Genomic DNA, 72,089 nt, shown 5'->3' with positions numbered 1-72,089 from the left:
TATGTATATAGATATAAAAGTACTTTTAATCAGTTCAATACCTTTGGGTAGCAAAGGTGTACAAACATGATCAGTCATTCAATTACAGAGCTTACTAGTAAACTATAATAGGTATAGTTTAGGAGGTTACTACTTACTATTTCTAGAACAATGAAACTTACATGAATCAGTACTTACATGAGTCAGTTCATACATGAGTCAGTTCAAACATACAATAACAAGAACAGAAAGGAACATACAATAACAAGAACAGAAAGGAACATACAATAACAAGAACATAAAGAAACATACAATAACAAGAACAGAAAGGAACATACATCCTTTTACAAGAACAATATAACATTAATGTGAAACCACTACTTCACGGCATAGCAATATACTTGTTAGGTCGCATTTTGTAACCAGAGTCTCCTGGAGGGAGAGCGAGCATTATGTGTATAGATCTATATGGGACTGGCAATCCCGCATCCCGACTGTTCGCTACAGTTTGGCCGGCAGGCCAAGGGGTGACAAATGTCACATCTGTTTCGACGCCAGCAGGTCGTCGTGTTGAACACTCATCAATCAGTATGGTTATAACTTCATCACATTTTATCCTTAATTAATCAAATTGGTTTTAAGGTAGTTAGTGTTTCAGTATTTACTTATTACAACATTACTGTACACTGTCATTTTCCCATTACATTCATATAGTGATCTTCTCACATAAAAGGTAATGTAAACTATTTTCTGGTAATGATAGTCATATAGTTGGGAAAACACTCACTTTTACAAAAGAACAAACATACAAAACAGTCGGGTCTTGGTAGAAGACTACTTTCCAATTTAGTAGAAAATATAGGATTTTCTAGGAAGTATACAAACATTTACATTAACCACTTACAAACTTTACATCAAACACTTACAAACATTTTCATCAAACTTATACAAACAATTGACACTAAAATACTTATGAACTCACCAGCTTAAATGCTGATGTACGCTTTCAAAATAACTTGTATTCTCAGGTCACCAGTAGACAGTTACCGATGACCAGGTTTTGAGAAGACGGAGCATGTTCAAGACTCGTCTTTTATTTTGATTCATATTTTGGTGTCTTTCAAACTTTACACAGAACGCACTTGTATTAAATTATATTATTAATGGAATGGATGGTGTTGTTGCTTGTTTTACTATTGTGCATTGTTATGATACTGTACATCACGTCCTCCGCCCCCGAATGTTTCCGTCATTCTGGTTTGGGGGTGTGACAGATTGGTATCAGAGCTCTGTTTATAGTGAATTGAGTATATCAACCCATAAAAGATATACAACTATAAACACATCGGGATTAAAATACTCTGACCAAGAGTTTATACTTTTTGAATAATAAAATATTTAACTAAAGTATACATACAAGCATTCATACTAGGAACAGTGTCATACTAGAACAGAACAAAAGTATTGCAGTTGCTGGACAGCACAAGTAGGCTTGGGGACATATAATCAGATCTGGGAGTGATATAGCCTGATCAACTATATCTTTCCGAGAAGTGATTATCATGTGCCTAGGAATGGTTGTGGTGTTGCACCAAGTCTAAAAACTTACCAACACTACTACAATGAAAACTTTAGAACATAACATAAACTTAAAAATACTATAGGAGTATTTTGTGTTACTATAATTACTTATTTGAGAACTAAAAGGTCTTTATGAGTAGGTCAATAGTTGTTGAGTGGGTACGCTAAGGTTATATGTGACTAGGGTGTCATAGACTGAGAATCTGTGATCTTTGCTTTACTTCCTGTTCCTTGTTTGGTTGTGGACTTAGAGTTAGGGTCACTCATTCGAAGGTCTATTCTGTTTTGGTTACATATCACTGGTATGCACTACGCAAGTATTGAAGTAACTGATAAGGATCATCCTATAATTATCTTAAGTGGTACGTCTATTAACTATCTCTTTTATCCCTATTCTCGCGTAGATAACATGGTTGGATTCCATCTCCCCGACGACCCGTACTTTCCCAACCAAGGAAATGGTGGATGGCTCGATGTAGATCCAGAAGAGAATCATGCAATTCTTTTAGATGATGACTTCGCAGAAAACTTCCCAGGGGATTCTGACCCCGAGCCAGAAGTCAATGATCTACCCCTAGTGGCTCCAATCCAAAATCCTAACCCTCGTCCGGCTTTTCAAGGCCCGACGCCTTTGTGGGCGGAGAACTTGGGCAGATGGAGTCAAGAGCAGGGTCAACCCTTACCCTACAACGGAGACCGAAGCTTCTACAATCTGACCGAGGGAGGCTCAGCAGACAGAATCCTGCCTATTTTGGTTCGCAGGGTTGCTCAAAATGACGAGCAGGGTAGGGCAGCCATCAACTGAGTTATGGAAGTTGATGCCGATGCGGGAGTCAATCCAGTCCGCATTTGCCATCTACAAGCTGCTCATGGAAGAACTCTGGACCACAATGAGGTCCTGCAAGGAGAACTTACTGCAACCCAAGCTGAAGTCAGGGAACTTCGAGCAAGTCAAGCAACGTTCGAAAGACGCATGTTGGAAATGGAGCGTCATCAGGCAGAATCAAAGGCTCATCCGAGCGGTTCTCGTCGTAAGTAGAGTCTACTCTACTTTGTCTTTTGGATATAATTAGGTCTATGTATAGACTCTAGTATTAATTTCACGCTTAATTTAAGACTTTGGACTTTTAGTCTGCTAGGTCTTTATGCTGTCAAAATTTTCTCTTTATGGTTTGATGTAAGACCTACTTCAAGGTCATTTTTTTCCCGAACTCGTTACATCTTTAATGCCAATGTTATTGACAGACATCTACTCTTATGGGAAATCTTTATCCAAATGCTTTCATCCTTCTATTGTTAGATCTCTATTTCAATCATACTCTCATCTGTTTGTTGGGCTATGGTGATTTAGTCCATGGACCACTCTCATTATACTCACAATTGAATCCTTACTATCATCCTCATATTTGTAAACTTTTAGTTGAAAGATGCCTCCACGTCGATCATCAAGACGTAACCCTCCGATAACTCCAATTCAACCACCACTACCTCTTCCACAATACAATCCAGCAGCTATCTAAGCTGCAGTGGTTGCGACTGTTACGGCAGCCCTAGCTCAATTCAACACCACTGGTACTAGCAGGAGTGGAACAACCGTGCATTCCACTCAAAGTGATGCTCCAGTGCGCTCTAGAGAGTGCTCATATAAGGACTACTGTAACGCCCGTAGACCCGGGCTAGTCAATTTAGAGATAATAGGGGTCGAAAACGAATTTTCGACAAAAGATTATTTAGAATAAATAATCTTAACCAAGTTGTAGAATATGTCTCAAGGGTTCCGTACATATAAAGAACGCCGAAATCTGAGTTATAACGAAGAAGTTATGGCTCTTCGAAGTTTTTCGGCAAAACCGGCACGGCACCGGGAGACGTAAATAGTGAATTTACGATAGAGGGCTTTTTATCCTTAGTTATCTAAACAAAAGTTGTAGTATACGTTAAACCGAGAACATACAAAAAAAGAACGCCAAAATCTGACTTCGTATGAGGAAGTTATGAATTTTCGAAGATTTGGCTTAGCAGTGCACTGCCCGAAACTCGAATTTTAGTTTGAGCGGTTTTTGGCCTACGCAAACTAAATGAGAATTGAAGATCTCATTAATAGGAACTCAACGGTAAAAAGACAGACGAAAACAGAGTCCGTATGTAGAAGTTATGAATTTTACGCGGACATTTAACAGTATAATCTCCTCGTGCTGTTAAATTTAAGATCGGTCGAGAATTAGCCGACGGAATCAAAACGAAAGTTGTAGATATTATTTTTACCTACGTGTGGATATAAATAACGTCAAAAACGGAGCTCGTATGTGAAAGTTACGGATTTTAGAAGTCGGAAGTGTGCTGTACGAAAATGGGTGATGTGGCACAATCTTAGCCATTGCTTTCTCCCCAAGTCTTGCCACTAGATGGTGAAATGTGGCACCAAGTTCAGCCATTTTTCACCCTATAAATACAACCTCTCCCACCCTCATTTTCTTCACACCTTTCCCATTCTTTCTTCTCTTTACTCTCTCTCTAAAACCTCTCTCTCGCCCAGAAACCCCCCGAAAAGCCTAGGGAACCTCCCTAGCACGAGGCGGAAGCCCCGGAGTGCTCGACGGCTTCGAGAAGAAGAGCTTTTCGGCTCGGGAACGCTGCTCCAAGCAAAGCCCGGTTTTCTATAAAACTCGTTCTAAGTGAGCTACGCGTACGCTATTTTTAATATAGCTTTTATTTAATTATAGTAACGTTATTAGGAACTTATAATAAGTACTTGGGCTATTATTATGGGTTATATAAGTATTGTTTAACGCTTATATAATAGTAATAATAGCTAGACTATTAATTAGTCTCAGCGAATAATAGACTAAACTCTAGTGGTAATAATACTAGGTTTCGTCGAAGGAAATTATTTTTAAGAAGCGAAGCGCTGTCTGAGTTCGAAATCACCACCTTTTCAGGTGAGTGCATAGTTACTTTCATCTTACACATAGATATGAAGTATTTTAAATAAATTACGTGCTATGTGTGCATATTATCTGTATACTTGCTATCTATGCTGGATGAACGATTTTATACATGTTTTAAATGATTTAAACTGTATATATATATATATATATATATATATATATATATATATCTACGAGAATATGTTGGGTAAAACATGGGTAGATGTAATAGATGGAATATGAGTTGGATGATGAGTTGAGAGGTGTTATAGACCACGAGGTAAGTGTGAGAGGTGGACGATGTGAGAAGCCTTTCCCAAATGATGGCCCCGTCATCTAGCAGAGTATGGATGACAACCACGGACTATTCTAGACAGTCCAGTGGAACACTAGCAGGCTCGCAACCTGTAGGTGTTGTGAATGATGTGTTCACCGGTGTACTCTAAAAACCGATTGACATGTATTGCGACTGGATTCTCGGAAACGATACTGTCGATAAACGAGATAACCCTGGCAGCTGCGCCTAAAGGACAATACCGGCAGATGCGCCTCGTAGAGAATGTCACAATTTTGGCAGTTGCGCCTAAGTGACAGAACTAGCAGCTGTGTTTGATAGATGTGTCATTGACAACGATGGAATTCGTACCTATTCCTTAGGATAATCCTTAGGAATGAATGAACGAGAAATAGCTGATTCTTAGGGTAGATCTTTAAGAATAAAGAAGATAATGGGGATGGGTAATTGGGTTGATTGCTTGATTGTTTAAACATAATAATTATATTATTGTGGGTTGAAAACCTATGTACTCACCAGGTTTCCCAACCTGACCCACTCAGTTTATTTGTATCACAGGTGTCGATATGAAGTTACATTACACTGAGAGATTAAGGAGATATAAATCACTAGTGCAAATGAATGTAAGTTCTGTTTATGCTTATGTTTCTGTATTGACCATGACATCCCAAATGTTTTAAAATGAATAAAAATACTTTTCTTCGGAAATGCTTTGATAACGTATTTTATCATGTTTTACTGGGAACAAATTCCGCAACATTTTTATTAAAAGAGGTACTCTGATTTTTATAAAGCATAAACAAAATCGGTCTTTTCTAGCCGTGAAAATGGGGATGTCACAACTACACAAACTGCAAGCCCAGGACCTTTATCGGGACTGGAGGAATCATTTCCCTCTTGCAATGGTTCGAAAAGACAGAGTCGATCTTCGAGATCTGCTCCTGTCCGGAAGGAAGCAATGTAAAATTTGCTGCTTGCACCTTCTCGGACAGAGCCCTGGCATGGTGGAATAGCCATGTCAAGTCACTAACCCTGATAGTGGCTAATGCTATGGGCTGGGAAGCTCTGAAGGAGCTCATGATTGAGGAATACTGTCCAAGGGGCGAGGTTCAGAAACTTGAACAAGAACTCTGGAGCCTAACCATGAAGGGCTCCGACATAGTTGCCTACACCGCCAGGTTCAGCGATCTGGTGGCTCTATGTCCAGGAATGGTCCCTACTGAAGGAAAGAAAGTCGAGAGGTATATCTGGGGGCTGGTGCCTCCATTTCAGGGGAATGTCTTAGCTTCAAACCCCATTACCTTCGACAGTGCCAAGCGATTGGCACAGCGGCTCATCGATCATGGAGTCCGCACACCGACAACAACAACAACCCTGGCCATCCCAGAACCATCCAAAGCCGTTGACAACAAGCGGAAGTTTTGGGATAACAAGAAGAAGAACAACACGGCGCAGAACTCTGCCAAAAAGCTGCAGGTCGTGGCTGTTCATGCCGCGATAGCACCTACTGACACTACGCCGATGAAGCAGTATGCGGGAAGCTTACCCAAGTGCAACAAGTACAGCTTCCACCATAATGGACCCTGCCGGGAAATACAGTGTGTAAACTAAAACAGGAAAGGGCACACTGCCCGTTTCCTGCAAAGCTCCGGCTAGGCCAATCACCCAGGTCCCCAGCGTTGGTGTGGGCCAGGCTTGCTACGGATGTGGCGAGGTGGTTCACTTCAAAAGGAACTGCCCGAAGGCAGGGAACGCTGGCGGAGTGGGAAGGTTTTTGGCTATAGGCCACGAGGAAGCGGTAGCAGACCCTACAGTGGTCACTGGTACGTTTCTCCTCGATAACTCTTATGCATGCATAATGTTTGATAGAGGAGCGGAGAGGAGTTTCGTGAACCAGAAATTTGCACACTTACTTAAACAACAATCACGCGTACTTAAAGAACCGTTCACTGTAGAAATGGCTAATGGAAAGACTGAGAGCACTAGCTGCGTATACATAGGATGTACCCTAACTCTAGATAGCCATTCATTCCCAATCGACCTCATGTCGGTCTCAATTAAAAGTTTCGACGTCATTATCGGCATGGATTGGTGGAGTATTCATCGTGCTGAAATCATGTGTTATGAAAAGGCCGTTCGTCTTATCTACAGTCTAACAAAACACTAGTTATCTATGGCGACAAACCCGGCACGAACCATCGTATCATCTCGAGTATACAAGCCCAGAAGTACTTACGAAAGGAATGTCATGCATTCCTTGCTCATGTAGTCGATATGAGCCAAGAGACGAAAAACATAAAGAACATCCAAGAAGTATGCGACTTTGCCGACATCTTTCCAGAAGAACTACCAGGATTACCACCACAACGACAGGTCGAGTTCATAATCGAATTAGTTCCAGGGGCTACCCCAGTAGCCAAATCGCCCTATCATCTAGCACCAGCTGAGATGCAGGAGCTACCCGGTCAACTTCACGAACTGCTCAGCAAGGGCTTTATTAGACCAAGCTTCTCACCCTGGGGAGCACCAGTCTTGTTCGTGAAGAAGAAAGACGGATCGTTCTGTATGTGCATCGACTTCAGAGAACTAAACAAGCTTACCGTCAAGAATCGTTACCCTCTACCTCGCATAGATGACTTGTTCGACCAACTGCAAGGGGCAAATTACTTTTCAAAGATTGATCTGAGATCCGGGTATCACCAGTTACGAGTGTTAGAGGAGGATGTGCCCAAGAAAACCTTCTGAACTCGTTATGGACACTACGAGTTTGTAGTGATGCCATTCGGATTGACCAATGCGCCCGCAGTATTCATGGACTTAATGAATAGGGTGTGTCGTCCTTACTTGGATCAGTTCGTTATTGTATTCATCGATGACATACTTATCTACTCTCAAAGTAAGGATGAGCATAGTCAACACCTGCGTCAGGTCTTAGAAACACTAATAGCATAGAAGCTTTATGTGAAGTTCTCTAAATGCGAATTTTGGATTCGAAGAGTCGAATTCTTGGGTCACGTGGTCAGCGAAGAGGGAATTCACGTGGATCCTTCCAAAATAAAGGCTATTGAGAACTGGTCAGCTCTGAAGACGCCTACAGAAATTCGTCAATTTCTAGGCCTCGTTGGCCACTATCGCAGGTTCAATCAGAACTTCTCTAGGATCTCAAAACCGCTTACTACATTCACCCAGAAAGGTGTGGCCTTTAACTGGGAAGAGAAACAAGAAAAGGCATTCCAAACATTGAAGTGAGCCTTATGCAGCGCACCGATACTATCCCTCCCAGAAGGGACAGAAGACTTCGTAGTTTATTGCGATGCATCCAACCAAGGGCTTCGCTGTGTTCTTATGCAACGAGGTAAGGACATCGCCTATGCCTCAAGACAGCTAAAGACACACGAAGTCAACTACACCACAGATGATGTTGAGTTAGGAGCAGTGGTATTTGCTCTAAAGATCTGGAGACACTACATGTATGGTACTAAAAGCACTATCTTTACAGACCACAAAAGCCTTCAACATATATTCGACCAGAAGGAGCTCAACATGAGACAACGATCATTATACCCAATTAGCAACTGGGTCCCATACCATAATTCTTAGTCCAATACAATAACCCTTCCGGGGGTGAAGTGACCATTCTACCCCTAGACCAACTTGGTCCATATCGAAGGCCCAAAACTATGTAAGCTTCGCAAGCCCACTAGTGGCCCACTAATGGCCCAATTTGCTAAATTGGGCCTAATCCCTCTATTGGGCCTTACTCTAAGCCCAACTATTTCCTTGGCCTATATTATCTTACTCCTGATGGCCCATTAAGGCCCAAGGACCCAAAGTCCATTACATGGCCCAAACCGAGGCCCAAAATGCACAAAGCCCAAACCTGATGAGTACGTTGGGCGTACTCCAATGTACGCTAAGCGTAAAGGCCAAAGGATGCTTACGCTGGGCGTACCTGCACGTACGCTCAGCGTACTCCCCTGTTAAGTCCTTTTTCCATAAAGTGCTTAATACGCGGATTTAGAAGCTACAAACACAGATCCAGGTCCTTTTCCATGTCTTAATCCATAAAGTCACTGACTTGGTGACTTAAATTGCCCCAACAAGTACAAACTCCAAAAAAGATAATCTACTTCCATAAAGATGGCTATGTCTCATGCATGAACCCATTAAGACACTCAAGATGGAGACTTTACTGCTTATGGAACCCTTTTAGCTCTGAGGGTGGCAACCCTAAGCTCACAAACGAGCTTTCATCATAAAGGTCCATTCTTGGGACCAAAATAACTCCAAAACTACACTACACTAGATCTAAACATTCTTAAGTAAAGTTATGAACTTTATACCTCAAAAGTGTTCCAAATGCTGATGGTATTCCAGATCTATGAGCTCCAGCTCCCCAAGTTCTTCCTTGCCAACTTCTCCTTTTGCTATTCCAAGTTTACACCACCAAAATGAGCTTCCCAAGGTCAAGACCTCACAAGAATGAAGGGATGAGGCGTTCTAGGTTTTTTCTGAGGTTGGGGGACGGATAAGGAGGCTAGGGTTTGAGTCATTATGTTCTTTATATAGTGGCATGCCCTAAAATTAGGGTTTTTGGACTCTAAACGTACGTTGGGCGTACTTCCTGTATGCTGGGTGTACGCCTAAGGCACCCACGATCACTTAACCCCTCTACGCTGGGCATACTCTCCTGGCTGCCACCTTGCATGCATGGGCTGAAAAGCAAACTTTTCCATTCAGGGACCAATTCTGCCAACAACTTCGAAATACTATAACTTCTTCGTACTAAGTCCGTTTCCGACGAACTTTATATCTACGAAAAGGTGGCATGAAGCCCTACGCTCCAAGCTACATCCCAAGCCTTAAAACCTTCCAAATAAAACCTGAGACCCATAAAGACCGGATCGTCAGATTACGCTTATACCCTTGGCCTCCGAAGACATAATCGAACATTTTCAAAACCGGGTGTTACAACTCTCCCCCACTTAAATTAGATTTCGTCCTCGAAATCATTCCTTACCATCCCTCATGCCAAATAACTAGGGCCTCATGGCCACAGTCCCGAGCATACCATAGCCCTTCCAAGACAACCGAAGCCAACCCTCGTGGGGTTCTAGAACCCGAAGATGAACGAATTCCTTGCAACCTGATCACATCTGCTCCATCCGAAGTCTGAAGTCTCGTGACGGTCTGTCTCCCTAGAAGACTGCCCACATCGAATCATCATCGAACTGATTTCACAAGAAACCAGCCTAGATAGAAGGCTTCCCACTCGTAATACCTGAGGCTTCCTGAAGAACAAAATCACTGATCAACTGCGACCACCGAATAATAAGCAATTCCACACACAGACTCCAATCACTAAAGTCGCTTCTACTCCTCTTGCGGCCACGTGGCTTCTTTCCTGAAGAACAGTCGGGACCCTCCTGGTCCCAACTCGCCTGCCAACTATCTGAAACACCGGTTACCTTCCCGATTGCTGAGCCAGAGACACATGCTCCGCAATCCCACCTGACCGCCGAAAGACACCTCTTCTGACAATAACTACCCCGACGATACCTCCTCTCTCAACCCCTTCCATCCTTGATCCATCTGATCATGATAAGCTGACATCCCGTCGCCACTGAACCCAACGCAAGGATGAATGCTACCAGAACATCATCTCACGGTTCCAACCCGAACTCCTTTGACCCGTCCTTTCCTGGTATACTGCATGTTATGCCCTTGGCATCCTTACGCTCCCGTATCCCATCTCACGGAATCAAAATCATGTACTGAACCTGTGCGAACCCTGATTCAGAGTCCTCTCTGAAACGGGTCGATACTCCGCCACTACCTCGGGATTACCAGTCTTGCATCTGGTCCAACCACCAGGTTCCCAAAAGATCAAATATCAGGACCACCGAGCCATATCCCCCCCTACGTCACGTGCCGCTCATCCACAAGATCTTGCAACTCGAGGTACCAACCCTTCCCTCAACAGTTTCTACCAATTCCATTCTGAATTCCCATAACCATCCGGGCTTGCCCCACAGATATCCGATCGAATCATCATCTCCAACTCTTATTCCACCTAAGTTGTGGATTCCTTATGACTTTGCGAACCGGTCTAAGCCATCTGAACGAATCCGAACGCATCTCAGCGTTCAGCACCCACGCGGTCTATCCTCCCAGCTGAAATCAAATACTGAATGGAACTCTACCTGTTTCCCCCTCCAAATCCGGCTATATGGCGTCTAGAAGACGTAATTCCAACGTTGGGGAGTTTCCCGAACTCCCATCACTCGATATCCTACATTCAGTCGGCCCCTAAGGCCACCTTTCCTCCCCCAATGGGGATGTGAAACGCATCCTCGTCTCACACTCGCTTCCATTCTGGATAACTGAATGATCCTCCCCCACTTAGATTCAACTAGATCCGCTCGGTACACGAGGATTTGAAGGATTTCCCAAACTCTCTCCCGTCCAATTGACAATCTGCTAACGGCCGGTGCCTAACAGAGCTAGGGCACCACGAATAACCCTTCCAATCAACATGACTCCTGAAAACTAGCTAGCACTTCTCGGATCCCAACAATGCCAATGACTCTAGTTGCTCAAACTAATATTACTCACGCGACACTCGCCGTGCAACCATCTGCAATCTCTACCTCGAGCGGGAAACCAAGGTTCCCGGTGCATCCCGGAACCTCTAGCTAAGCACAAGTGACATGAATGATCGGGTAGCACCCGAATCAACAAGACATGTACCGATATACCATCGATCGAAAAGGTCATCATACAAGTATAATGCACACATAAGTCATACAAATAATAAAGAGCAGAGAATAATAAACACGTACCAGCCACATCGTCTGGCGCTGCCTGAGCTTCCTCAGTGATCAACTGAAATGCGCAGCTCTTCACCGCTGGAGCATCCGCCTTGGCAGGACGGCCATCGGTGATCCTCATCGTGGCGGGTGCAGGTACCGCCACCGCTCCTCCCCCTCCCTGTAACCTCGGACAGTTGACCCGCTTATGACCGGTCTGGTTGTAGTGAAAACAAATCAAGCCCTTCGTGGGGCAGTCGCTGCTCAAGTGGCCCTACTGGCCACATGCATAATATCCCATGCCTGTGATATGACAAGCTCCATCGTGCACCCTACTGCACTTGGTGCACCGACCCTGACCCTGCTGACCCCTGCTAGAATTGTCTGAGGTCTTAGGCTTCTTAGCCTGACCCCCCACTGCATGCGTCTGCTCCGGCTTCTGCTTGGTGCGGAAGTCCAACTCCATCTCCCGTTCCCCGGCCTTCTCTACCATCTCATTCACGGTTTTGCACCCTGTAAAGCTCACAAACTCCCGGATATCATCCCCCAACATGGAATGATACCTCATCCTTCGCATCTCGTCATCGGTAGCATACTGCGGGATCAAAAAAAAGCTCGCTCCTGAAACTTGGCGGTGATCTTCGCCACAGTCTCGGTGGTCTACTGAAGGTCATGAAACTCCCTCACAAGCCGTTGCACCTCAATGGCTGGTGCAAACTCCAAGTCGAATCGCCGAACAAACTCGGTCCAGGTCATTTCAGCCACACCAGCTGCTCCCACCTGACTCGTAACCTCGCCCCACTAATCTCGGGCCCTGTCTCTCAGCATACAAGAAGCAAATCCCACCTTTGCCACATCCGGGCAAGAACTCGTGCGTTGGGCGTTCTCGATATCCGCCACCCAGCGTCGACTAACAATAGGGTCCCTGGCCCCGAAAAACTCCAGCGCCCCACACGCCTTGAACTCCCGAAACAAGGGATTTCGGGCCCCAATCTGGCCCGCAGCAATCTCAACTCTAAATGATCTGAGTCTCTCCTCCATGATCTCCATAATGCCCTCCTTGACCGTCCTAAAAATGACTGGGGTAGCGTCAAGGATGCCCCTGGTAACCTCGGCTGCAATAAGCTCGAGCAACCTCTCATCAACCACATCGGTAGTATCGCCTGATCCTACCCCGGATCCTGATCCCGATCCTGATCCCCCTGCCCCAAATCGTGTCATCACCATGCTGAACTGAAATGTCATAAATCATAACGATCAGGATTTCCGTAAAGGGATCTCCCCACACCGGTCCTCCTCGAGGTCGTCAGATCTAACATTGGTTCGGGTACGGGTCCTGTGCTTTCAGTAGTACGGGCCCAATACTATCTTCCATACCTACGTGTACCTTTTCCCAACGCTCTACCTGATAACCTCAATTCGTCCCAAAACAAATCCATATTCCACGAACTACCGCATACATCAATCTCATGCTGTCCTAAGATTTACTCTACTCATACCAATCAGACCAATCATAACAGGTTGTCTTTATGCATGCAAATTATACATAGAAAAGGATCAAATAGACTTTCGAATGAACGATTCTACCCTAGGACCACAACCAGACAAGGAACAGGAAATAAGGCCAAATCAATCATTCTAAGGCTATAAGCTCCTAACCGTATATAATTTTAAAAGCATACACATAGCAAGTTCTATACGATCATCAAAGTTCAAATATCAGAATAACATGACTAGTACATTGGGGAACTACTTACTTGGCTCGGCTGATCACCCGCGTTGCACTCTCATCTTTTCCTTTCTTTCAAAAGCTTTTTATGTCATTTTTTTTAAAACAGTTTTACCATTTCCTTAGTTTGAGTCCTGACACACCCGAGAGTATGCCTGAATCCCTCAACCCAAGGCTCTGATACCAACTTGTAACAACCCAATTTTCTGAGTAAATTTTTCATTATAGAATAAGTAAACGTTTTCCCATACATTAAGAAATCCTGTTTAATTTGTTTTCAAAACATAAGTCAAATACAACTTTTATTCCAAACATCAGAGTGTCCCATAAAATGTCAATGAGAGAGTGCACGCCGTGCCATCACGCCTTACCCTTGCCCTTGGGGTATGAAGTACCTGAAACCAATAACAAACCTGTAAGCACAAAGCTTAGTGAGTCCCCCAGAGCATACCCCACACATAATCCACATAACACATATCATATTAGCCGTAAAAGCTATCTCTACCGCATACCCCATATCAATTAGCTATAGAAGCTACCTCTACCACATAATACAGATCAATTAGCTACAAAAGCTGCCTCTACCACATATCACATATCAATTAGCTATCAAGCTATCTCTACCATTAGCCACAAAGGCTATCTCTACCGTCAGCCCTAAAGGCTATCTCTACCGTTAGCCCCGAAGGCTATCTCTACCGTTATCCATAAAGGCTACCTCTACCATTAGCCACAAAGGCTATCTCTACCGCATATTATCACATATTCTAGTCACACACCTCTACACAACAAATATACCAACTATCATAAAATGGGTCGGCCTTGGTGCCTTAGACCCATTGGTATGGTGAGAAGACTCACCTCGAATGCAGAAGCTTCTTGAAGAAATCCTTAGCTGCTGACCCGCCCACTTCCTGAACCGTCAATACCGATCATTATACCCAATTAGCAACTGGGTCCCATACCATAATTCTTAGTCCAATACAATAACCCTTCCGGGGGTGAAATGACCATTCTACCCCTAGACCAACTTGGTCCATATCTAAGCCCAACACTATGTAAGCTTCCCAAGCCCACTAGTGGCCCACTAATGGCCCAATTTTCTAAATTGGGCCCAATCCCTCTATTGGGCCTTACTCTAAGCCCAACTATTTCCTTGGCCTATATTATCTTACTCCTGATGGCCCATTAAGGCCCAAGGACCCAAAAGTCCATTACATGGCCAAACCGAGGCCCAAAATGCACAAAGCCCAAACCTGATGAGTACGTTGGGCGTACTCCAATGTACGCTAAGCGTAAAGGCCAAAGGATGCTTACGTTGGGCGTACCTGCACGTACGCTCAGCGTACTCCCCTGTTAATTCCTTTTTCCATAAAGTGCTTAATACGCAGATTTAGAAGCTACAAACACAGATCCAGGTCCTTTTCCATGTCTTAATCCATAAAGTCACTGACTTGGTGACTTAACTTACCCCAAAAAGTACAAACTCCAAAAAAGATAATCTACTTCCATAAAGATGGCTATATCTCATGCATTAACCCATTAAGACACTCAAGATGGAGACTTTACTGCTTATGGAACCCTTTTAGCTCTGAGGGTGGCAACCCTAAGCTCACAAACGAGCTTTCATCATAAAGGTCCATTCTTGGGACCAAACTTTTCCATTCAGGGACCAATTCTGCCAACAACTTCGAAGTACTATAACTTCTTCGTTCTAAGTCCATTTCCGAAGAACTTTATATCTACGAAAAGGTGGCATGAAGCCCTACGCTCCAAGCTACACCCCGAGCCTTAAAACCTTCCGAATAAAACCTGAGACCTATAAAGACCGGATCGTCATATTACGCTTATACCCTTGGCCTCCGAAGACACAATCGAACATTTTCAAAATCGGGTGTTACATCTTACTTGCGCCAAGGTTAAGGTCAAATACCAGAAACCCTCAGGTTTGCTACAACAACCGGAGATACCGGAATGGAAGTGGGAGCGGATCACAATGGACTTCATAACAAAGTTGCCCAAGACAACGGGTGGCCTCAACACCATTTGGGTGATTGTAGACAGGTTAACAAAGTCTGCACACTTCCTGCCTATCAAATAAACTGACAAGAAGGAGAAACTAACAAGAACCTACATTAAGGAGATCATACGACTGCATGGTGTTCCCATATCCATTAAAAATCATTACAACTTTGTTTTCAAAATGTATAATATCAGAGTTTTCCCAGAACATAGACAAAACATGAGGAGCTGTACGATCACGCCTTCGCCTTGCCGTGATCCCCTGATGTACCTGAAACAATAAACTGAAACTGTAAGCCCGAGAGCGTAGTGAGTTACCCCCAGAATACCAACGCCATACAGATATATCCATATCATATAAAAATATAACCAAACAATCCAGCATGCGTAATGAGCCATCAGTCTGACTAGACCGAATCCCGGTCCTCAGTCTATCTGGACCGCTCTCCGAGCCCTCGGCACGTCTGGACCGCCCTCCTCGGGGCCTTCAGCCTATCCGGACCGCTCGTTGGGCCTTCGGCCTGACTAGATTTGCCCGGCCCGGGCCTGCAGTCTACCCGGTCTGCCCAAGGTGTCTTGGCCTACTGCACACAGCAAGACCTGCCTCAACCCTTTCCCCAAACCAATAAACATGTGCACATACATATAAACAAGTAAACATGCAGATCTTAACAGATCACTTACATGGCAATCATCCTATAACCAAGATACCGATCTAACCGATCTCTAACATAGCAACCATCCTAAACCAGGATGAAATCTAATCATAGCAATAACATAGCGACCATCCTAACCCAGGATGTAAATCATAAAGGGCCGGCCTTGGTGCCGTAGACCCTGCTGATATAGTGAGGAGAACTCACCTCACAATGTCGCACTGAAGTGATAGGATCAAACTCTCGAATCACCAACACGAACTCCACCACCTATAGTCACCATAAAACCCCTTTCCATAAATTTACAAATTACCAAAATACCCTCACAAGTCAATTGGTCAACTATTGGTCAAAGTCAAAGTCCACAGTCAAAGTCAACAGTCCATGTTGACTCGACTCGTCGAGTGTAGTTCACCGACTCGTCGAGTCCTTCCTGAACTCGAGAAGTCGTGAAATCCTTGATTGGCTCATCGAGTTCCCTCTTAACTCGCCGAGTTCATACGTGTCCAAGAATTAGGAGAAACCCTAGCCGACTCGCCGAGTCTTCGAACGACTCGCCGAGTCCAAGGCAATCTTTAACGGGCTCGCCGAGTTTGTTCATCAACTCGACGAGTTCACGACCATCTTCATATGACTCGCCGAGTTGACTATGCAACTCGTCGAGTCCTTGCAGACCTTTATCCATGCAGACCCTTTTGAAACCATGCCAAGGTTCCAGATTACAGATCCAAGCTTCTAAGGCATGTTTATCACGTAAAGTTGCAAACTTTACACACATGCAAGGCCCTCTAAATGACCAATCTAAGCTTCTAATGGAGCTTTACACCTTAGGAGAGTCTCATCCTTGCAAGAGCTGGAAACTTTATGGACTTAGGACTCAAAAGAGGTTCAGATCTGAAGTTTCAACTTCAGATCTAGCTCCCATACCAAAATCCCTTCATGAATAACTAAAGAAAGCCCTAGTTTTCACATATGAATGATTCTAGAAGAAAAAGAGGTTAAGGTAACAGCTGGTTACCTCCAAAACGTGCCCAAACTAGAGTAGACTCTGAATCCATGCAGAAATCTTGATGCTAGCCTCTTGATCTACAAATTTCCTTCATAAAAGTCACTTCCCAAAGCTCCAAAACACTCTCCAAGCTCTCACTCACGGAAATTAGGGTTTCTGGGTCTCAAGGGGGTGATAGAGGACAGTGGGAGGCGCTAATGGTCCAATATATAGGGTGCTAAACCCTGAAAATTAGGGTTTCCACTGCCAGCTCCTACTCGTCGAGTCCCTCATGCCGACTCGACGAGTCACTCATTAATTGACGTGTCCTAGCCCGCTGCTACTCGACGAGTCATAGCGACAACTCGTCGAGTAGACCTTAGACATGAAGTCTAAATGGAAAAATTAATAATACCTGATAGTTGGGATGTTACAATTCTCCCCCACTTGACTTCGACTTCGTCCTCGAAGTCTGCTGTAGCGAATAACTCCGGGTAATGCTCCCGCATCTCAGCCTCCGACTCCCATGTCCACTCGGATCCCCTCCGATGCTCCCATTGTATCTTTACCAACGGAACCTCCTTGTTGCGCAGGACTTTCACTTTCCTTTCCAAAACGGCAATCGGCCTCTCAATATAATTCAGGCGCTCATCAACCTGAATGTCATCCAGTGGCACCACTGCCTCCGGGTCCACAATGCACTTTCGCAACTGTGAAATGTGGAAAGTACTGTGGATCCGAGTAAGTTCCTCTGGCAGCTCTAGTCTGTAAGCCACCTTGCCAACCCTGGCAATGATCCTGAACATCCCAATATATCGGGGACCCAATTTCCCCTCTTCCTGAAGCGGATTACGCCCTTCCAGGGCGAGACCTTCAGGAGAACCATGTCACCGACCTGAAACTCTAACTCGGATCGGCATCGGTCAGCGTAACTCTTCTGCCAACTCTGAGCGGTCTGCAGCCGCTGTCTAACCTGTTGAATCTTCTTGGTAGTCTGCAAGACCACCTCCGTCTGACCCATCACCCTGTGACCAACCTCACCCCAACAAACCGGGGTGCGGCATTTCCGCCCATACAACAGCTCGAATGGTGGGGCGCCAATGCTGGAATGATAGTTGTTGTTGTAGGCGAACTCTGAAAGCGGTAGGTGGGAATCCCATCTCCCACCGAAATCAAAGACACATGCCCTCAACATATCCTCGAGGGTCTGAATGGTCCGCTCGCTCTGACCATCAGTCTGCGGATGGAATGCTGTGTTGAAGTGCAACCGTGTGCCCAGCTCCTCGTGAAACTTCTGCCAGAAGCGGGAGGTAAACCTTACATCCCGATCAGAGACAATAGAAACGGGAACCCCATGGTGAGACACGATCTCGCGAACGTACATGTCGGCCAATTTCTTGGCCGATGAGCTCTCCCGTATGGCCAAGAAATGCGCACTCTTGGTCAATCGATCCACGATGACCCATATAGTATCAAACCCCTTCGCCGTCCTCGGCAACTTGGTAATAAAATCCATCGTGATCTGTTCCCATTTCCACATGGGAATCTCCAGGGGCTGCAGCTTTCCATGCGACTTCTGATGCTCGGTCTTGACCATCCTACAGGTCAAGCACCTCTCGACGTACCAAGCGATTTCTCGCTTCATGCACGGCCACCAATAGCTCAAACTCAAATCTCGGTACATCTTGGTGGCCCCCGGGTGAATAGAAAAATGAGACTTATGAGCCTCCTCCATGACCGTCTGCCTGACCCCACCAGACATCGGAACCCAGACCCGACCGCATCGGGTCAATAATCCCCGGCTATCCTGCACAAACCGGGCATTCTCACCCTTGATCCTCTCCAGCTTCCAATTCTCCGGTCGCATGCCCTCAACCTGGGCATCCCTGATCAAACTCACAAGCAGAGAGTCTACTGCTATCCTCATACATACCGCTGGGGCGGAAGACCTGGCTGACTTTCGGCTCAGAGCATCCGCAACCACATTCGCTTTACCAGGGTGGTAAAGGATCTCGCAGTCGTAGTCCTTGACTACATCCAGCCACTTGTGATGCCTCGTGTTTAGGTTTGGCTGATACATGATGTGTATCAAGCTCTTGTGGTCCGTGTATATGGTGCAACGGACCCCGTAAAGGTAATGTCTCCATATCTTGAGGGCGAACACCACCGCCCCCAGCTCCAAGTCATGCGTAGGGTATCTTGTCTCATGCGGCTTCAATTGCCGCGACGCATAAGCTATCGCTCGTCCTCTCTGCATGAGGACCGCCCCTAACCCTGTGATGGATGCATCACAGAACACCACAAAATCCTCAACTCCCTCTGGGAGTGTCAAGACTGGGGCCTCGCACAACCGCTGTCGGAGGGTCTCAAACGCCCTCTGCTGCTCAGGGCCCCACCGGAAATCCACCCCCTTCCTCGTCAGACGAGTGAGGGGTATCGCAATCTTGGAGAAGTCCTGTATGAATCTCCGGTAGTACCCTGTCAATCCTAAAAAGCTCCTGATGTCTGAGGGAGATTTCGGAACCTCCCACTGCATAACCGCCTCGATTTTGGCCGGATCGACCAAAATCCCCTCTTGGTTAACAAGATGTCCGCGGAACTGGACCTCTCGTAGCCAAAACTCACACTTCGAGAACTTGGCATACAGCCGTTCTCATCTCAGAACTCCCAACAACTCCCGCAGATGCTCCTCATGCTGCTCTCGGGTCTTGGAATACACCAAGATATCATCTATAAACACTATGACCGAGCGATCGAGCATCGGTCTGCAAACCCGATTCATCAGGTCCATGAACACTGCTGGCGCATTAGTGGGCCCAAACGGCATCACCACGAACTCGTAATGTCCATAACGAGTTCGGAACGCGGTCTTCTCCACGTCCTCCTCTCTGAACCTGACCTGATGATACCCAGACCTCAAGTCTATCTTGGAAAACTATGACGCACCCTGCAATTGATCAAAAAGATCATCTATCCTCGGGAGTGGATAACGGTTCTTCACCATTAACTTGTTCAACTCCCGGTAATCAATGCACATCCGGTGCGAACCATCTTTCTTCCTGACGAAGAGTATCGGTGCTCCCCATGGAGAACTGCTCGGACGAATGAACTGCTTTCCCAGCAGCTCCTGCAGCTGTGATGACAACTCATGCGTCTCTGGTGGTGCCAATCGGTACGGTGCCTTGGCGATAAGGGCCGCACCTGGCACTAAGTCGATCCTGAACTCGACCTGCCTCTCCGGAGGCACTCCGGGTAACTCCTCCGGGAACACATCAGCAAACTCCCTGACCACCGAAACCTCTGAAACTGGAGTCTGATCCCTGACCTGTGTATCCACCACATACGCTAAATAACTTGCACACCCGTGCTGAATGTACTGCCGAGCCCTGGCAGCTGAACAAAACCCTGAACCCCCTCTAGTTCCCTCGCCATAAACAATTAGTTCTCCCCCACTTGGGGTTCGAACTACAACTCGCTGACCCTCGCAATCTATCATGGCACCAAAACGGCTAAGCCAATCCATCCCTACAATTACGCACACCTCCCCCATGGGGATCAGAATCAAATCTATCGGAAAGGACACCCCGAAAATCTCCAAATCACACCCTCGATAAACCGAAGAAGCGGAAACCCCGTGTTCGTTGGCGATAGACACTCGCAACGGACACTCTAACCTGCCCACTGGCACACTGAACTCCCTACTAAATGACAGAGATACGAAAGACTGACTCGCCCCCGAGTCAAATAAAACCAAAGCAGACAAAGAGTTCACTAAAAACGTACCTAATCACAGGTACAACAGATAAGCATACAGCAGATATAGAAAACGAGATAAAGGATAGAAACATACCAGCAACTACATCTGGTGCTGCCTTGGCCTCCTCGGCCGTAAGCTGAAATGCGGGCCCCTGGGCCCTCGGGGGCACCACTCGACCCTAACTCCCGTCAGTAATCCTCAACGTAGCCGGGGCTGGAGCCTGTGTCGGCCTGGCTGCAAGCTGTAGACAGTTGGTCTTCACATGACCAACCTGATGACAGTGGTAGCAGATCCTCATATCCTGAACCGGGGTCGTCTGACGACAATCCCTCGCAAAATGCCCCTCCTGGCCGCATTTGCGGCATCCGCTACCGGACCTACAAACCCCCGAGTCCCCCTTTCCGCACTTGCCACAAGTGCGGCTCTGATGTCCCCCTGTCCTGGAATCAGCAGTCTTAGACCGCTTTGGCGTCGGCTGTGTCTGTGTCGGTGTAACATCCTGTTTCTGATTTTTTGCGATTCAAAACTCGTGGGCCGTAATCTGAATATGAAAAGGTTTCGAGATTTTGAAAAATATATGTTTAGGTCTTCTTGGATATGTATAGGATGGATTATGTTAGAAAGGGGTTCGGTTTGTCCTTTAGGTCGCAAGGGTATCGGCAAGTGTTGGTTTGGACTTTTCATGAATTTTGGATCCGAGTTCGAGTGGGCTCTAGGAGAAATAAAGTTGATTCAAGTGTAGAACTTCTCGCTACCTTTTCATGGATATAAAGTTCGTCGAAAACGGACATCGGGTGAGGAAGATATGACACTTGGAAGTTTTTGGCATAAACGGTCCCTTAAGGAGAAAAGTTGGCATGGAAGGCCATGCATGTGAAATGGAAGCGCGTGGGTACGCCCAACGTAAGGCTGGGTTATGCCCAACGTATAAGGGAAATGGTCGCGGGTGCTCCTTGGCGTACGCCCAGCGTACAGGAGGTACGCCCAGCGTACGTCCAGAGTCCAGAAACCCTAAATTTAGGGTGTGCCACTATATAAAGAACATATTGGTTCTAACCCTAGCCTCCTTATCTGTTCCCTTACCCTCAGAAAACCCTATAACGCCCCATCCCTTCATTCTTGAGTGATTTTCTGCATATGAAGCTCATTTGGTGGTGTAAGCTTGGAAGAAGAAGTTGGCAAGGAAGAACTTAGGAGTTTGGAGCTCATAGATCTGGAATGTCCTCATCATTTGGAGCTCTTCTGAGGTATAAAGTTCATAACTTTACTTAAGAATGCATAGATCTTGTGTAATGAAGTTTTGGAGTTGTTTTGGTCCCAAGTTTGGACCTTTATGTTGGAATCTTGTTTTTGAGCTTAGGGTTGCCACCCTCAGAGCTAAAAGGGTCCCATAAGCAGTAAAGTTTCAATCTTGATGGTCCTAATGAGTTCATGCATGATATCTAGCCCTTGTTATGGAAATATGTTGATGCCTTTTGAGTTTGAGCTTAATTGGTGGATTGCAAGTCACCAAGATTATGACTTTAATGATTAAGAGGATAATAAGGACCTAGATCTGAATTTATGGCCTCTGGAATGAAGTATTAAGCACTTAATGGAAAAAGGGCTTAACAGGAAGGTTACGCTGAGCGTACGTGCAGGTACGCCCAGCGTACTCGCCATCGAGTCGGTACGCTTAGCGTACGTAGGAGTACGCCCCGCGTAACTTGTCTTTATTGGACTTTGTGTTTTGGGCCATGCCTTGGGTAGTTGGGCCATCAATAGTCTGAAGTTATGGGCCAATGATGTATTTGAGCTTGGGGTGAGGCCCATTGGAGGGAGTGGGCCCAGTTTAGCAAAGTGGGCCGTTAGTGGACTTGGGAAGTTTATCTATTGTTGGGCCCGCCAATTAGATTGAGAATTGGGCCTTGGTGGGTCCAATGGGTTTAGGTCATTATTGGGCTGGTCAGTGGGCTATTATTAGACCTAAAGAGTGAGAGTTGGACTTAGTACCTAATTGGGGTAAATGTGGGCTTTTGCACAGAGTTAGAGAACGAAGTATAGCGGCAGCATTACTAGAGGCTGTTCATCATACGAGGTGAGTCTTCTCACTATACCTTACCTAGAGTGGTAATTATGTGTGACCGGAAGGTCTTATGTACTATGACGAGTATGTGATATATGTTGTTATGTGAGATGTATATGTTATGTATGTTATGAGTAGCATGGTATGGACCGGAAGGTCAACAGTGTATGGACCGGAAGGTCAGCAGTGTATGGACCGGAAGGTCAATATGGTATGGACCGGAAGGTCGACAGAGTATGACCGGAAGGTCTACTCAGATTGTGGGACCGGAAGGCCCCTGAGACACATTGACCGGAAGGTCTCGTAGAGCTATAGCCTCGAGTGGCTTATGTGTTGTATGTAGTATTTTGGGGAACTCACTAAGCTTCGTGCTTACCGTGTTATGCGTTATGTGTTTCAGGTTCTTATCAGGATCGCGGGAAGGCACCGACATGATTGTACACACACACTATGTTTTGGGAAGAGCTACTGTGGATCCTGGATTTTATGTGATGATTTAAAAACTTTGTTAAATGAATATTTGGAGTTGAACAATATGATATATGTTTTTATGAATTGAAAATGAAAAATTGGTTTGAATTTTCACGACGTTACAGTCGGGGCCCGACCCTGCTCTCTCAGCTGTAACTCAATCTCAAGCTCCCGCCGCCTGGCGGCCTCTTGTAACTCCAGAAGCGTATCACAACGCTGAATCACCACAAACTGTCGAATATCCGTCTTGAGCATGCTCAGATAACAAGTCATCTGAGCTTGCTCAGAAGCAAACTCCGGGCAGAACATCGCCCTCTCAGTGAACATACGGGTGATCTCCGTCACCGTCTCCCGATCCTGTCTCAACTCCAGAAACTCCTGAGCTAACCGCTCCTGCTCGACTCGAGGAATGTATCGAGCGCGAAACATATCCATGAACTGCTCCCAAGTAACAGCAGCTCTCTGCTCGTCTGAATACAACCCAGTCATCAACCTCCACCAGTCCTTTGCCCCGGACCTTAGCAAGTTCAGGGCACATTTGACCCTCTGGTCAATAGGACATAAGCATGTGAAGAAACATCCCTCCACGTCAGATAGCCACCTCATGACTTTGATGGGGTCCTGAGTCCTATCAAAAGTAGGGGGCTTCGTGTTGCCGAAGTCCCGATACTAAAAAGCCCGACCGGCTCCCATCCCTGCCGTTGATACAGCTGTTGAAGCTGCTGCGGCAGCCGCCTCGGTGAGGGCTGCATAGCGATCATCAAAATACTCCACCATAGCGGTCTTTATAGACCCGAACATCTCTGTTAACTCGGCCCGGAACAAAGCAGCAACCTCATCACGTAGGATTTTGCATATTTGGCCTGGGACTCGGCGAGTTGAAGGCCCAACTCGCCGAGTAGAAGCGGGATGAGACGCGGGATTTAAGTGATGGACTCGTCGAGTCGGGTCCCAGACTCGACGAGTAGGCTCTGACTGGACAAAACCCTAATCTGAGGGTTTGCACCCTATTTAAACAACCTTATACAGCCTCCATCGCCCCTTATGCTCCCAGAAACCCTCCATAGCAAACCCTAAGTGTTTTGGTGCAAGATCTAAGGCTTTTGAGTGATTTTTATGGGTTTTGACCACAAGGAGAAGGAAGAGCATAGAAGGATCAAGAGGAGACTGAAGGATTCGAGTTTGGTTCATCATTTGCAGTCTTTGAAAGGTATAAAGTCTGTACCTTGCTTGCTTGTTTGTTAGATCCCTTTTTGGGGAAGATTTAGGGCTTTTTAAGCCATATGAGGTAGCCAACCATGATTGTAAACATGGTTGGTGGTCAAGACTTCGCATCTAGCACTTGGGGAGAGTCACAAGGCAGATTTGGGTTGCTTTTGCACCCAAGGAAGGCCCCATGCAACAAAAGAGCCATTTTAGAGCCTTTTTGGCTCAGAAGTCCCATGCATGCACGTAAAGTTCGTAACTTTACATGCTAGATCGAGCTTAGGGGCTTGGATCTATCTTTTGGTCAAGCGTTGTACATCAGAAATCGAGGATTTAGGGTGTGGACGTTATCGACTCGGCGAGTCCGTTCTTGGGACTCGACGAGTCCAAGGCTTTGAGTCCCATATCTGTTGAGGGTCAAAGAACTCAGTTGGGTATTAGAAGGGTTGTAGCAGGACAGAAAGAGTGACCCAACGCATTGGACTTAGTTTTAGACCTGGAGTTCATGGGACTCGACGAGTGCTAGAACAGACTCGGCGAGTCCAAGGAAATCTTCTTATGTTTGAAGATGAACTCGACGAGTTGTTCATAGAACTCGGGGAGTCCAGGTCAGGACTTGTTCATCAGTTGAAGGTGAACTCGACAAGTTGTTCATACGACTCGGCGAGTCGGATGAAGGTTCATTGATGTTCTTAAAGAAGGGGAACTCATCGAGTCGTTGCCAAACTCGACGAGTCGAGTCGTGGATAAGGACGAGTAAAGGGAAGGGACTCGACGAGTTGACGGCCCAACTCGGCGAGTCGGGTCAACTGGAAGTTGACTTTGACTTGGACTTGGTTGGGGGTAAAATAGTCATTTTACCCTAAGAGTAGATATCAGATTCTGACTGAGTGTTTTGTGGGGATTGTAGCCGGAGGATATCCGGAGCAGCAGCGGACAGAGGTTTCCCGCACAGATTATCAGCAGCTACTTGTACGAGGTGAGTTACCTTCCAGTAGGGGTGGGTCTAAGGCCACAATGTCGGCCCACCAAAGAGGAGTATTTAGAAGATGATTGTCTTTGTGATAATTATCTTGGTCTGGTTACGTGCTTTGGTCATGAGTTTTATCTGTATGATATGTTACGTGTATAACAGGGATTAGTTTCCCTGACAGCGGTCCTTAGGACCGAAGGGTAGGTTAGTACCCGGATATGTCTGACTGTATGTTTATATCTTGTTGTTGTATACTAGTGGTAGGGGTGGAATAGTCCCCAGTTACCGGTTAAAAAATACTGATGACGGTTACCGGTTGAAAGATACCGACGATGAATATCGATTGAAAGATACCGATGATGATTACCGGTTGAAAGATACCGATGATGATTACCGGTTGAAAGATACCGACGATGATTACCGGTTGAAAGATACCGACGATATTGTATGGTATGTGGTATGATGGGGGAACTCACTAAGCTTTATGCTTACAGTTTTAGTTTTGGTTTCACGTACCTCTTCGTCTAAGGGGAAGGAGCCGGCAGTGTAGCAGCGCATCACACACACACATGATTTCCGCATGGAGTTTTCTGGGATTGTACTCTGATATGTTATTATTTTATGACTTGGGTTTTCAGACATGATACATTGTTTTATGAGATGATGTGTTTTCACAGTATTTTCTTATGAATGTTTTTATGAATCAGTTAATTAAAAAGAAATTTTTGGACTTGAAAATTGGGTCGTTACACCAGAATACCAACGCCATACAGATATATCCATATCATATAAACATATAACCAAACAATCCAGCATGCATAATGAGCCATCAGTCTGACTGGACCGAATCCCTGTAGTGACATAAGAACATGGTTTGGCATGCGGAATTAAAGTTTGCACAATGAACATGGTGATTTGGGTGTTCAAGAGATGTATTGAATATGTATGGTGTTACAAAAAGGGACATAGATCTACATCTAAATAAATAACACACACTTACACACTCACTTTTACACCTCTCAAGCACACCTCTACAAATGGACTAAACCCACCTTATATAGAGGTGTTTACATGTCTCTCTCTCACTCTCACTAACACATGGGTCAAAAGGCTAATGCACCACATGCAAGTGGGTTTTACAAAAGTCAAACAATTACAAAGTCAATCATGAATAACTTTGTACCCCAACATTCTCCCCCTCAAAGTTAGGAATGAATGACCCACTTCAAATCTTCCAAAATCAAGCAACTATGCGATTCGAGCCTTAAAGGTGACACATGTCGAAACAAACTTCAATCTTCAATTCTTCCATGATTCTTTAATTTGAGCTCTAGGATGTGAGACCATACAAACCGAGCATCAACGAATGATCACGAGCTTCTCAAACTCCAAATCGATCACCCAAAAGTTGAGCATAAAAACACATCCCAAAAATCATCAATAATTCCAAACCCATTTCGAAAATAAATCATTTCCGAACTTCCAATTGCATCATTTCGTAAGCTTCAAAACTTCAAGATCACTTCGGTCTTCAAATCCGCGTAATATGAAAAATTCAAGTTCGAATTTCCATATAAAACTTCTCCCCCTTTTTATAATCGAAAATTGATTATAAAACCTTCAAGGAAAGAGAACGTGCTCTATTCGGAATTTTTCGTGTCAAAACTCCCCCTTAACATGTGGCATAAACTTTGTGCTTCAATCCGGAAAACCCAAAAAATATTCAATTTTTAGCTTCGTTCACGGATCGCCTTTGACAAAATTTCTTAAAAATGGGTAGAAATTATCAATTTCAAAATTCTGCAGTGACCCGGTGCGCCCAAAACAGCCAAATATGCAAAACTCTCCTCCTTTTCCAAAGTTGGGTAGAAAGCGTCAATTTGCACAAACTGCAGGGACTTGAAATGCATTTTCTTCAATTTTCAGCAAAAACAGTCCTTTTTCGAATTTGGGTATGAACCGCCAAACATTCGAAGCCTCAGGGACTATTTTCGAAAATTCTGCCATTGTGCACCAAACATACGAAGAGTTGACCAAACATTCGAAATTTCAGAAAATTCGAATTTGGGTGAAAAGTGTCAAACATTCGAAACTTCAATTAATTGATGAGGTTGCCAAATATTCGAAGGTTCAGGGGCTGTTTTTGAAAAATCTGCTTTTTGATCAAAACATACGAAGACTTTTGCCAATCATACGAAGAGTTTTAAAATTTGTCAAACAGTCGAAACTATAAGGGCCATATGCGAAACTTTTCCTTCTTTCTTCCCCAATTTTGTTTCTCAGACAATTCCCTTCGTTCGCTTCGTACAAAACTGCATCCAAACACTCGAAAATTTTGCAACCAAACATACGAAGATTTTCCTTCTCTCTCCTCTTCGTATGAAAATCATCTTTCCAAACACATGAATTCGAAGGCATTCGAAGCCTCTCAATGAACAGTAACCTCTTAATACCTCTGAATCGAATTTTTCCAGTTCGTTCATTACCTAGTTCACCAAACCCAAATCAAAATTTTCTTTTACAGATCATCAAACCCAAATTTTTGTTCATTTTTCCCAAACCCAATCCTTCAAACACCGACTCAATCTTCGAATATCGATTCCAACACATCGATTATCTTCGATTCCAAATCTGAGTTATGTTCATCACAGGGACCCAAAATCAATCTTCAATCGTTCAAAACTTCGATTTCATAGCCTTTGAAACACAAACCAAAATCCGATCATCGACATCAACTATTAAATCTCTCGTCGCTTCGCGTTTCCAAATAATCAACCATCAACATCTATTTATGTTGTACACAAATCGACTGTGAAACACAAGGCTTCGCTTTTATTATTCAAACCAAATTGATCCAAAACCATCGACAATCACTGTGACCAAATCAAACCTTCACAGCTCAATATTCGATCCAAATCAAAGGAATCGAAGAAATTACAGTCGATCTAAGCTTCGCTTTTAACACATACACATCAAATCATCGAGTCACAAACCCAAAACGAACGAAACTGAAATCCAGACTTTGAACATCGACTCTAAATCTTCCCAGTTTGTTTTTAATCAATGAACACAACTCAGCCTCGACCATCTGTTCTTCATCGATGCATCATAAAAGCGAATTTGTTCTCAACCAAACCATACGAACTCAGAATAACCAGAGTCGATTCCATTTCTTTGCTTTTCAATTCAACTATTCGATCGTTGCCCTTTAATAACCCGTCGAACTTTCGCTTTTTAGTCAAGATCGACTCCAATCTAAATCGATCCCTGTATTCAAACCAAACACCCAATCGATCCTCAATACTCGACTCCGAATCACAGAAATCAATCAGATCGATGACTTCAAGCATTACACATCGAATCCAAGTCATTTGACTCCAACTTAGAAGCTAATCGACACCAACAAATTCCAAGCAATTGATTTGGTACCAAAATCGGTCGATATCAAATTACCAACACAAAAATCATCTCCTTTCCAATCATACCTCCTTCCCTTCGAAACAATGAACACAATCCATAGGCTTTCGATTTCAATTAACCCAAATCGATTATCAATATGCGAACCCAAAGAGAACCTTAAAAACGAATTTAGACAAATCGACTATCAATTTTGATTCTCAGTAACAAACGTTTGACGAAGGGAAATCGGAACTCAAGAACACAAAATTAAAGAACAATCGATGAAAGAACTGGAAAAATTTTGGATCAAACATACTGATGGGTTTTAAGCATAAGAACAATCCTATGTGCTCATACAAACCCTAATGCTTGGATCTAGGTTTCTCTATTGTACATGCAATGAATCCAAGACTTGCAAACCCTAGATCTATCAAATAAGAACTGAAATAAGGGTTTAGTAATTACCTTTGATTGTTATATAGCAATAACAATCAATCCTTACTTTGATTGGCTTCAGAAAGCTTAGTGCCTCAAGTGTTGCACCTCTAATGGAGTCACAAACACCACTAAGCAACTTCGATGAAGAGGGAGGAGAGAGGATGCACCAAAAACGGCTGGAAACCCTAGAGGAACTCTTAGCCACGTTTTTGGGGCATAGGGGTCCTATATATACATGTAGGCTATTAGGGTTTGCAACTAGGAAACCCTAATCTGACTGCTTAAGCCCTAAGCAGTCCAATGGACCATTCCAGAAGGCCCTTGGACGATTTCTTTATGGTCCTCCATATAGAATTCGTCCATTGCCATCTAATAGATCCTAAGCCCAACTTTGTAACTATCTTATAATTACAATATCAGTCCCCTTAATTTAATTAATCTCTTTTAGCCACAAAATTAATTCTTAATTAATTCTTGACTAATATTAATTAAACTATATGATTTCTCCTTTAATATATTATTCTTCTAATATATTAATAAATCATAATTAAACCTTTCTCTCCTTAATTCATCCTACATATTGCTATGGTGAAGGCAACCCAAAAGGACCATGCTCATAATCGGGTCAAGTACATACCAAAATAGTTATGGACTTAGACACTAATCCAACAGTCTCCCACTTGGATAAGTCTAATAACTATTCTGCGTATGACTTCAGAACCTGATCAGCAATCGTAGCTTCCAAAAGTCGATGTCAACTCTGATCTTATCAGATACGTGTGTCCTTTAGATAAGGGATTATATATTTCTCCATTCTACAAGATATCGTATAGACATGAGACATGGATTGAAATCATTCTCTCAGTCTATGTGTCGTTTCCCGATTTCCGATTTATGACGACTGACTAATTGAACAAATCAAATCAGTCCTGGCCCGGCCGAGCACTTTCCTTTGTTATCACTAAATCATCGAGGGGCCCACAGATATCGCTTTTATCCTACCTTGGGTAAAAGGAATGGATAAACTTTGACTCAAATGCTTGCTTGCACCTACTAATTGAATCACACACAACAATAAGTTTTATAACACCAAGTTACTGGTGCGTTTACTTATCATCAATGTGCAACCGACCATCAAATAACAACTCACACATCTCGGTTTCAAGAATATACAATGTTATCGCCTCACCAATCACTCGTGATAAAACCATGAAGTGATTCTAGTGAGCGTGGGTTTGATCCAATACTTTAATCTTATCAAAGCACTCATGAACTCTGCAGCAAACTTGTGCTATGTCTAAACACTTTAGACAATCTACAGACAGATTCATGACAGTCTTCCTTCATACCTACTTCCAACGTATGACCGACTGTGGAGGTTCGAATAACCTAGTTATTCTGGAAGTCAAAACATGCAAAATGAAACGCAATAATAATATTAATCCTATATGGTCCCAAAACTTTTGAGCGTAAATAAAAACACTTTTATTTAAACACCATATTGATTACTCATTATTCATTGCTTACTGTTTCAGAAAATCAACTCATTACTCGAATTATAACCACAATTGTCCCATGCTCCAAGCATACACACTTTGGTTTCCTATGGTCCATACTTTGTGAAATAGATCAATTGAAAACTTTTCCAATGAAACTCATTTCATAATCCCCAATCCTTCTTATTAGTATAAGAATACCAAATTCTTGCCACTTTTAGAATATGTCAGATTCTAACATTTTATGCAATGATTCTTTCGTAATGTCATAGCACAAAAGTCACCAAGACCCGGCTAATGAAATTACAAGGTATTCTATCGGAAATTGTTACAAGACAATTCCATAGACGTGAAGTCTCACATTCAAAGTACATTCCTTTGAACATTTTTCTCGCATAAAAGTTTCTAATCTAGACATATTTCTTAATATCCAACTCCCATTAATGGAAACATTTCCATATTTGCCATATGACAACTCATTCTTAATAGAATCTTATCTATTCATAATAATGTCAATATAGTCCATCCAGTACTATACTTCCAACTACTCACAAGCGACAAATCCTCAGTGAACCTCAGATCGTCCTTTGATAGTTGTTTAATTATTTTAGTCAAAACCGACTCTAGTCCTTTTTCCCTCTTAATGCCCTAGGCATTTGGAAAATTTTAGAATGGTCAAATATTATAGCATATGCAATCGATCCTATACCCGAAGCGTATTGGACACGATGCATAATGTCTCACATAAAGACGTGATACTTTATCAGCCTTCTGCCATAATATTTTATGTGCCTTGTTCCCATAATTCGAACTATGAAGAGGGATGCCGTAATCATAATCGAATTTTGAGAATGCACTATGTATCCTTGACTATATTTATTAACGTTTCTCGATCTAAGCTTTAGAATTTTGAAACGAAGTATAATATTCTCTCCCTTAATTATAGCAAAACAACTTTTCAACCCTTGCAACTTTGCAAAGTGAATCTTTGTTTTCTATAATTAATATTGCTAACTTGCAATACTTACCATAATAATCATGCTCCCACTAACATGATGATTATTTTCTTACCAGCATAACACTTATGCTCCCACTAGCTTTGACATGTATTCAGAAAATAATTGAACTTCTAGAAAACAATGCTTATTGAATTCCTTAAGTTCATATTTCTAATACCTAATGCTTTGATAAGCCTTTATCTAAGCTTTTTAAGCTCATACACCTTTGCCTTAGATAGCTCACATGTGTGTCTAAACAATTCAGAATTTATGTTACTAAGTCCCAAATGTTCAGATCAATTGCCAAATCTCACAATTCGAATTATGAAAAGGGATGCCGTAATCATAATCGAATTTGAGAATACAATTTTCATAATCGCTATCTTCTTAAAATCTCTCTTAGTGAAAGCATTTCCTCATAATCATTTTCATGAAGGAGGAAACCCTTATGACACTTAGATTTTATGATGTATGTGTTCCTATCCATGTGAATTTGTCAAAACGAAAGTTTGCGACAAATCCAAAACCATATGGACTGAACTTTTTCAATCTTGATTTCTTGCCTCATGGTAACATGAATGCCCACCATGTCTTCCAAGCAACTCACCCTTTCATATCAATGTACTTTCCATTTATCAAGGTGCTTTGTCTTTATGCATTCAAATGAGAACTCATAGAACTCACACGCATAATTAACTCAATTGGAATGGCACAGAAAAAGAGTATGTCATCCACGATAGGCTTTAAACCTCAAGTCGTGTGCTAGTAATGATCAACTAGGTTTACTCTTGATTTGTTCTTGAAACTTTTCAAGACCATTAAGACTCCCACTGACTCCTTGACATATAAGATTCTCTTGTCAAGAAACATTTCTTGACAAACAAATATTCAAGAGTTAGTGTAGCCTTTTTGTCAAGTTTAACACTTCACACAATTGGTCCTGGTTGGTCTTTGTCTTATCCAAGACATCACAACTTACCAATTTCAAATGTGCAAGAATAAGAAAACTTTTCCAAATTCCACATTTGTCGAGTGTTATAAACCTACTTAAGACTTGTCACTCATTTCAGAATCTTGACTCTAAGACTTGATATTGGAACGAAGTATGATTGACTTCTTGATTTAACCATTTCTACAATTCTCGATTCCTCTTCTTAGACATGCAATTGCACTAAGACTCACTTAGAGGATCAATTGAGATATGGTTCTTAATCATTAAGACTTATCATAAAACACAATAAAAGGTACTCTCCCTTCTTCTTAGAATAGAGAAACTTTTATCTTTCTGCCTACTTGATTCTTCTTATTCGTTCTGCTATTGATTGAAACTCTTTCAATCAACTCAGAATTATATTTAATCTTATAAGTATAATCATATTTACTAAACTTTAGTAAATCATGACGAATATCTTTATCACTCTTGTGGTGGACTTGATCAACGCACAACCTAGTGTACTCGATCTCCTGGTCCTTCTCTTGACACTTTGCCAAAGAATTAATCTAATTTCCAAAATATGAAGTTTCTCATTCATCACGCAACCAAGTTGTATGATTCCAAGTTTCTGTCCAATTGAAACTTGGGCGATGAGAATCTTCCTTTATTTGGCAAATCCTCGACATTTCACAAATAACATAATCAAGAATCACATCCAATTCAACATTGCTAAAATTAGAAATACATAAACATCCATTTTCACATATGCCATTGCAAGGATAAATAAATAGGACGAAATCAAAATTCATTTTATTGCGGAAAAACTTGTCCTTACAATGCAATTCAAATGAAAACTATGCTGATTCAATTTCTAAGCAATCTATTCTAACTCTAAAGTAGTAGCTCAAAAATCCGATCTTCAAGCAATGCGATCGAAATCCATTTCTTCACGATCAGATTCAGCTTACTTCTTCCCTTAAGCTTCCTCTCTTTTCTTCGATCCTACAAAACATCAAAATGTAATCTTATCACATCATGTATTGAAAATCAAATAATAGGAACTTATAGAGTTAGTTATTGGATTTTACCTGAAGTAGAGCCATACGTCTTGACTCTCCCATCTCTTAGATCTCTTAGGTAAACAGGGCAACTTCGTCTCCAATGCCCCTTCTCTTGGCAGTAGAAGCAGATGGACTCTTTTGGAATGGCACAAGGAACTATCTCAGAATTTACCTTTTCTGGATTTCCAATGTCACCATTTTCAATGTCCATTGAAGTTTGGGAGTTTGATTTTCCAGACAAATTTGCTCGATCAGCATGCCAAATCATTTCTGATTCAGCAGCTATAAGCAAATAGGTCAAATCAATGAGGGTCACGTCATGGTCCATCATATAGTACTCTCTAACGAACTCACTATATGATTCAGGAAGTAACTGAAGAACCCAGTCAACAGCCAACATTTCTGAGATATCGACACCCATCATCCTTAACCTATAAATGTGTGACTTCATCTCTAAGATGTGTGCACACACAGGTTTCCCATCTTCGTGTTTACTTGCCAATAGGGCTTGAGTGAGCTTGAACTTTTCAAGCCTTTGAACTTGTAGGTTAGGGAGAATAATTGGAGGAGGTGGAGGAAGTGAAGCATGACTCTCATTTCCTTGATCGTATCGTGGAACGTCATCTTCATTTGGAAAGCTTCTTCCAAGGGACTTGGGAAGACCATTGTAAGATTTAGACATCTTCAAAACGGGAGAAAATTCAAGTTAGTTGATAAGAATCCTTGATGTAACACCCAAATGAAACATCAAGGCTAGGATCCAACACAATACTCTACAACCTAGAAGAGGGATGCCGTAATCTAGTTGCAGAATATTTGAAGGTAGGTAAATGACGATTTACCAATTCCACCATGAAAAACAAAAAGACTTTTAAGTTTTAAATGAATTGAAACTCCTAGATCTTTTGAGATTCATTGAACTTTTCAATGGCATGTTTAATCTCGATTATGCCCTTCAAGTTTGCGACTGGGATGCCGAGGATCACAAACAAGGTGTGAATAACCATACGAATCACATGGTGCACCCAATTGCTACTATCACATAATAAATGTGCCGGTTAGCCACACACGCTCCATTGATCTATGATAAACATCGAGCCACCCTTCACCACCAATGTCAATCCCAAATTAGTGTGTCGGTTAGCCACACACGCTCCACTAACGTTTGACAATGGTACGAAGTGTAATTCCATGGATTAGCATATAAATTCACATTTTGCCCTAAAGTAACTAAGATTGGGAATTTGTAAAAGCATTTAGTTACTTTGTACTTCATTATACTTATAATGGAAGGTTTTGTCATATCCTACCCGTTCGGCTAACGACCCTCCACTAGTCAAGAGTGCGGTGGGTAAGAGTGGATACCCATTCAATCGCCCTTTTATAGGCAATTTCCTTAAACACCCCTTATAGACCAGCTTCGTGAATGAGGTCTACTAACGGTAAGACTGACTCTTTACTCATATATATAATATTAGACTTTTAATGTTACATATATATATATAGTATAGGGTGTATTTTACACTTTTAAAATACTAGGTGGTTTTATTAACTTTCTCTTTTAATTAAACTTTTAATTAACTTAACAAAACCATGAGGGTGTAATTTGAACTTTTCAAAATACTAGAGTTTTAGAATTTAAATATTACATAATTAAACTATTAATCAAAATTTCAAATTCCAAAACTTGAGGGCAAGTTTTGAAACATTTCAAAACATTAGGTTTTAGAATTTAAATATTTCAACATTAAACTTTTAATCAAAATTTTAAATTCCAAAACTTGAGAGCAAGTTTTGAAACTTTTCAAAACATTAGGGTTTAACTATTTAAATTTCAAAAACAAAACTTTTAAGTTCAAATTTAAACTATAAAACCTAAAGGAAGTAATTTGAAACTATTCAAACTTACTAGGGATCAAATAACAAATAATATAAATCAAACAATTAATTTTGTGATTATCTATATTTGACCTAATCCAATTTTAGTCACAAGATAATTACCAAATAATTTGAATAATCTATATTTATCATATAAAGAAACTATTATTCAAAAGATTTGAAATTATCTTTTGTTTTGGTAAGGATAATCATTAACATACAATAAAATTCGGATTTTATTATCAAAAAACGATTTTGGCATCAATCCTACAGCAAAACAGCAAGTAAATCCCGAAATATACTCTGTCAAACTCCCGGACTCGCCGAGTCAGTCCTGAACTCGCCGAGTAGGGCCAACTCGTCGAGTCCAGATACTGACTCGCCGAGTTGAGTCGGGCAGAGGCAAGAAAAACGATTTTCAGTAGAAAAACGACAATTGCATCACATACAACAGAAACCAATCAAGGCTCTGATACCACTGATGGGTTTTAAGCATAAGAACAATCCTATGTGCTCATACAAACCCTAATGCTTGGATCTAGGTTTCTCTATTGTACATGCAACGAATCCAAGACTTACAAACCCTAGATCTATCAAATAAGAACTGAAATAAGGGTTTAGTAATTACCTTTGATTGTTATATAGCAATAACAATCAATCCTTGCTTTGATTGGCTTCAAAAAACTTAGTGCCTCAAGTGTTGCACCTCTAATGGAGTCACAAACACCACTAAGCAACTTCGATGAAGAGGGAGGAGAGAGGATGCACCAAAAACGGCTGGAAACCCTAAAGGAACTCTTAGCCACGTTTTTGGGGCATAGGGGTCCTATATATACATGTAGGCTATTAGGGTTTGCAACTAGGAAACCCTAATCTGACTGCTTAAGCCCTAAGCAGTCCAATGGACCATTCCAGAAGGCCCTTGGACGATTTCTTTATGGTCCTCCATATAGAATTCGTCCATTGCCATCTAATAGATCCTAAGCCCAACTTTGTAACTATCTTATAATTACAATATCAGTCCCCTTAATTTAATTAATCTCTTTTAGCCACAAAATTAATTCTTAATTAATTCTTGACTAATATTAATTAAACTATATGATTTCTCCTTTAATATATTATTCTTATAATATATTAATAAATCATAATTAAACCTTTCTCTCCTTAATTCATCCTACATATTGTTATGGTGAAGGCAACCCAAAAGGACCATGCTCATAATCGGGTCAAGTACATACCAAAATAGTTATGGACTTAGACACTAATCCAACACATACAACTTCAAGAATCAGTCAAAATCGAAATCATATCATAAAGATCAGTTCTAATAAAAACGGAATCGATTCAGAAATCTCGAACTAATAATGAACAAATCAACAATAAGTCACATTTTGACTTTTTACATTGTTGAATCGATGAAAGCACAAAGAACACAGTGACTCAATTTTGACGGAAGAAGATAACGCAGTAGATATGGATTTATTGATTTTGGGCTCACGATTTTTATTGAATGAACAGTAACTGATAATTATTTTGGGCTCAAACATTAGAAATAAGATTGAGATTTGGGCTAAAGTAAATATCAAAACGTGAATCAAATGAATAGCAGTTGATTATCAAATCATTTAAATCAGATTTTGATCTAAAAAAAACAATTTCAACAATGAATCGATTATGAACAGTAAACAATGAATCTTTTGGGCTCAAAAACAATGATTCTAGGAATATAACAAATTCAATATGATTTTGGGCTAGATTTGATTCAAAAGAATTATTGGATCACAACAAATGGGTTTTTCAAGAAAAATTTGATCCAACGAGTCAAACGATCATAATTCAAAAACGCAACGCACGATTCAAATATTACGAGAGATCATAGAGAGAGACTCACCAAAATTGCTCAAATTGCGACAAAAATTGCCAAACCGAGAATCGTTCTTCAAAAATCACCTTGATCTTGAAGACCCGCTCTGATACCAATTGTAGTGACATAAGAACATGGTTTGGCATGCGGAATTAAAGTTTGCACAATGAACATGGTGATTTGGGTGTTCAAGAGATGTATTGAATATGTATGGTGTTACAAAAAGGGACATAGATCTACATCTAAATAAATAACACACACTTACACACTCACTTTTACACCTCTCAAGCACACCTCTACAAATGGACTAAACCCACCTTATATAGAGGTGTTTACATGTCTCTCTCTCACTCTCACTAACACATGGGTCAAAAGGCTAATGCACCACATGCAAGTGGGTTTTACAAAAGTCAAACAATTACAAAGTCAATCATGAATAACTTTGTACCCCAACAATCCCGGTCCTCAGTCTATCTGGACCACTCTCCGAGCCCTCGGCACGTCTGGACCGCCCTCCTCGGGGCCTTCAGCCTATCCGGACCGCTCGCTGGGCCTTCGGCCTGACTAGATTTGCCCGGCCCAGGCCTGCAGTCTACTCGGTCCGCCCAGGGTGTCTTGGCCTACTGCACACAGCAGGACCTGCCTCAACCCTTTCCCCAAACCAATAAACATGTGCACATACATATAAACAAGTAAACATGCAGATCTTAACAAATCACTTACATGGCAATCATCCTATAACCAGGATACCGATCTAACCGATCTCTAACATAGTAACCATCCTAAACCAGGATGAAATCTAATCATAGCAATAACATAGCGACCATCCTAATCCAGGATGTAAATCATAAAGGGTCGGCCTTGGTGTCGTAGACCCTGCTGATATAGTGAGGAGAACTCACCTCACAATGTCGCACTGAAGTGATAGGCTCAAACTCTCGAATCACCAACACGAACTCCACCACCTATAGTCACCATAAAACCCCTTTCCATAAATTTCCAAATTACCAAAATACCCTCAGAAGTCAACTGGTCAACTCTTGGTCAAAGTCAAAGTCCACAGTCAAAGTCAACAGTCCATGTTGACTCGACTCGTCGAGTGTAGTTCACCGACTCGTCGAGTCCTTCCTGAACTCGAGAAGTCATGAAATCCTTGATTGGCTCGTCGAGTTCCCTTTTAACTCGCCGAGTTCATACGTGTCCAAGAATTGGGAGAAACCCTCGCCAAGTCTTCGAACGACTCGCCGAGTCCAAGGCAATCTTCAACGGGCTCGCCGAGTTTGTTCATCAACTCGACGAGTTCACGACCATCTTCATATGACTCGCAGAGTTGACTATGCAACTCGCCGAGTCCTTGCAGACCTTTATCCATGCAGACCCTTTTTAAACCATGCCAAGGTTCCAGATTACAGATCCATGCTTCTAAGGCATGTTTATCACGTAAAGTTGCAAACTTTACACACATGCAAGGCCCTAAAGGCTCTAAATGACCAATCTAAGCTTCTAATGGAGCTTTACACCTTAGGAGAGTCTCATCCTTGCAAGAGCTGGAAACTTTATGGACTTAGGACTCAAAAGAGGTTCAGATCTGAAGTTTCAACTTCAGATCTAGCTCCCATACCAAAATCCCTTCATGAATAACTAAAGAAAGCCCTAGTTTTCACATATGAATGATTCTAGAAGAAAAAGAGGTTAAGGTAACAGCTGGTTACCTCCAAAACGTGCCCAAACTGAAGTAGACTCTGAATCCACGCAGAAATCTTGATGCTAGCCTCTTGATCTACAATTTTCCTTCACAAAAGTCACTTCCCAAAGCTCCAAAACACTCTCCAAGCTCTCACTCACGGAAATTAGGGTTTCTGGGTCTCAAGGAGGGTGATAGAGGACAGTGGGAGGCGCTAATGGTCCAATATATAGGGTGCAAAACCCTAAAAATTAGGGTTTCCATTGCCAACTCCTTCTCGTCGAGTCCCTCATGCCGACTCGACGCGTCACTCATTAATTGACGTATCCTGGCCCGCTGCTACTCGACGAGTCATAGCGCCAACTCATCGAGTAGACCTTAGACATGAAGTCTAAATGGAAAAATTAATAATACCTGACAGTTGGGATGTTACAATAACAAGAATGGAAAGGAACATACAATAACAAGAACAGAAAGAAACATATAATAACAAGAACAGAAAGGAACATACATCCTTTTACAAGAAAAATATAACATTAATGTGAAACCACTACGTAACGGCATAGCAATATACTTGTTAGGTCGTGTTTTTTAACCAGAGTCTCCTGGAGGGAGAGCGGGCATTGTGTGTATAGATCTATAAGGGACTGGCAATCCCGCATCCCGATTGTTCGCTACAGTTTGGCCGGAAGGCCAAGGGGTGACAAATGTCACATCAGTTTCGTCGCCAGCAGGTCGTCGTGTTAAACACTCGTCAATCAGTATGGTTATTACCTCATCACATTTTAACCTTAATTAAACAAATTGGTTTTAAGGTAGTTAGTGTTTCAGTAGTACTTATTACAACATTACTGTACACTGTCATTTTCCCATTACATTCATATAGTGATCTTCTCACATAAAAGGTAATGTAAACTATTTTCTGGTAATGATAGTCATATACTTGGGAAAACACTCACTTTTACAAAAGAACAAACATACAAAACAGTTGGGTCTTGGTAAAAGACTACTTTCCAATTTAGTAGAAAATATAGGATTTTCTAGGAAGTATACAAACATTTACATCAACCACTTACAAACTTTACATCAAACACTTACAAACATTTTTATCAAACTTATACAAACAAATGACAGTAAAATACTTATGAACTCACCAGCTTAAATGCTACTCTACTCTTTCAAAATAACTTGTATTCTCTGGTCACCAGTAGACAGGTACCGATGACCAGGTTTTGAGAAGACGGAGCATGTTCAAGACTCGTCTTTTATTTTGATTCATATTTTGGTGTCTTTCAAACTTTACACAGAACACACTTGTATTAAATTATATTATTAATGCAATGGATGATGTTGTTGCTTGTTTTACTATTGTGCATTGTTATGATACTGCACATCACGTCCTTCGCCCCCGAATGTTTCCATCATTCTGGTTTGGGGTGTGATAGTAAAGAAGTAGGATGGTTTGCACCGCAAGTGTATTCATTACCAAGAGTTGAACAATTTGACGGTGAAAAGTCGTTACCCACTTCTTTCGGATTTATGATCTTTTCAATCAGTTGCAGGGTACATCTTGGTTCTCCAAGATGGATTTGAGGTTCGGGTATCATCAGATGAGGGTTAGAGAGGAGGATGTGGAGAAGACAGTATTTCAGACTCGCTATGGTCATTACGAGTTCGTGGTGATGCCGTTTGGGCTCACCAATGGGCCCACAACATTTATGGATTTAATGAATCGAGTATGCAGGCCGATGCTCGATCGATCAATCATTGTTTTTATTGATGATATCCTGGTCTATTCCAAGACCAGAGAGCAATATGATGAGCACCTTCGAGAGCTTCTAGGAGTTTTGAGGCAGGAACGGTTGTATGCCAAGTTCTCGAAGTGTGATTTTTGGTTACGGGAGGTCTGGGTCTTGGGGCACCTCGTTAACTAGAATAAGATTCTGGTCAACCTGGCCAAGATTAAGGTTGTTATGCAGTGGGAGCCCCAAAGTCTCCATTAGATATTAGGAGTTTTCTAGGGCTCTCCAAGGTTGTTGTACCCCTCACTCGTCTGACAAGGAAGGGCGTGGATTTTCATTGGGGGCCTGAGCAGCACGCTGCATTCGAGACTCTGAGGCAGAAGTTATGTGAGGCCCTAGTGTTGACCCTTCCTGTTGAGGATTTTGTTGTATATTGTGATGCATCCATCACCAGTTTTGGGGCAGTTCTTATGTAGCGAGGGAGGGTTATTGCTTATGCTTCTCGGTAGTTGAAGTCGCACGAGGTACGATATCCTACGCATGATCTGGAATTGGGGGCGGTGGTATTTGCCCTCAAGATTTGGCAGCATTATTTGTATGGGGTCTGGTGTACCATTTATACAGATCACAGGAGTTTGGGGTATCTCATGGATCAACCGAATCTGAATATGATACATCGTAGATGGCTTGACGTGGTCAAGGACTATGACTGCGAGATTCTGTATCACCCAGGAAAAGCGAATGTGGTCATTGATGCTTTGAGCTGCAAGTCAGCTAGTTCTTCGGTTGGGAGCTTATGTATGAGGATTTCGATCGATTCGTCACTCCTGGAGTTGATTAGGAAGGCTCAGGTCCATGGATTCAAGAAGTAGAATAGGAAGCAGGAGTGAATTAGGGGTGAGATCGACTATTTTTCTACCGACAGTCATGGATTGTTGACCCGGTGTGGTCGGGTTTGGGTACCGGATTTTGGTGGGATCAGACATACTGTGCTGGAGGAAGCACATAAGTCCATATTCTCGATACACCCTGGAGCCACCAAGATGTATCGAGATTTATGACTTAGTTATTCGTGTTCGTGTATGAAGAGGGAGATAAACTGATATGTTGAGAGGTGATTGACCTTTCGGATGGTCAAAGCTGAGCACCGGAGGCCGCATTGCAAGCTTCAGCTTTTGGAGGTTCCCATGTGGAAATGTGAATAAATCACCATGGATTTCATCACCAAGTTACCTCAAACGGCCAAGGGGTTTGATGCGATTTGGGTCATAGTGGATCGTCTGAACAAGAGTGCCCACTTTCTAGCTATTCGGGAGAGCTCCTCGGCCGTGAAATTGGTTGATGTTTATGTGCACGAGATCGTCGCCCGAAATGGTGTTCTGGTTTCTATTGTATCAAATCGAGATGTTCGTTTCACTTTGTGGTTTTGGAAAAGGTTCTACGAGGAACTGGGTACGAGGTTGAACTTTAGCATTGCTTATCATCCACAAACTGATGGCCAGAGCGAGAGGACCATTCAGACGCTTGAGGATATGTTAAGATTTTGTGTCATAGATTTCGATGGGAGTTGGGACTCCTACCTTCTCCAAGTTGAGTTTTCTTACAACAACAACTATCAATCCAGTATCGGGTCACCGTCGTTTGAGCTTCTCTATGGGAGGAAGTGTCATACCCCAGTCTCTTGGGAGAGCTCGGTAATAGGGTCATGAGGAATACCAAGGTAGTCCTTCAGATGACGGAGTTGATTCAGCAGATCAGACAGAGACTCCAGACAACACAAAGTCGGCAGAAGAGTTATGCCGACAGGCGTCGATCCGAGTTGGAATTTCAGGTTGGTGACATGGTTTTACTGAAGGTATCACCCTGGAAGGGTATAATACGCTTCAGGAAGAGAGGCAAGTTGGGGACCCGATTTATTAGGTCGTTTCAAGTGATTGCCAGTGTTAGCAAGGTAGCCTATCGGTTGGATTTTCCTAAGGAGATCAGTCAGATTCACAACACCTTCCATGTTTCTCAGCTTCAGAAGTGTGTGGCTGCTGATTCAACGGTTGTTCCTTTGGATGATATTCAGATTGATGATCACCTGAATTATGTTGAGAGACCAGTGGCTATTTTGATAAGAAGACTAATTCCTTGCGCAACAAGGTGTTATCTTTGGTCAAGGTCTAATGGCAGCATCGAAAGGATTCTGAATGGACTTGGGAACCTGAGGCGGAGATGTGAGATCACTACCCTGAGTTATTCATGGCAGCGGACTTCGAGGACGAAGTTTGATTCAAGTAGGGGAGAATTGTAACATCTCGATTCAGGTAATTTATAATTTTGACCCTTAATATGGAATTTGTTTGCAAAATTGGTCCCAAGGAGCCTTAATGAAAATCACGCCTTTGATGCATATGTTGGGCGTACGTTTGGTACGCTGGGCATACGTGGTTAGTGGTCAAACCCTAATTTTAGGGTTTGAGCCCTATTTAAGCATCATTAACTCCACAAGACTCCTTCCCTCATCAGCCTCCAACCCCATTTCATGTCTTGCAAACCCTAATCCACCTTTGTGAGCATTTTGAGCCTTAGAGTGTGTTGTTGGTGTTCTTGAAGGAGGAAGAAGGAAGTAGATTCACCTTAGAAGCTCAAGACCTATTCGGATCCAGAAGCATGTTTCCCTCAAGCTTCATTTAGAGGTATAAAGCTCTGAACTTGTTGGTTATTTCATGATATCTTACTAGTTGTGGAGTTTTGTGCTTTTTAGCCCCATAATCTTGGTCCATTTGAGTATAAGCTACTCTAGACCAAATGAGTTGTCCTTTTGGACGTTTTAGAATGTCTAGAGTGATAAAAATGTGATATTGGCCCTTCTAGTCCTTCTATGCAAAGGTTATGATGTCTTATTGGGTTAAGAAGTTATGGTTTTAAGGTTTGGGTACTTATTAGCCATGCAAGATCATAAAGTTTGAAACTTTATGGTTCAGAACACTATTTGGGGCTGGATCTGGGTTTTAAACGAAAGTACTTATTGGATTAAGCTCTTATTAGAAGGAAAGGCTGGCAGTGGAGTACGTTGGGCGTACTTCTGAGTATGTTGTATGTACTCCGTTAAGCCCCCATATTTGGATCGTGTGTACGCCAAGCATACATGCTGAGTACGCTGGGCGTACTCAGTCTGAGTTAACTTGGTTGACTTTTTGACATTTGACCTTGACCAGAATTTTGACCAAGTTTAACCTACGAGTATTTTGGGTATTTTGAGATGTAGACTGAGATTTAGTCACTGGTTGTCGGATAGGTGACCTGTAGAGTCAGCAGTCGGAGCTGTGATCTGTTCAACTATCTTTTCGGATTGTGATATGAGTTTTTCTCACTGTACTTGTGGATCGAAGGTACCAAGGGCGACCCACTGGATTTTGTATCCTGATATATTGGATTGATGTTATGTTGAGTATGTGTTAGACTGGTAAATATGTATGATTACATGTGTTGCTGGTTATTGATTGTTATAGTATATATATATATATATATATATATATATATATATATATATATATATATATATATATATATATATATGTCGACATGTTATGGTTTGTTGGGTTGAGGCGGTCCTGCTTTGTTCTGAAGGCCAAGATACCCGGGGCGGTCCGGATAGACTGAAGGCATGCGAGGCGATCCAGTCAGGTTGAAGGCTCATTTATGCACGTTGTTATCTATTATGTTTGTGTGTGGTACTTTGGGGAAAATCACTAAGCGTTGGCTTATGGTTTAATTTCATGTTTCAGGTACTTCATATGATCGTGAGAAAGCGAAGGCGTGATCGTGCACATCCTTCTGGTTTTATGTTATTGGATTCTGGAGATATTTTGATTTATGACTATCACTTTTGAGAACAATATTTTATAAATAATTATGGTTTTGGTTGGGTTTTCAAAATTGAAATTTTACCTTGATTTTTGGGATGTTATATATATATATATATATATATATATATATATATATATATATATATTGCATATACGTGTATAGTGGATTGTGTTTTTCTGCATATATCTTTTAAATATATATATATATATATATATATATATATATATATATATATATATATATATATATATATATATAGGTATCGATTTGTCTCATTTGCTGATAACTTAGGGCATCTTCAACCCAATATTTTTTACACAAAAATGGTATGTATCCAACTCCAATCTTACTTTATTTTCTAAACTATTATAAATTACTAGATTATGACCCGCGTTAAACGCGAGGGAAAGTATAAATAAAATAAAAATGTATATAGATATTGCAGAATAATTATAAAAAAATCAGGTTTATTGGTATTTTTGAAATGTGTAGAAAATACATCGAAATCGGTAAATATATAGTCTTCGAAGAACCTCTTTGTAGACAACATTTTTTGTTTTATTAGTTGAACGACCTTCCTCGTCACATCTGAGTGCCTTCAAACCTTTTTTACTTGTGATAATGGAAACAATTACATGTAGTTGACCATGTGTGAAAATGGGTCTACGCAAGTATAATCCAACCATTGACAATGTACTTTCAAAATACATTGTTATTTTATGGTTATATTGCGACATAGAACTGCTTATTTCAAAAAAATATCAAGTTATTTATGTTCTTTCAAAATGAACCACATAAACCCCCTACAATATTAAATATAAAGAAACTCTAACCAATAAATATAAAAACAGTTATGTTTGCTCGATTTAGATATTGTCTGTGACTCATTGAAAATGTCAAAAGACATAATTGGCACACAACTTACTTGTTATTTTCAGATGGATTAAACAATTTAAACATATGAGGATGTCTTTTTTTATTATTTATGATAATGATAAAATAATGGAAAAATGAATGCTTACTTCAAGATATTTGTGGACGTTTGAGTAGGGTTTGTAGTCTTAACTGCTGAGTATTCGTATCTTTTACATATAGTTATTAAATGGTTAATCAAGATGAATTAAAAAAAACAATGTTTTCTTGTTGATTTGATGCTAAATAGATAAAAGAACAAAAAAACTTGATTTCATTATATACCCATTTAGTACAAAAGTAACCAAATGTAATTAAAGTAGGGACAAAACCATTAAGGAAATTGGTAAATTGAGGTTCTATTTCTTAAACATGCGATAAGGTAGAGACATATCAGGACATGCAATTAAAAGCTCAAATTCCTTCATCACCGCCTCAATGGGTTCAACGGACAACCCTAAATAAATTAAAAAGTTAAAATTTTCAAATAGAGATTAATAAAATGGGGCCGAATTGATGAGAATTTTAAAATGATGGAGGTATCGATAACCTACAATTGGATGAATAGGGGATCTATTAAACGATTTAAGATGGAAATCACCTACTGAGAAGATACTTGAATACAACACGAAACGATCATAAAAGGTTAATGGAAAGAAGTGTCAGTTGTAAGTATGGAATTAAATGTTTTTGGAAGGAATGAAATTTGTCAAATGAGTATAGCATATACCTCCGACTATCTGGCATAGACCAATTGTAGCAAATTTTGCATTATTTAAACAATTTTAGCATTATTAGTATCCTAAATTTCATATAAAAAATTCTTTTTTGCATCTGACTAAACTAATGTTTTTATTATTATTATCATTCTATAATTTACAATTGAGAGTTTTGAAAGTACATTGCTATATATCGGTTGTTTTTTAAAGTTCATTGTTATTTCTTGTCGGTTTAGAAGTATGTTTCAACAATTTTGCATCAGATAAAAAACATATAGGTTCTTTTAGTATTATTGCAATTCTACTTTCATATAAACTTATTCTTTTTCGCATCAGACCAAACTTTGTGTTTTTTAACATTATTATCATACTATATTATACATTCTTGATAGTTTTGAAAAGTTCGTTGCAATTTTTCATTTCTTTTTGAAAATTCGTTGTTATTTCTTGTTGCTTTTAGAAAGAAGTTTTAGAATATTTTTTTTCTATCATACCAAATTTGAAGGTTATTTTCGCACTATTACCATCGTATATGTTCCATTTCATTCTTATTATTTGAATATAGTTTTTGTAGTTCAAAACCGATACGAATATAAAAATACTAACTATATATTAACCGACTCTCTATAATGTATAATTAAAAATCAAGACAGTTTAATCATAATATATTGATGTTAGTTCAAATGTAATTTATTTGGGGACGAGGTTAATTTTTGGTTATTTATTTGGGAAGTATAATATGTATTTTGCATTACAAGTGCTTACCTTTTGAATTTAGCATTTGTTACTTTAGAATTTTATTTTGGCTTGACAATAGCCATGATCATCCCATATTTAATACTTTGTTCTTCTTGCACCTTTACTACCTGCTGACCTGCATTCATTAAATCAAAATTTAACATTTTTTAAAAATAAATATAGACAATAAACTATTAAACTCAATGGATACGTTAAAAGAGACATGAGACTTGCCTTTTGTGAGACCAATAATTCCAAATTGGACCAATTTCTGCAAAATAATTTAAGAACCGAAGAAAACCTAATTGCCCAAATATCTAATATCATTATTTAAGTCATAACCTGTTACATGCCGATGAAATTGAAAATTTCAGCCAAAACTCTGTTACATGCCATCAAAGTTGAAAAAATATCATTTAAACTTAGATGAGGGTATTAATTTAAAAAACCATCTTTCACTTTTTGTTGGATCTATTTTCTAATGTCATGAACAATTATCAGACCAAGCATAATCCTTAAAAACCATCCTAGCCAAATCACATATCACTTTATCAACAAAATAGAATACAACAGTCGTAGATGGTAATCTAGTTAGAACATCTTTTTTCTAAAAGATCAAGAAATGGACAATCTATTAGAATCTTATCGCGTTGATAAAAGTCATAATAAAGTGCAATAGATTGAATCGATAGTTTATAATAAATATAAAAAATAAAGCCCTATCAGATATAGAAAACCTATGGACGGGACAAAAAAAGAACGTAACACTACAAACTTGCAAACAACAAAAACACATGATGTTAAAAGTCTAGACAAAAATAAAACTAAAATTTATACCTGGTCGTGAGGTGAGCGTAGAGAACTTATGTCAGATTCTTTGAGACATTTCGTCAGACACCTAAGGTGCCTGTTCTAATAACCCATCTTTTTTAATTTAACATGACAAGAAAAATCCAAATATTACAGTAAAGTGTAGGAAATGAACTAAATTAACATGTATTTAGATTATGCAAATTATTTTGAACAATGGTCCTTCAAAAATATACTTATTGTTGTAGCATACATACATACACAGTTTAATAAAAAAATCAATTGTAGTTATGCAATTTGATTCTACCATATAAATACGAACACATAGAAAATTTAAGAATCAAATAAAAAATTTGTCTATAATACTGTAAATCTGATATTCAAGGAAATAAGATCATTCATAATTTAGATTCTAACTTTTTAGCCTACTTCTGACATGGTTCATGTATTAATATTTAGAGAAACTGGTAGACAGTGATGTTGATATTAAGTGTTGTATATTGTTGTTATTGGTAAAAAAAACTAAGTTGTAGTTTAAAATTAAAAGTTTTTTTTCATGGTAAGTATGTTGCTATAATTTGTAAAAAAAATCACATAGCTATTGATAGATAAAAATAAACGTATGTTGCTATTGCAGTTTGTAGAGGTTGTTGAGTATCGAGTCAAAGTTAATAGGTTAAGCATTTAATATGAAAAGTTATACATTGTTGTTTTATTTTACTTAATCTAGACCGAATGATGTAATATGTTAAGCCAAAAAACTTTATGTAATGTTTTATAAGATTTCAAAAATAGAAACATAATTTTGTTAGTCACAGAAAGCAATCTTTGAAAGGTTATATTTGTTGTACAAAAACATATACAAATTAGAATAATTATAGTTTAACTCTTTTTGGATTAAATTGTTTATAAAATCCATCCCCTTAATAGTGACTAAAAGATAAATTAAAAGAGACATTTAAAACACGAAAAAATCACAACAGGTTACTGCTAAAAATGGTATAACAATGTACTTTAAAAGTACATTCCTAAAAATGGTATAATATGAAGTTATTGTATTCAAAAATAAGGTCAGTAACAGTAACCAAGTTGAGATAATCAAACAAACGGAAATAATAGTAGCAGTCGATTTGATCAATTTTTGAATTAAATTACCGATTTACCCTTCTGATCAACATTGTCCATACTAAATTAATGATTTACCCTTCGGATAAAAAAATGGAAGTATCATGCTAAAAGAATCATTTTAGTACACGTGTCATCTCAATATCTATTGTTGAATTGCTTTTCCAGCCCAATGCTTTTCTAGTTTCCTACGTCGAATTACCTTTTTGCCCTTACATGTCCTTACTTAAAGGTTTCCTGCATCTAATTTGCAATCAAATTAAAAATAAATCACATAAATTTAGGAGTTTATCGATACCTTCAAAAGGTAAGTTCGAATCTTACTTCTTTATTCTATCCCAAATAAAATTACTTTGCCCCTAAACCTTAAAATCATACTTAACATTTAAAAAAAATTCATCCAACAATATCAATACCCTTTAGTTATGATTTGAATTTAAAGTTATAACTGTTGTAATTCAACCATCATATCAGGATATTAATTTACATTCAAACACTAAAAATATATCTCTTTATTCCTATTATACCCTTATCATCCATTTTCCATTCGGTATTACCATATATTTATCTTAACAGATTATTTGAGTTCTATATCAAGATTGCAATTCCTGTAATTCAGCTAACAATTTAAAATATTATATACAATAAAAAACAGTAACCAGGTTGAGATAATCAAACAAACAGAAATAGTAGCAGCCCACGCTTTGATCCATGTTTAAATTAAGTTACAGATTTACCCTTTTGATGAACATTGTACATACTAAATTAATGATTTACCGTTCGAATAAAAATTGGAATCATGCTAAACGAATACAAAAAAATTGATTACCATGAAAAGGAAAATGGATAGGGGTGCATTTGTCATTCCATGAAAGTACTTTGCTATAATGTGTTTTAACTGCTTTCCATCAAAGTGCATTATTTCTTTTTCTGGATTAATGGTATGTAATATATTTTCCTATTTATTTGAAAAGTTTCAGAAAAGTAGTTAACCGATTTCATGTAATTTGTGACAAAGAAAAATGAAATATATGAATACATATATTTGATACAGGAACAAAAAAAATCAAAAAAAAAATATAAAAAGCGAAAGAAGGTGCTGACCTTGTAGTGCACAACAACGAATGTTTGAAGCAGAGAATGATGATGGAAGTTATAAGCAATAAGAATGATGTTGTAGGAGAATGTTTGAATAAAAGCAAGAATTGAAAATAAGTGTGAGCCGCAGATTTAAGGATGAATCCTATATGTATTTGATAATTTGAATCTGATTGTTTGGTATTAATGATTTCCTAATAAAAATAGATTTTATATTAATGGTTTACTAATATAAACCAATTTATATTAATGGTTGATATTCAATTCCTTAATTGAAATGTTTTTTTTTTGAACTGGCAATTCTAATCTACTCATGAGCGAACAACACCTATTCCATATATGTCAATGATGAGACTTGAACCCTCAACCTCAAAGATGGAGGACACCACCTGATACCGTTGGGATACAAACCCATTTGGTAATTGAAATGGTTTTTAGTAATGTGTTTTTAAAGTTGCCATATTAAAACCTTTATAACCAGAAGTCCAAGATTTAAAATATAAAAAAACTTTTATTGGAATTAAATACATTTAATATCAACCGGTGTAAGTTAATTTTGTTTGACAAATAGAAAACTTTTATTGGAATCAAATATATTCCATTTGAGGAAGAAGATGATGTCATCAATTTGAGTTAACAGTGGAAAAAAAATAAGATTAAAATGCAATCAAATGTTGAGATTGGTTAAGATAATCTCATAACGTTTCTGTTTTAATATATATTAAAGATTATGTTGTAAATGAATAGTATAACACCAAATTTGGTGTTATACTATTCATTTACACTATAACAAATAAAAATTTCATTTGTCATATTTAGTCAATCATCTTTTATTTTATTCTATTATAGTTTATAATATATATTATAAATATATCCTAAAGATAATAATTATTATTTATTATAATATTATTTTATATATTAAACTGTAATTAATTCATCATAAATAAATAAAAAATATGTTTTTAATATAGTTTTTGTTTAAAGAAAAGAAATTTAAATAAAATAATATCTAATTCGTATTTTAATAGTATGCAAATAATTAACTTTACTATATTTTATTATAATATAATTTATAATTTTTTATATAAAAAAAGATGTAAATAAATAAGTAAAAACTTAATAAGTTGAAGAGTGTTTTTTATAATCTGTATAAGTTTAAAAGAAAAATATATTAAATATAATTTTTAGTATAATAAATGATATTAAAAATAATATATGGTTGGAGAAATATTATTTGTAGGGGTGAGCATTTGGACCGAACCGGACCGGACCGGACCGGAACGGTGCTTGGACCGGACCGGTTATAGAGAATATTGTGGACCATGGACCGGACCGGATGAGTCGTGTCCGTGTCCGTGTCCAGGTCCGGGTCCAGGTCCGGGTTTTCCGGTTCTTGGACCCGTTTGGACCGGTACAACTTTAATTGCATAGAGTACAAGTCGTTAAAATAAGTTTTTAGGTTTGACACGATACAACTTGTAAAAATGATTATGTTTCTGTTTCATGCATAACTAATCTACCTTGATGTTATAATATTATAAGTTGCAAAATTAATTTTCCAAATAAAATCAACTAACATATAAATCAAGTTTATCAAGATTCCTTTCATATGATTTATCTATCAAAGATACATAAAATTCAGAATTATAGTATAAAATGATAGTTAAAAAGTTGAAATATTTCAGCTTTTATAGCTCAACTTTGAAGGATTGTAACTCATTGAATATAATATCAAAATCAACAAATTTATAGTCTAAATTTATCTACAAACTGTAAAATAAATGTTGGAAAAAACCTCAGGTCAATCCGACTTAAAACGAATGAGTTATGGTTGTTTAAAAAATTTCACAGATTACAAAATTTTAAAAAACTTGTTGAAAAGCTGAAAATTTTCAGCTTTGATAGCTCAACTTTGAAAGACTATAACTCATTGAATATAATACCAAAATCAACAAAATTATAGTCTAAATTCATCTACAAACTGTAAATTAAACGTTGGAAAAAACCGTGTGTCAATCCGACTTAAAATGAATGAGCTATGGTTGTTTAAAAATTTTCACAGATTACAAAATTTTAAAAATGTTGTTGAAAAGCTGAAATTTTTCAGCTTTGATAGCTCAACTTTGAAAGTCTGTAACTCATTGAATACTATACCAAAATCAACAAAACTATAGTCTAAATTCATCTACAAACTGTAAGTTAAACGTTGGAAAAAACCGCGTGTCAATCCGATTTAAAACGAATGAGTTATGGTTGTTTAAAAATTTTCACAGATTACAATTTTTTTTTAAAATCGGATTCAACCGGTTCTAAACCCGGTAAAAACCGGACCGGACCGGGAAAAAAAACCAGACCGGACCGGGATGGATTCCTAGAACCGAGAACCGGCTCGGGGGTCCAAAAAAACGGTCCGGACAGTTCCGGTCCACCGGTCCAAATGCTCACCCCTAACTATTTGTACCGTTTTTTTTCTTATTATTATTATTTTTTTTAAAATTAATTTAATATATGAAAATTGTTTAGGGTTGGAGATGGTTTTAGTTTTAAAAGATAGATTGAAATTGAATGTTGTAAGATAGTTCAGGGACTATGATTATAAATGTATTCTTCCATAAAGATGAATTCGTCGCTACTTTGCTTCTTTTCTTCACTTTGTGATCGAACCGACTTAACTCGCCTGCTTGGATTTGTCCGGACTTTTTAGGGTTTCTTCTCTCCCTTGGTGTGCCCTTCATTCAGAACCCTAATCGTTTGCCAGGTATTTGAGATATAGTTCAATAATTTATCATTGATTTTCTTTGTCCTGACATGATCATATTCTAAATGAACTGCAATCCTCTGATGAATTAGGTTTTTTATTTGGGTTTTCCCTAATTTTTACTGTTGATCTTTTTTTGTGGACGGCTGAAGCTGTTTTTTTTGTGAAGATTACATGATTCTTGTATGTATTCTGATTAACAGTCTTCGATTATTCCATCGAATGCGATTTTAGGGTTTTTGTGTTTATTATATATGTTAAACATTGATTACTTGTATCCCTGGGTTGTTAGAAGTACGATATTGATGCAAGACCCATTTTCAAAAAGAAAGATTTCGATCATACCACTAATATAGAACTAGAGATTCTTGTTTTTTATTTTTGGTTCTTTTGATCATCTTGGCATCCCACAAGATAATTAGATAACTAAATACGACTATTTTACACAATCAAATCTCTCGACTCTCAAGCATGTTCTTCAATCAACTTATGTCAGTATTGACAGCTCTCTCTCTCTCTCTCTATGTGTGTGTGTGTGTGTGTGAAGATGGAAGATGATAAAGCCACCACAGTTATCGTGACATTTACCAAATTTTCTCAGATATTCTTCTCATTTTGGGTATTTTATTTGTAGATGTTTAGTGATGTAAAATTATTATTTGTCGTCTGAATAATAAAGTTCATTATATTTCTTCATGAAGTTGATTATCATGTATCTTAGAGTTGTTTATACCATGACTCCATCTTTAAAGCTATAGTCTCTTTTTGATCTTTATACAGATCTAAGCAACACTTGTGTTAAGAAAAGCTTCGGTTTCCATTTCACTTTACCAGAAAACTTTCATGTCTGACCTCGACCTCCAGATTCCCACTGCTTTTGGTAAGTTGTTTCATCTCAACAAAAAATCTTACATTGTTAATACTGATTTTTCCAAATATTGAAGGTAAATTTTTAATCTTTATTTATTTATTTTTTGTTTCAAAAGACCCGTTTGCTGAAGCTAATGCTGAGGACTCTGGTGCTGGATCAAAAGAATACGTTCATATTCGTGTTCAACAGAGAAATGGTAGAAAAAGCTTGACAACTGTTCAAGGGTTGAAAAAAGATTTTAGCTACAATAAGATTTTGAAGGACCTTAAAAAAGAGTTTTGCTGTAATGGCACTGTTGTTCAAGATCCTGAACTAGGCCAGGTTTTTATTTTTTATTTTTTTAAAATCTTACAAGCTTGATGTTGTTATTATTATTATTACTTTATTTTTGCTTTTAAATTCGGATTTCTCACATTTTTTATGTTGTTTTGAAGGTCATTCAACTTCAAGGTGACCAGAGAAAGAACGTCTCTGCCTTTCTTACTCAGGTAACTTTTTCCAATGTATGCTAGATTGACTGTGAGTTTGAGTAAATGACCGTTTTACCCTTCTGTATGTAAATGATGGGTAAATTAGTAAATAACAAATGACTTTATTTAAGAATTGTTGTAAATCCAATTTGTTTTATTTAATAGTTAAGCATTGTTTGTTTTGGTCTTGGAGAAATTTCAACTTTGTCAAATATGTTGAGCTAAGAGATTCTTGCATTAGTATTTTTTTTTTTTTGAAAGAGGATTCTTGCATTAGTATTTAATTATATCGTGAAATGATTTTTTTTTATATATCGTTTGTAAATGGATATGTGTTTGCTTTTGTGTAGGCAGGAATAGTGAAAAAGGATCATATCAAGATTCATGGATTTTAAGGAGTGTGGTGTCAGGGCTATGGTGAGCAATATAATCAAGTGTACTTGTTATGGATATGAAGAAGTTAACATGTTATCTTTGCTATTATATGGTGTGATTGCGAATCTAGTAAAGACAAGATTATGAAAATGTTTTTTACATTCTGACATTAAGAATATAATAATAATGACTGAACAATGAAAAGATATTATCACATGCCGCATTTTATTATATATGTTTTTTATACAGTTATAAGATTTTTTTGATTTGAATAACAAGTGAAAAGAAATTGCTTGTTGTGAGAGAAGAATAAAATGTGATGCATGCTTATGCTTGTTCTTGGAACAAAATGGAAGGTGGTTTGAAATTATTTATTTAACCTATTAAACCATATAATCTTTGACAGTTTTTTGCTTATTAAAGTTTAGAAGAATTTTGCTTACAAATCTGTTTGTTGGATATAAGTATAAAGTACTGATGTCTTATTTTATGTTGTTAAAAATGCTAACATGTTTAAAAGAAGGGAATGTTTTCTTTATCAACTTGTTTAAAAAATGTTATATTTATTTTCGACCAATTTGCAGAAAATAATCAGCCAACTAAATTATTTTACTGATTGTACACTTTACTACGTATTTTTATGGTTAAAAGATGCGTAAAGATACAAATTAACAGCTACACATTTGTGATGAAAACAAATGAAGTAGTATAAATGTAACTCGCCATATCTGCAATGGATTTTGTCTGTGTATAACTAAAGCAAGCATTTTGCTTGATTATCTTAAAGCAACATAACTATGAAGTTGATTAAGAAACATTACAACTTTTTTCGAATAACGAGGTTTAAACCTTGGGTCAATCCAATTCGCTGCAAACTACCAGTTACGTGGATCAGGTAAACAATCCCCAAAGAGCTGAACCATGTTGTGAGAAGAGAACTTGAGGCAACTTATTTGAAGTGGTTTATCACAAATTTCACTATTAAGGCATACACTATACAAGTTATAAGTCAATAATGAAGTTTAGGTAAGAATAGATAATTAAGAAAGAAGACTAGTATCATTTTGACCAATACTTAGGGATGGGAGTAGGACAGGTGTGGGATGGTATTAGTGATCCCAATACCATACTCGGTTATAAAATTGTATCCCAAACATGATCATGTCTCGATGGGTACCAATTAGCAAATACTCATCGGGTTTGTGGGGTTTAACAATGGGTATCGGTATTCCATTTATAATCTTAAAACATTAAAGATGTATTATTTGTTTGTGGAAAATTTTCTAGTTTTTTATGAAAAATGAAAATGAAATTTTCTGTTTTTTAAATTGTATGTAAATTATAAAAGTGATTCTTATAGTTTTTCAGTGAAAACTCCACCGGTTTCAACCAAACGTGATTTCTAAAATTTTTATTGAAAACTGAAAAAGAAAACACAACTTTACTTATTGAAAATGTTTTTTTTTAAATGTTTTCACAACCAAACACACCCTCAAGTTACATGTTGGAATTTTCATTACCGAAAACCATATCACAATCTCATCTAAAAGATGTCTTAATTTTTTTTATTTTATTTTTATTTTTTTATTTTTTTATAATTCTAATTTCTAACAAAATCATGAGTTTAATATCTAAGAAATTTGATGTAAAGTAAATTATGGTAATTTATTTGCTTGTCTCTAATTTTATTTTTTTCATTTGGAAAATCCTTATAGTTTTGTTTTGTTTTGAATTTGATCCCTAATAAAAATGAAAAGACTGATATGCCCTTTGTTAATTTATTTTGCCTTTTTATATTATTAATTAAATAAAAAATATCGATAAATATGTTAAAAATGTTGTAGTTAAATATATGGGTTTTTTAAACTGAAAAATCCAGACCACCCTACCCTTCCTCCCCCTTTGTGTTCAGTCATCAGAAAATCACTTTCGACCACCACCACCACTAACCTTTGGTGACCACAACCGCTACCTCTGTCACCAGAAAAAACACCATCGATGTTCAAATAAAAAATATTAACCCAGAAATCCATTCAAAAATAAAAAACTAACATAAATAAACATTAACATACATACATACATACATACATATATATATATATATATATATATATATATATATATATATATATATATATATATATATCGGCACAAAGCCACAAATCTAGACTATATCTTCGTCGGAATATGTTGAAGAAATCCTCATATGCAAGAAAAAACATGTAATTCAACTTTAATTTCCTTTAATTTGAAGCCTAATTAGTTAGATATAGCTTCAATTTCTTCTTACTTAAAGGCTAACCGAGTTGACTTTGACTCAATTATGTCTAACAAGAGCATGAAGATAGTTGATTCTTCAAGTTTTTCAGCTAATTTGAACCATAATCAATCGGGAGAGTTCTATGGGGTGCAATGCTCGGGTGAAGACGAAGGAAAATGAGGTGGAGGTTTGATTGAAAACAACCAATGCAACAATGAGATCTAAGGTTTGGTTGTCAGACGTCGGTTCCAAACCCGATGGTTTCAAAAGGGGATGGATGTGGGGTGAGGGTTTGGGTTTCTAAAATCACTGGATGTCACATCGAAAATGAAGTACTTGTGTCGGACATGAAGTAGAGGGAGCAATAGAGACATAGTGTTGGAGGCACGTTTCCTATAGGTTTTGGCAAATTCCTTTTTTGTTTGATGTTAAATAATAATAACATTAATTTAATTTAAAAATTAAATGAGGATAAGATGGTTATTTTAGATCTATCAGAGACTAAACTCGAAACAAAACAAAACCATATTGACGGTATGCGTTAAAGAAATTATAAAGTATAACACATGCATATTACCCCAAACCGCAGAGACCATTCGTGTAATTTACTTTTTTTTATAGATAATAATTACAATACAAACTTAGAATTTCATAACAAACTAATCATGGTTATAACATAAATATAAAAAAGACAATATTATCAATTTCCATTATAAAAAGTAGTGATTATATAACACGAAATACCACATATAATATTATAGTATAGTTTGAAATCATATATCTTAACAATAAAAATACAAATGGTCTGGGATATGGGACCGAATAATCGGATGTATATAACTCTAGTGCCATAACAATATTAAACCAACAAATATATTTAGAAAAAATCTCATATTCGGTCTCATAACCATTACGCATCCCAAAAGTTTCGAGTTCGGTTTTTTCAAGTCGGGTTTGGGTATTGTTGATATCCTTACATTCGTGTAATTTACTCTTTAATATATAATATTCACAATACAAACTTATAGTATATGAATTTCATGACAAACTAATCAATATCATAACATAAATATAAAAAGACAATATCATCAATTTTCACTTTAAGAAGTAGTAATTATACTTTCTATTTCTAATACCACATAATACTCCATCCGTCCCGAAATTATAGTCGATTTTTCATTTTTGATTTGTCCCAAAATAATAATCCACTTCTAAAAATAAATAATATTTTTACCAAAACACTCCCTCATTATTACTTAACCAACTAAGCATTTAATGGAACATTAAATGCAAAGTAAGGAAAAAACAGTCATTCTATTGTATAAAGTTAGTGGTAATTAATGCTTCCTTAATCTGTGTGTTTTTTGTCTGTGGACAATAATTTTGGAACGGATGGAGTATTATAATATAATTTTATATTATATATATTAATAAAATAAAATATAAATATTATAAAAATATAAAAGGTTCAGGGACAAATAAATGGGACCGAGTATGAGATTGGATAATCGACCGGATATAACTCTAATACCATAACCATTTCAAACTCACAAATATATATATAGAAAACAAATATCATACCCGCCCATAAGGCTTAGGGGAGTGGTGCGGTCTTTACCGCACCTTTTGCCACATAGGTAGGGGAACACCACCCCCTGACTGCGGTTTGGGTGCGGTTTAGACCGCAGTGTGGTAAAAAATAGTCGTGTTTTGTGATTGGGTGGGGAAAAATAATATTTTTATTTAAATTATTTATTTTAAATAAAGTGTGATACCACTCCTTGGGTGTGACAAGAAACACTTTTGTGGTAAAAATGACGTGACGTTTATGTGACAATGAAGGAAGTGCGGTTTCGGGGCACCACTCCCTCCAGCCTAACAATTTACCCGTCCTAAAAGTTCATGTTCAGTTTTTTCCTTAGGGGTTAAGTAATTTTGACACCCCTATCAATACGTATGCTTATGTTAAAACCAATGTTGTAAAAATCGGTCTAAGAGGCCGATTAATCGGGGATTAATCGCTAGGCGGTCTTCAACCGAATAGGATTAAGGCTAATCGGTCGGCTTAATCGGTTTTGGTCAAAGGGGGTTAAAGTCGGAGCTAGACGGGTCTAATCGGTCCTAGGCGGCCTAATCGGCCAAATTTTCAAATTTTCAAAATTTTAAATATTAAGCCAAAATTTTCAAAAGTTCATAAGTTCATAAGTATTTCAATGTTCAACTAATATAAAAAAATTTAAAAATTAAATTTTAAACCTTTTCTTCAAAATTTCTATGTTTTCAAATATACAAATACCCAAATTTACTTCTTTTTTTAAGATATATTAAAATTTGAATAACTTTTCTTATTAATTGGATGATAAATTGTTGTGCTTGTTAAACTTATTATTAAACTTTTATGCTTATTTATTTATATTCTTACGATTAAAGTTACATTTATAAATTTTGAATAATTTTCTTAATAATTAATGGTCCCCGATTAATTTCCGCCTAACCGATTAATCCCTAAACCCTAGTCCACCGACTAGGTAACGTCTTAAAACATAAAAATGGATTATAGTTAATTAAATATGAATTAACGAGCCAATAATTTTAAAACAGTTAGCTAAGATAGACAATATAGTATAATATAAAATAAGTTAAAAAGCGGTCTAGATATACACCTTTTTAAAACTACAAATATATTTATTAAAAATATACTTTTTAAGTTTAGTAATAAATTAAACATCTACAAAAAATAAAAGTAAAATATTAATGAGCCTATGACTATCAACCAAATTAAAAATTACTGATTTGATCCAAAATTATTTTGGCAAATCTACTTTAACACTATTGCTTACGTCAAATTAAATATAAAGTAATCTAATAAAAATAAAAAGTTACATTATTTTGAAGTACAGTCTTACTCAATGATGCATAAAATGACAACCATGAATCTTTTTTGCTAACTAAATCCAAATAAAGTTACGCACTAACACCATGGTCCCCGCCGGCTGTGGGTGCGGCCAGGGGTCTTAGACTAGACCCTTTCACTTCGGGCCCTCATTTCTTCTTATTTCCCTTGTAATGAAGTATAAAATGTTCCTTTAATATATTTTTCTTTATGGGTATGATTTGTATCTTTGACTTATTGTTTTTGTTTTTGTTCTTTTTTCTTTATTTAAAGTTATTCTTTTTAATTTTCTAATTTCTCGGCCGTCTAACCTAACCGTCTAAATCGTCTGACCGTTAAAAACGTTTAAGTGACGGTTTATCATTGTTTCTTTTACCTCATTTATCTTCTCAAAAGCCGCATATAAATCAAATCTAATCAAACCCCTGAGGGAGGAGGGAGTCATTCCCTCCCAACTCACTGAACTCAATGTCACATCACTTTTTCTCTTTTATTTTTATTCATCTTTCTCAACCACAACACACGGAAACCTTATCTTTTTGAACTCACTCAACTCATTCAATTTAAAAAAAATACAAAACAATCAAATGTAAAATCTTAATTAGCAATAGAGTTACCGGCGGTACCACCCCCGTTTCAACGGATTGTTTAATTGGTTTCATTAACCCACTTCATTATATCTCTCTACTTTCCCTCTCTCATTTTCTCTTGTACTATGTGTTTTAAAACTTGTACCTTAGTTGTTTTGTATTTTTTTTAATTGAGTGGGTTGAGAAAGATAAGATTTGCATGTGTTGTGGGTTGGAAAAGATAAAGAAAAAGAAGAGACAAAAATTGATGTGACAGTAGGTTCAATGGGTTGGGAGGGAACGACTCCCTCCTCCCTAAGAACCAAATGTACAACGTCATGACGACTCTTCGATTTGAGTATCTATTCTCGTTTCTTCTTCTTCTTGTTTTCTTTTTTGAAAACAGTTAAAAAATTTGTCGATTCAATATACAAGTAAATGAAGTTCCATTAATTTGGCATCTACGCTCAACCAAAAATCATACCTCAGACAACCAAGAAACTAAAGAAACTAAAGTATCGTCGTGTTTGGTGTTTGACAACAAGGACGACTTAGTGTTTATGAAGCTTTTATTCATTCATGCTAATGGAAGCTTCATCAATTCGACATCTACACACTACATTCACCCTAATTGATGGATATACTCTCTCTCTCTCTCTCTCTCTCTCAAAACCCCTGAAAATGCCTACATGGAAATAGCAACGTACTATAAGGATACATTAAGTACAATCGCAAGAACAACAAACAAAATCTCATTGTGCCACCAACCAAAATATTGGAAGGATTTAGTATGGCTTTGCATTTTTTGGATTTATCATATGAGTTATTGTACAAATATAAGAATATGGTTGTAGCTACGTCCCTTCTTGCCTACATGGTGGAGATCGAATTCCTCATTTGCTCCTAACGAGTAGTCTAGAAGGTACGCTACATAAATGAACATCGACTAGGTCACAAAGCCATATCAAGGGTTAGACCCCGATATTGCTCTCTGATGCCTAAGTTAGAAGTTGCATAGGGTCTATCAGAATTGCTAAGAGTTTTGAAAGGGTTTTTGAATGCTTACCTTCTTCTTTGATATGGAAAGGCTTTTATGGGCTCTCCCTTCTCCTTAGGTATGAGGTTATACTTGGTCGTTTGGTAATATTTGGGTAAAGACAGCTTTATGTCCCTTGCACAAATTGTTAGTTTATTGCCAAAGATATTGCTTTTTCCCGAAAAATGGGATATGTCTTGCATGTTGCTTTTTATATGTTGTGCCTTAGGATTATCTGTTGGGTTTACTTTTGATAGTTGTTGGTTATTCTTTCATGAATCGGGTTGGATACATCTGTATCGATACGATCATTTCTCTTAAGAGGGGCCTCTTATTGTGATTGTTGTTACTACTCGGTCTATGTTTGTCAGGCCGATATCCCTTCCTTATTTGAAAACCGACCTGTGTACACCATTAATGACCAATTGTGACTTTGCATATAAGGGTTTGTCAAATTCCTTATTTTTCATAGCACTTCGTCTAATGGTAGAACGACTTGTTAATATACTAATTGATGTTTTTATTTAATTAGTTATGTCAATTGTAGATTATAAAAGTGGTTGAATGACAACTCTTCTTAGTAAAACTATAAATTAACCAAACGAACACAAACACAAACAATGGTTTATTCATGTTCTTTCATTTAAGCTTAACCAAACAAAAGAAGAAACATGAACACATAAACAAACGGGTTTTTTTTGTTCACATTCCTTATTTAAAAGATTATTTTGTTCATGTTCGTTAATGTTCATTCATGAAAATGTTAAACGAACATAAATAAACATAAACATCCAAACAATGATAAATGGTTCATAAGTTTGAGCCATTGAGGCATTCTAACCTACACTTCCGGTGAATGTTTTAACTTTTAACCTTTTGGCGTTTTATTGCATTGTGCTAATACATATTTACAAAAGTATCCATTATAAATAAACATAAGCGAGCGAACATAAACGAACATATATGATCAGAGATAAACAACCATTAATAAACGAACATAATCGAAGGTTCAAGAACATATGTGAGCAAACAAGATTTCATTTATGTTCGTTCGTTTAACCGAACCAACACAATTTTGTTCTTATTAGTTCTTATATTGAATAAATGGAAATCTAGTTGTATGGTTCACCAAATGTTCGGTTTATTTATAACACTATTTCACAGATCACGAATGTTCATCCATCCATGAACCAAATTGTTTTCAAAAGCGAGTGTCACTCCTGCCGAAGTAGTTTATGCGGTCACATGACAATACTTGGATAAGATGGTCGACTGATGAGAAAACCGAGAATATGAAATTTTGCCGAACAAATATTGACAAGTTTACAAATGTGAGATTCAAGTATATGAAACATGAAATATAAGATCACGAAATTTGTCAAGAATACGATATTAAAGTGTATTTTTTGAGGTGTGTTAAACCAAAACAACTCTCTACATAACATAGAGGTAAAATGGTCAAAATAGGAATCAAATGACCATATATGGTAGATTAAAAATATTCAATTTTCACAAAGAAACAAAAGATGACTAAATGACGGTTTTTTTTTTTACCAAACCGGGCCTAATCTAATCGAACAGGACCAGCCCCTTTAAAATCGGGTTTTCCATTCACGGGTCTGGGCTCTTGGGTCTGGGTCAACCAAATCAGTCAACTGGTCCAGACACAACTTACATAATGTTGTTAGATATTTTGAATTTAAAATAGGGCCCTTTAAAATAATAGTATATTTTATTTTGTAATAAAGTGGTTGACAATGATAAAACTATTTAAAAAAGGGCCCATTTAAAAGTTGGGCAACTTAGTGCTCAAAAAAGAAAATTTAGTGGTCCAGCCCTCTAATATATGAAAGTTGAAATTTTTAAGAAAAGACACGATGGCCCACACATTGCAGAAAAGAGCCCCACCATAACTAATTCTACACCCTTCACACCCTATCCCTCCTCCACACCCTCACGTGCCTCTCGAGATATTTCAGTATTTCACTACCTTTCTACTGCTATATAAGTCAAGTACTCAACCACCGCTTAAGACACACTTCACTCACCTTCTTCATACAAACCTTTCAAGCTCTTAAACAATGGCGTCCATGGCTACCACCTTTGCCTCGTCTGTCTCCACCAAGACCAGGACCTCTTTCCTGGACCAATCATCGTTCCATGGCGTTCCGATGGCTTCTCCGACGCGGATCCAACCAATCAAATCGAACCAAAGCAAGAACACACCGATCACCATGTCTGCTACCCCGTATGATCTCGGATCGTTCACCTTTAGTCCGATCAAGGAAGCGATCGTGTCTCGTGAAATGACGAGAAGGTACATGACTGATATGATTACCTACGCCGATACCGATGTCGTTGTAGTCGGCGCTGGCTCCGCTGGTCTCTCCTGTGCTTATGAGCTTAGCAAAAACCCTGACGTTCAGGTACCTTACCTTTTTTACAGGCGTTTCTCTATATTTAACATCTGCATGTTTGATCTATTACATGCTGTTCCTTTTCTAGCAGATTCGGTGTTATTTTGTTCCGATTTCTATGGATTCAACACAAAAGTTCATTTCCATTCCGTTTGTTGATATTTATGCTCGATCATATCTTATGATTCGTACCCAATAATTTTTTGCCGTACACAAAACAATTTTAAAGCACCAATTCAATTGGTAATAGTATGGAGAAAAATTGTTATGTACAAATCATTTCCCATCAAGTAATCATTTATTCAACTCCGATTCATATTTTAATTTTTTAATTTGAAGCAATTTTTTTTTTGTTTTCTTCTGGATGATTTTTTTGTTGTTTATTGCTTCGAGGTTTATATACCTGATGCCCTGATTTTCGAAGGTTACATGGATGTCTTTATCATGCCATTATTTCTTCCTAAAATAAGATCTGCGTATCAAAATTATTTAATTTGTTAATTACGATACAATCGTATATAAAATTATATAACTCTGAATAATTACAGGTCGCCATCATCGAGCAATCTGTGAGCCCCGGAGGTGGAGCATGGCTCGGAGGTCAACTCTTCTCCGCCATGGTCGTCCGCAAGCCCGCACACCTCTTCCTCGACGAGCTTGAAATCGAGTACGACGAGCAAGAAGACTACGTAGTCATCAAGCACGCGGCTCTCTTCACCTCCACCATCATGAGCAAGCTCTTAGCCAGGCCAAACGTGAAGCTCTTCAACGCAGTAGCAGCCGAGGACTTAATCATCAAGGGAGGTAGAGTCAGTGGTGTTGTAACTAACTGGGCTTTAGTCGCAATGAACCACGACACACAATCCTGCATGGACCCGAATGTAATGGAGGCTAAAGTGGTTGTGAGTTCATGTGGACACGATGGACCCATGGGTGCTACAGGAGTGAAAAGGCTCAGAAGCGTTGGATTGATTGAGAGTGTTCCTGGGATGAAGGCTCTTGACATGAACGCTGCTGAAGATGCGATTGTGAAGTTGACTAGAGAGATTGTTCCTGGTATGATTGTTACAGGAATGGAAGTTGCAGAGATCGATGGATCTCCAAGAATGGTAATTAATTAAAATCAATTACTTATAATTTATAAATTAATAATCCATCTTTTATTTTTATTTTTTTTCTTGAAAATGATTGTGGAAATGGTGTATGTGAACAGGGGCCGACGTTTGGGGCAATGATGATATCTGGACAGAAGGCTGCTCATTTGGCTTTGAGGGCTTTAGGGCTTCCGAATGCTTTGGATGGGACAAGTGTGGGAAGTGTTCATCCAGAGATGATTCTTGCTGCTGTTGATTCTGGTGAGACTGTGGATGCCTAAATCATGAGGTATATAATTTAGGGAGAAGTTTAATTAGGGTTTGAATAAATAAGGAGAGAGGTTTGTGAATGGTGGGATGTGGTGGTTTGGTTGTTGGTATGTTGTCAGAGGGACTTTGGACTTTTTTATGTGATTGTGAATGAATGGAAGTTTCTATTTTTCTTTTGATTCTTACTCGTTTTGCTTACAAGTATACCCGTTGTTTTTTCTAATGATTTAAACAAGAATAAGAATAAAATGGTAAGCAAAGTTTTCCTTATGCAATTTTCATGGATTTGTTAGGATTTTGAACGGCAGATACATATATGTAATAATGTAACCAGAAATAAAGAACATACAGATTCTATGTGGTTCATACGAATATACTAGTATTGAATATTATGTCTACATTCAAACTAAAAATGTGTTTATTTAATTTCGGAATGGTTTATAGTTACAATGAGATTTTATAAATGGTTCAAATATTAACCCCAAAAAAGAATCGTGAGAACCAACCATTTACATTAATATTAAATTAGGGAGAGCAAATAGAACAGAAAAAATTGAATTGAGGTGGCATATGTCACTACTAGTACAGGTTAAATTGTTTAATTAGTGTGGGTAATTGCCCGTACCAACAAATTACGCATCTTTAAATTACTTGATGATGTGGTTTCTTTAACCATACCAAAACATAACATAACCACACCAATAAACACATTTTTGAAGATCTATACACCGCACCAATTAAGACTAACCCACATCAAAAATATTTCGCACCATTAAATAATTACGTACTATTAAACAAAAAATGCACATTAATTGACTTCGCACATTAAACCTTCAACGCATCATTAAAGTATTACACACTAATAAACAAAAATAACCATTACATAAAATCGCACTATTAAACAAAAATTCACAGTTTAAAATAAACCACACCATCACACAAATAACAAAAATTATAGAATTTATTTGTTCCAATTTACAATTTACAGGTATACATTTTAGTTGAAGATATCAAAACATACATCCATGTTGTTCTACACTCCTGTTTATGCTTTTATAAGTGCATTTGCTTAAACAACATCCAAAATAATTCACTACAATAATTCTTGAAGTACAATGTGGTAATAGGATGTAACACAAGAAATTGATATTAAAATTAGTCTATTACTGAGTTATGTATGTTTCTCTAACTCTTTGCTAATTAAAGTCGAAAGTAGTTTTATGACCGTATTTTCAATTTGATCAGTTGAAGCAAACTTATTCATACTCCAAAATTGAAAACAAAATAAACAAATTACATAAATGTATACATACAAAACAGAAGGTTGATATTTAAAATATATTCAAAACACTTATTATAGTTTCAAATTTCTGCTGAATGGTCACAAAAAACTCAAGCATATGTTTAATAACTATAAAACCACATTCACAGTTCTTTTTGTTTGTTGCACTTCAATTAATTCACAGTTAATTATTTTAAACACCATAATATAAATTGATTATAAATCATACTATTGCATTTGTCCATGTATATTTCTTCGGAAAACTGTACCAATAATAAAGGTAAGGGGATAGTTATTGATATGACTAGGATGCATTAAAGAATCAAGAATATACGTCATTCCGATATCTAGACAAAGGACTAAAAAGCATCAAGTGCTTCGTAAAAAATAGAAATTATAAAACAATTAAGCAACTTTATGTTTAGTGTGTAAATGCAGGTGTATGCATTATGGAAAAATATATATCTTATGTCTTTATAACTGCTGCAAGAAAAGAGTTTGGTTTTTGGTTTTCTATTTCATAAGTTTTTGGTTTCGGTCCAATTCGGTTTGGTCTTGGTTTGGTTCGATTTCGGGTAAAGGTAAGTAAATTGAACGGAAAAACCAAATCGAGTATACAAAACGGTTCGGTTTTCTATTTTACAAGTAATCGGTTTGGTCGGGTCCCCGACCATTAGTCCTTTATTAAATGTGAATACATTAACATGGTTTATGCATTAAACTATAAATATTGTTACATATTTCAATACAATATTCATAGTTTAATTCTTTAAATGGTTGGTTTTCAAGGTTCCTATCATGGTTCTTTTATATATATATATATATATATATATATATATATATATATATATATATATATATATATATATATATATATATATATACACACACGCACATACATAGAGAGAGAGCGCTAAGGTCAAATGTGGATTAACATCTATTGTGCGGACGTGTGTATAGTGTTATTCTGTGAGAATGACAAAGAAAATATGTTGTTTGATAATATGAATACGTTCAATCATATATAACTATTGTCATTATCATGCATTCTCACTAATTAAATCGTCTATAAGGTTATTATAGACTTTTTTTAATTATTCTCATTCTGTCAGAATGTTGTCAGAATGTTTATTGAGTCGTATTCTGTAAGAATGAAAATAAATGAAAAGCGATGCGTGAAAACAAAAATAAATAAGAATTTGTGAGAATGCATTAAAATAACAATAGTTGTGTGAGGTCGTATTCACATTACTAAACAACTTATTCTCTTAGTAATTCTCATAGAATTACATTGTCCACACGTCCGCACAATAGTTGTTCATCCACATTATAACCTATATATATATATATATATATATATATATATATATATATATATATATATATATATATATATATATATATATAAATGAGAACATTCAAATCAATATGGTTCAAGATAAATCATCCATCTTGAACCATATTCATTTGAAACTCTCATATTTTCAACTTATGCTAAATAATTACATGATTAATTGAAATATTTTTCCTATATAAAAATATTATTTCATGCTTGGTTACTCACATTGAAAGAAAAGTTCTGAATGATAAAATCCGTCAAGAACTAAATGCGGATATGATAGTAAATTTTTAAAAGCTTAAAAGGTATTTGTATTGTTTTCTTAGTTTCATAATTGATGTCAAAATAGTTGAACCTCGTGTATATGAAACTCTAATGACCTTTTAATTGTATTTTAATAATGATTGTGATCATAAGTCATAAGAATTATAATAAAGTTTGATGTTATGACATGACTTATAGTAGTTTATTGCAACCTTTTAATTTATCATCCAACTAGTGCATATCAAAAGGCATTTTATATTGTACTAAATATTACTTTAATAGCTAATGTGGGACTAACTTATTTGTTAGAAGTGGAAGCATCTTAGATCGGAGGTCTTTGGTTCAAACCCGGATGTCGGCGAAGTAACTAAGTTTGTGAATTTAACTTCTAATCACTAACCGGTTGTTCAAAAAAAAAAAAACTAAATATTACTTTAATACTACAACTCTTTAGCTTTCAACTAATTAACTATTATAAGTCTAGAGTTTTGTAACTTATAATATATTAATTGGTTTTTTTGAGTGTATATATATAGTTCATGGATGTAGATTAGATTGTTAGGATTTCAAAAATAAGATTGGGAAAAAAAAGAGTTATGAAGATACAAAGTTCTACTTAGTGGGATATAACACAAAGTTTCACGCAGTCGTGAGAAGATACTCTATCCAATTTGATAATCAACTGTCCCCAAGTATACTCGATGCAAAAAATTTGCCGCATTAAATGATACTTATTTTTACTAATATAGTTTTGTTTCTAACGTTTGACACCAATTGGAGATACGGAAAGTATTATTTCTGCAACTTTGAGTCGAATAACTTCAAATGTATTCAACATCACAGAATACTAAACAATAGGCCATTTTTCAGTTGTGTTTGCGGTGACTTGACCGACGAACTTTGACCTATTTTTACTAATTGTTACACACGACGTGGTGACCTCTAGGTCACGTAAGGGATATACCCATACAAAATATTCGCGAGGCTAAACCCCACCGCGACGCGGTGACCTCTTGGCCACGTTGTAGTTACTACCAGAAGCCATTTTACTCATTAAGAGCTTAATGCTTACAGATCAAGGCTCATACTTTCAGATCTGATTCTTTGTAATGACGTAATGGATAAAGTTTCCAACTTTATCCATTAAGGCCTCACCACAAGACAATATCTTAAACCCCTAAGTCTATTAACTATTAAGTCCTTAACACGAACAAAACGTGTGCATGGAACACAAGGAACCATGACTTAACACCTTTTCCATCAAATAAGGCCAAAAGGTGGTCACCAAACAAGCCTAAGGTTATGGAGTTACCCAAAACTCCAAGAAAATTCCTTCAAATGATTTCAAAGCAGGGGCGGATCACTTAAGGGGCCAGGGGGGCCATGGCCCCCCTGTTTTTCAGCTTAGTATATTCAAAATATTGTACGTCAACTAATTGTTTGTGGATATATATTACTATCGGCACCCCAAGAAATTTGGAAAAAGCTAACAAGAGTTTAGATCTTAAAATATTGTAATATGTAATTAAACAAATAGTAGAATAAAAGATAATCGCAATCGATTATGTTTGTTCTCACTCTGATGCTTGCTTACGCGGATCTATCCTACCATTTGTACAATTATTGCTTCGCCAGTCGCCACTCGCCATATCCATTTGCTTCTATTTCTGCATTTATGTTTCAGAGTTATATGAGGAAGACGGTAATACCTTCTGAATTCTGTTTATCTATTTTATTGGGTATTTGGGCCTATCCTCTTTTTGTCTTTTATTTGTTTTTTAAATTGTATTTGGACGGTGGCTTCTAAATAGCTTCTAGAGACACATTGATATATTTTATTTGTTTTTTTATTAGTATTGTTCTATATTTAATTGTAGTTGATTACTTGATTTCTCCTATTGAAACGTCCCGAAAATAAAAGCCAAAAATTTCGTTTTGAAAACATTACTAAAACCATAAGATCCAAATATTATATAAGAAACCATAAGTCGTGTGTCTCAAAATGTCATAAAATATGTCTCATAACAAAACTGATGTCAAGATCATATCAAAATATCAGAGTCTAACTCCCAGGCTAAAACTGTGGTGTGTGCCATGCCATCATCCCGAGCCCTTCCCCTTGCTAGCTGAAGTACCTGAAACCAAAATTGAAACTGTAAGCACGAAGCTTAGTGAGCTCCCCCAAGTTACCACATACCATACAATATCATACAAAGCACATATTGGGCCTTGCCCACTACATCAGACCGAAGTCTGGAACTCACTAGGGCCTTGCCCTCTGCATCGGACCGAAGTCCGGAACTAACTAAGGCCTTTCCCTCTGCATCAGACCGAAGTCCGGAACTAACTAGGGCCTTGGCCTCTGCATCAGACCGAAGTCCGGAACTAACTAGGGCCTTGCCCACTGCATCGGACCGAAGTCCGGAACTGACTGAACATAGCATATCATAATCATAACACATAATAATAACACATTTACTGCATACTGCATCGGACCGCAGTCTGGAACACATAACATATAGACATGCCTTAATCACAAAGACATCAAGCATACTGAACTACTTCTCGGGACCACCCTGGTATCGGACCGCAGTCCGGATCTACTGCTATCTAAATGGGCCGGCATTGTGGCCGTAGACCCGTTCCTACTGGAAGGAAACTCACTTCGTGAAGCTGACTGCTGAAAAACTGAGCGGGAAACGTCTGACAGCTGCTCCGGCAACTCCCCGGCTACAATTTCCACAAAGGCACTTAGTCAGAACTGATAACTAATATTAGAGTAAAGCGACTATTTTACTCATGATCAAAGTCAACTTCCAGTTGACCTGACTCGCCGAGTTGGGCCGCCAATTCGCCGAGTCCCTATCTTCTCTTCTGCTCCCTACCCGATTCTACTCGCCGAGTTTAGCAAAGACTCGACGAGTTCTCCTTCTTTAATAACATCGAGTCAATCTTCATCCGACCCGCCGAGTTGTATGAACAACTCGTCGAGTCCACCTCCATCATATGAACATGTCCAGTCTACGACTCGCCGAGTTGTATGAACAACTCGTTGAGTCTGTTCTTGTGGGTAAGAAGATTGCCGTGGACTCGCCGAGTGTGCTCTTGCACTCGTCGAGTCCCATGGCTTCCAGGTTATGGCTATGTCTTAATACGTCGAGTCACTCCTCTGAACTTGACTAGGTCCCTGCTTTCACTCAGCTGGGCTCCTTTGAACCACAACAGGTTGGGGATTTCCAGCCCCGGACTCGCCGAGCTCCAAGAACAACTCGGAGAGTCGCCTAATGTCCAAGTCTCTAACTCGATTTCTAATGTACAACTCTCACCCAAAAGATAGATCTGGGCTTCTAAGGTCGTTCTAACACGTAAAGTTATGAACTTTACGTGTATGCATGCATCAATGGAGCTTAAAAGGCCGAAAATGAAGGTTTTAGCATGCATGGGGTTCTCATGGCCCTAAAGATGGCACCTTTATGCCATGAGGACCCTCCAAGGTCCTAGATCTGAAGGTGAAACAACTTGGGACGTCCAAATCCCAAGAGTCAAGCTTCTTAACCCAAAATAACCATAAGAAGATCTAGGAAATCACAAATCAAGAGGGAAGTTTTATTACCAGAAGGTGAGGGGAAAGTGATTCTGATTCTGGATCTGAACTATTTTCTTGAAGCCTTCCCTCTTCCTCTTCTTCACCCAAACTTCAACACAAAAGATATCTCAAGAGATGACACTCAAATACTCACAATACACAAAGGTGGCGATTTAGGGTTTTCTGGGTATGGAAGGAGTGACAAGGGAGGCCAAAGGGGCTTTATATTCCTTAAATAGGGAAACAAACCCTTGAAATTAGGGTTCCCATCAGACAGCGCCTACTCGCCGAGTTGGTCTTCTAACTCATCGAGTAGGTTACTTAATTCCCCGATCCGGATTCGATCTGACTCGATGAGTCGGGCCATCAACTCGTCGAGTCCAAGAGTGAAATTAT

The 72,089-nt window shown here is 38.4% G+C and overlaps 2 protein-coding genes across 2 annotated transcripts; both read left to right on the top strand.

Annotated features, from left to right (window-relative positions):
• The first annotated feature begins 52,846 nt into the window (after positions 1–52,846).
• LOC145125518 (protein translation factor SUI1 homolog) lies at positions 52,847–54,899 on the top strand. Its single transcript, XM_079060967.1, has 5 exons — positions 52,847–52,967; positions 53,748–53,847; positions 53,954–54,159; positions 54,273–54,326; positions 54,659–54,899. The coding sequence occupies exons 2-5, from the start codon at positions 53,811–53,813 to the stop codon at positions 54,701–54,703; spliced, it is 342 nt and encodes a 113-aa protein (XP_078917093.1). The 5' UTR covers positions 52,847–52,967; positions 53,748–53,810; the 3' UTR covers positions 54,704–54,899.
• Positions 54,900–63,461: 8,562 nt separating this feature from the next.
• LOC145123815 (thiamine thiazole synthase, chloroplastic-like) lies at positions 63,462–65,401 on the top strand. The gene is made up of 3 exons (XM_079059020.1): positions 63,462–63,867; positions 64,407–64,967; positions 65,072–65,401. The coding sequence occupies exons 1-3, from the start codon at positions 63,523–63,525 to the stop codon at positions 65,231–65,233; spliced, it is 1,068 nt and encodes a 355-aa protein (XP_078915146.1). The 5' UTR covers positions 63,462–63,522; the 3' UTR covers positions 65,234–65,401.
• The last annotated feature ends 6,688 nt before the right edge of the window (positions 65,402–72,089 follow it).

Source organism: Lactuca virosa, chromosome 7, assembly GCF_052849685.1.
Source record: "Lactuca virosa cultivar CGN04683 chromosome 7, Lactuca_virosa_CGN04683_v6, whole genome shotgun sequence".
In the NCBI taxonomy this organism is placed as follows: domain Eukaryota; kingdom Viridiplantae; phylum Streptophyta; class Magnoliopsida; order Asterales; family Asteraceae; genus Lactuca; species Lactuca virosa.
The sequence above is the reverse complement of the archived record's forward strand: the minus strand, read 5'-3'. Positions and strand labels throughout refer to the sequence as shown.

What these genes read in the sequence shown, in the direction of transcription:
- LOC145125518 (XM_079060967.1), top strand. Translation starts at nt 53,811, where the DNA reads ATGTCTGACCTCGACCTCCAGATTCCCACTGCTTTTG. An exon ending in AAGATCCTGAACTAGGCCAG is followed by an intron (nt 54,160 to 54,272) that starts GTTTTTATTTTT and finishes GTTGTTTTGAAG; the next exon opens with GTCATTCAACTTCAAGGTGA. An exon ending in TCTCTGCCTTTCTTACTCAG is followed by an intron (nt 54,327 to 54,658) that starts GTAACTTTTTCC and finishes GCTTTTGTGTAG; the next exon opens with GCAGGAATAGTGAAAAAGGA.
- LOC145123815 (XM_079059020.1), top strand. Translation starts at nt 63,523, where the DNA reads ATGGCGTCCATGGCTACCACCTTTGCCTCGTCTGTCTCCACCAAGACC. An exon ending in GCAAAAACCCTGACGTTCAG is followed by an intron (nt 63,868 to 64,406) that starts GTACCTTACCTT and finishes GAATAATTACAG; the next exon opens with GTCGCCATCATCGAGCAATC. An exon ending in TCGATGGATCTCCAAGAATG is followed by an intron (nt 64,968 to 65,071) that starts GTAATTAATTAA and finishes GTATGTGAACAG; the next exon opens with GGGCCGACGTTTGGGGCAAT.